This window comes from Solanum pennellii, chromosome 10 (genome assembly GCF_001406875.1).
Source record: "Solanum pennellii chromosome 10, SPENNV200".
NCBI lineage: Eukaryota > Viridiplantae > Streptophyta > Magnoliopsida > Solanales > Solanaceae > Solanum > Solanum pennellii.
In genome coordinates, this window is record NC_028646.1 from 57,394,887 (window position 1) to 57,466,975 (window position 72,089).

General features: G+C 34.5%; 1 protein-coding gene, 1 long non-coding RNA gene and 1 pseudogene across 2 annotated transcripts in view; 2 read left to right on the forward strand and 1 right to left on the reverse strand.

Moving 5' to 3' along the window:
• Window positions 1-30,339: 30,339 nt before the first annotated feature.
• On the forward strand, window positions 30,340-36,705 carry LOC114074324. Its single transcript, XR_003574683.1, has 3 exons — window positions 30,340-30,606; window positions 30,707-30,781; window positions 36,517-36,705. It is a non-coding gene; the product is annotated as an uncharacterized LOC114074324 (long non-coding RNA).
• A 28,294-nt stretch (window positions 36,706-64,999) lies between these two features.
• The window catches only part of LOC107001711 (DNA repair protein RAD16-like), a 7,898-nt gene continuing 808 nt past the window's right edge, over window positions 65,000-72,089 (reverse strand). Inside the window, exons 3-16 of the mRNA XM_015199680.2 lie at window positions 70,924-72,044; window positions 70,484-70,606; window positions 70,323-70,396; window positions 70,027-70,087; window positions 69,779-69,925; window positions 69,609-69,694; window positions 69,210-69,279; window positions 67,835-67,960; window positions 67,129-67,356; window positions 66,407-66,511; window positions 66,161-66,313; window positions 65,828-65,916; window positions 65,678-65,758; window positions 65,000-65,224 (exon numbers count right to left, since the gene is read on the reverse strand). Of these exons, the coding sequence (XP_015055166.1) occupies window positions 65,152-65,224; window positions 65,678-65,758; window positions 65,828-65,916; window positions 66,161-66,313; window positions 66,407-66,511; window positions 67,129-67,356; window positions 67,835-67,960; window positions 69,210-69,279; window positions 69,609-69,694; window positions 69,779-69,925; window positions 70,027-70,087; window positions 70,323-70,396; window positions 70,484-70,606; window positions 70,924-72,044 (2,537 nt within the window). The 3' untranslated portion in view covers window positions 65,000-65,151. The remainder of the gene's footprint in view (window positions 65,225-65,677; window positions 65,759-65,827; window positions 65,917-66,160; window positions 66,314-66,406; window positions 66,512-67,128; window positions 67,357-67,834; window positions 67,961-69,209; window positions 69,280-69,608; window positions 69,695-69,778; window positions 69,926-70,026; window positions 70,088-70,322; window positions 70,397-70,483; window positions 70,607-70,923; window positions 72,045-72,089) is intronic.
• LOC107032598 lies at window positions 68,611-68,971 on the forward strand (annotated as a pseudogene).

Below are 72,089 nucleotides of genomic sequence, written 5' to 3' on the forward strand. Positions count from 1 at the left end.
AGGTCCTTGTTTAGTCAAGTTTTAATGTCAGGCATCAGAATCATCCTTCTTGGTTCCCACCAAATTTCTTTCTCAACTTTGTCTCTAGCTTCCAACATATGATTTCATAGCCGTTAACCCCTTTTCCGTTTCACCATGGCAGGGATCTTTTGCAATACTTTTCCACATAAATTAGACCAAAGAGTACTACTTATATAACTTCCACCACAAAATTGCAAATAAGGCCTTTGTATTATCAAATAAAGAACTGAAATCTAGCCCTTCTTGTTTAGAAAATATAATTTCAACCAAGAAACCTAGATTAGATCTACCGTCTTCCTTATTGCTTCAGAAGAATTTTGAAAAATCTTGTGCAACTCATTCAAAGAGTTTTTAGTATGAGCTAAATTTGATAAAAGATATATAGGCATGTTTTGCAACGCATTTTTAATCAAAACAACTTGCCACCAAAGGATAATAACTTATTCTTTCAATTCTGTAACTTCCTTTTTATGATTTCAAAATAGAATATCTTCTTCTTTCTTGAATAAATATTGGGCATCCTAAATATATGAATGGGAACACACATTTTTCCATTCCTATGAATAAGCCCATCTACTACACAATCCAAGAAGAAGTCTTGTGAAATAAAAAGTAAGCACTTTTATCTTTGTTGATAAACGGACTCGAGATCTCCTCATATTTCCTCGACACTTCCATAAAAAGATAAAGAGATTCTTAATCTGTTGAAGTGAATATTATTGTGTCATCTGCATAGGTCTGGTGATTTAGCTTCTCACTCCATCTTGGTAAGCCATATCCCTTATACAAACTATTGTCAAACAAGGCATTCAGAGATTTGGACAACAGTTTTGCGGATAGAATAGACAGAGCTAGAGATAAGGGATCTCCTTGCTTTACTCCGTAGTAAATTGAAAAAATCCATGATTTTGCCCAGTTAAAATGATAGAGTATCATGATTTGGCTATTAATCTTCATACCATGACGGTAAAAATCTCACTGAAATCCATATTTCTTAGAACATTAGATAAATATAACCAGGATACCCTATTCTAATTCTTGGTCATATTTAATTTGATAACAACATTAGAAGCTTACCTCTTTTTCTTATAACAGTCACAATCTCTTGAGTTAGAAACACAGTCTTAATTATGCATCTTCCTTTTATAAACCATCTTTACTAGGAGATATGAACTTAGTTAGAATGTCATCTATTCTTCCATGTACCACTCTAGAGATGGTCTTATGAATCAAATTATTGAGGCTTATCGGCCTTACATCCCAGTAGTACTTCATTTGTATGCGCGATCGACTTGGCAGGTATCACTATTTTAAAAAGGTCTTTTCTACCCTATAAACATCATACCCAACAATGTCCCAACATGATTTAAAGAAATTGATGTTCAAGTCATCAGGTCCACCTGCACTTGATCCCTCCAACTGGAAAATATATTTTTTTCGCCACCTCCATTGTTGGTGTCATTAAAAACTTATCATTATCCCCTGATTTATCAAATTTGGTATACATCCTAATAAAGAAAAATCAGATTCTTCTTCAGCTTGTGTAAATTGTTTTTTTTATTACAACTTATTGTATTTTCAACCTTTTGATCCTTTCTTTCAAGTCATACTCTTTATGCATTTTAAATTCTCTTGATTTGAAATCTTTTCTTCTCTTATTTACTAGACAATGAAAAAATACAATATTGTTATCACCCTCTGTAAATCATGTATGTTCAGCTTTCTGTCTCCAAAACTCCTCTTCATAATGAACATACTACTTCTTCTCTGATTATTAGTTGCTTGAAAATATCCCCAAAAGTGTTTTTACTCCACTAATTCAATGCAACTTTGATATTTTCCACCTTGTGCTTGAAAATTAAAAAAAATTGAGCAACTACTTTTTAAAAGTCAGAATGCTTCATCAAAAAATTAAAAAATTTAAAAGGTTTTTTAATTGTCTGATTATTATCTGATTGTTTGTTCATCTCTCTTATTCTCCTTAAGAGAGTGAGCTACACTCTCTATGCCACATGGCTGAAAATAGTAAAACTTGAATTTTGTAGCGTTAACCATCCTATTTCTATTCGTTTTCAAATCACAAAAAATTTCCAAAATATAACAATTTTGGATGTATCACTCAACGTCCCTTTAATTGAGTGTCAGTACAACACATAAAAGTGGTTTATCTAAGAATTTGAGGAAAATACGATTTATTTGTAATTCTTTCAAATGGTAGGAAATTCTAAAGATTATGATATGAAATTTGTGAAAATATAGTGAAATAAGAATTTTGTAATCGAAATTAGATTTTAAATTCTTGAAAGTTAAAAGAGTAAATAAATTGAGAGGAAAAATATTTATAGATTAATGGACAGTAAAAAAACTTAAAAATAAAAAATATGAGATTAAATTTTAGATTATCACTTTTTGTTGTTAGTGGGCCCCATACGGTCAAAAACTTGACTAAGAAATTCTCTAAAAGTTCATGCCTCCAATGGATATTTCTTTAGTCTAGGACCGGTTTGATCTGAGCTTCTATTGATCTGGGCCAATTTCGGATCGATCTGATTGACATCCTTAGTTTGAATTATATATATGATCATCAAAAGGAAAACTATTTAACAATAAAACAAAAAAATTAAAATTATTATTTGTGTGAGAGTTTTTGAGTTCCACTTTCAAGTATGTTTAATTTTCAGGTTTTTTATTTTCCTAAGCCACCAGTTACATTTTTAAATAAATCTATATGTGACATGTGACTTTCTACGCGCTTTCATATGAAATCATTTTTCAGTGCTTTACAAAAGAAAAAAAATTATGTCCTTTTATAAGATATCTTCATTTTTTATACATAAGTTATCTGAAAATCATTCAAATCATAAAAAGACAAGAGATCTCATTTTGTTTCCTTGTATGCTTCTACAAACACATTTTAAGACTTGTATATGTGCAGTTTCTACTATTTCTCTATATGAAATTTCATATAGTTCAAAAATATAAAATGCTCAAACACAAACGTCAGACCTAAAGCAATAGAATCTGCGTAAATATAAGTTTTAAAATGTTTTTGTAGAAGCATACAAGGAAACAACATAGTAAGATCGCTTCTCCTTACAGTTTGAATACAAGAAAATATACTTTTTAAATCATTTACGTGTAGAAAAATGAAGATTTCTTATAAAAGGACATGAAACTTAAAAAAATTGTAAATGACTAAACAATGATTTCATATGAAAGTGCATATAAACTTACATGTCACACATAGCTTACTACACAAATGTAATTGGTGGCCCAAAAAAGATAAAGAAATTAAAAATTAAACATACCTGAAAGAGGAACTCAAGAACTCTCATACAAATCAGTAATTTTGATTTTTCATCTTGTTGTTGAATATTTTGTCTTTTCATGGTCATTTATATAATGCAAGCTAAAGATGTCAATCGAATCGGATCGGGTCGATCCAAAGTCGGCCCAATTAGTAAAAGCCCTGATGAAATTGGTCCAAGAGCAAAGAAATAGAAAAATCTAACTACACATTCTATTTTAACCTTATTTTCTATTATTTCCTACCATTTCAAAAAGATGCAAAAATTATTTTTGTTGGATATTTTAGTGTCTTTAATCACATCATATTTTGTGTTGTTTTCTTAGATCAAACACCTTAAGTAGTTGTATTGTAGTATGATTGAAGAAATATTTGAAGTACAAGTAAATTATATGTTTGTGTGAATACTTTAGCAGAAAAATTCAAAAAAAACCCAAAAAAAATATTTGATATATTATATGTTTGTATGAAGAAATATAATCTCGGCGGCAACTCACTTTTCTCAGCTAGAAACGTATATATAATTTGCTTTGATTTGTGTTTTTGATTTGCACTCACGTAGATGAAGAACTTGATAAAACAGAGCAATTGAATTGACTTGTATATGTTGTTGTAAAAATTTTCCATTAATAATTGGAGTTTCATTGTAACAGTTGTTTGCTATTGTATTTTAACAAATCCAGAATTAACTACTTTTTATCCGTGATTGTATAATTACTTCGTTAATAATTGGAGTTTTAGTTGAAGAATGTGCTTTCAAATATATTTAAATTGATCGAGACAAAAGACTTCATATCTGCAATTTGAGTATGTAAATGTATAAAAATAGAAATTAATTGTATAGTCTACTTACTTTATGTCAAATTGTATACATTCATAATTGTATAAATATATTTTTATCAATGATTGTTTATAAACTTGTATGTTTTGTATATGTATAATTTTACATTATCTCTAGAATCGTATGAGTTAGTGTTTGTATGTATATAATTAGACTTGATGGGATTAGTGTTTGTATGTGTATAATTGATTGTTGGATGTAAATTAAGTGGAATTTTTTTTTTGTATAAGTTCACTAATTAGGTTTGTAGTTGTATAGTTTACATAAATTTGATTTGTGAACTCGTAAAATTTTATTGTTGACATATATATTTTGTATGTGTATAATTTTACATTATTTATTTTGTGGAAAATTTTTCTGGTGAGTGTGCTTGTATATTTTTGAATTCTTGTTTGTATATGTATGTATGAGTTATTTATATTTATACATGAATGTCTTTCATCGGTATTTTGGTAATATATTATGGAAAATGAGATGATGCAAACTGTTACATTGACTACATTATTGAGGGGGTAGTTTTTAGAGAAAATGTTTCTATAAATATATGAATTTATACAAACAACAAACCTCAAGAATACATGTGAAAACAACAAATATACAATAGTGGATCCGAACTTGGAGAGTTTATACAAATAATACTATACAATTTGAATAACAATTACACAATTATTATACAACTATGGGTATAAATTTGACTCAAACCAAACCCAAATACAAAGATATATAGTAAAATTTAAGTTATTTGAAAAACTAAAATGAAATTTCTTTTTACCTCATAAATAGACAATTGGATTCATATATACAAATATGGGTTTGTATGAAATTATACAATGTATTGTAGATCCCAACTTTAAATGTTTATACAAAATTATTCTATACAAATTACCTCAACTGTTTCACCATCTTCATCATTAAATATACAAATCTGAAAAATCAAAAGAAATTTCAACAATGTACAAATACAATTCAAAAAATGATTAAATTGCAAATAAAAATGCAAAGAGAATTGTATTGTAAAATAATTACTTATAAATCAGAAATCACCATTGGGAGGGAAAGAAAGAAAATTTCAAAATTTGAAATCAATTTTGATGGAGAGAGAGAATAACAGAGAAAATAAGGAAAAGTGATTGAAGAAAGAGAATGGACTCATTTTATATAAGGAAAAGGGTGTTGTGCACGGTTATATATTTAAGGAGAATTGGAAAATGTAATTATCGAGAATAAATGGTTATGATAATATAAACAGACATCAATTATGGTACGTAATTAAGTAATATTAGTTTGCTTACCTACGTAATTTTCCCGTCAGTACGTATTTCATAGAAATACATTTGTCTTATAATCCCTTGAACAACTAAGTAACATTATTACCTTCTTCTTTTTATCAAGCCCAATTATTAAAAAAATGGATAATTGTATAGAATGACAAACTGACAATATAAAATTAATATACTAGCTACCTTTTGATTTATTTGTGTTCCATAGCAAACTGTTTGTCGTCCATTTCTCCCTCATATTCTCACTCGCCACTCTCCCTCTCTCTCTCGCTCATTCCTGTCGCTCGCCTCTCTCGCTTTATACAATAGAATTGTATAAATTGTGTTTCTAATTGTATAAAGCGAAAGAAAATTATATAAATGCATGCAAATACATATATCTTCGTCCTATACACTTATAATTACACAATACAAATATTTTCCTGTCCAAGTCTCTTTTGTCTTTCTCATTTTACATAAATTTAAATTGTATATAATTACTCCCTTTGTCGTTTTATACAATTCAATTCAATTGTATATTCCCTGCACAAGTCTTTTTTTGCCTTTCTGTCTTTCTCGTTTTATACAAATTCAAATTGCAATTTGTCTCTTTCTCATTTTATTCAATTCAATTCTGTCTTTCTCGTTTTATACAATTCAAATTGTATATAATTTCTCTTTTTCTCATTTTATACAATTTATTTTATACAATTCGCTTCAATTGTATATGTATAACGAATTATACATATATAAGTTTGTTATGGAACACAATTATGCAAACTTTGTTATAGCATACAAATATGTATTTTATGTTTGTTATATGTGAAAGTTGCCCTAAAAAAGATAACAAGTCTTACTTACCAATCTCAAATATTCACATATTAAATATTATAAATTATAAGAATAAAAATAAGAAAAGACTGTTTTGTCTTATATATAAAAGCCAACAAGAAAAGGACAAACAATGCAATACTTAATTGTGCAACATGCTTTATGAGATGTAATATCGTTAAGTGCATTATAAAGTTGGGCTTTTCTTTTATCCTTTTAATAGTAAACATGTGTATTACTTTTCCTTTTACACGTGTACTGGTAATTTCTCTTCATGAGATAAATTCATTTGTAACGATCCATTTGATCATTTTAAATTTTAGTACTTTTTATTTCATAAAATACTTTCTGATAGATTCTAAATAGGTAGTCTGGACTATTTGTAATTACAATTATAAAATTAATGGGATAGTTTTTATAATTTATTTAGTTGGTAATTAAGAAAGTTTACATTAAAATTAATATTTGATCACTTTTACTACTTTTATAATTGGTATTTAAATAATTAAGGTTTACTAATGATTGAGTGATTAATAAAAGGTTAGAGGGCTCGACGGTGAGGCACAAACGACAACGGAGAATGGCTAATTAAGGTAATGATTTTGGTTTTGAAAGAAAATGGAATTTGGCTTAAAATTAAATGCACTTATATTTATTCTTGAGTTTGAATCAATTGTTATTAAAAGTTAGAGTGATTAATGTGATTGGTTTGTAGCTAAATATATCACTACTGATGAGATAATGAAAGTTAGTTAGAAAAGTTAGTTAGAATTCAGTTAGGAAGAGAATTTTCTAGTTACAACTTCTTTACTTGTATATATATGTACATATCTTGAATGTAAAGAAAAAACACATTTTTGAATAAAATTTTCTTCTTCTCTTCTCAAATCTCCATTAATGGCGATCTCATCATGGTATCAGAGCACAGTGACGAATTCTGTGTCTAACATCTCCATAGCTTGAAATCATCTCATCAGCTCTTCTATTTGCTGATAAAAGTTTGTTGCACAATCTGGTTATCATTCTGTGATTAGAAAAGAATCTCTAGTTGTCGTCTTCGAGGTTGAACTCTGTTAATTTCTGGAAATTTGCTGGTGAATCAATGGTGATTCCAAGTGAAGGAACTGTAAGTGAAGAATTGCAAATGCAGGGAGGATCTTCATCTTCTACTGAATCTGAACGAGTTGATCACAATCATCCCTTGTTCATTCACCCATCAGATACTCAAGGTTCAGTTCTTACCTCAATCCAACTTTTAGGATCTGAAAATTACTCTCTATGGAGTAAATCCTTGAAACTTGTACTTCTGGGAAAAAACAAGTTAGGATTCCTGTTAGGAACATGTAAAAAGGATATGTATCCTTCTTCAATGCATGATCGGTGGGATAGGTGTAATGCCATTGTCTTGGGATGGATAATGAATTCTGTTTCTAAAGGTTTACTGAGTACAGTCATCTATGGATCTGATGCACACAGAGTTTGGGAAGATCTGCGCGAGAGGTTCGATAAGGTCAATGCATCCAGGGCTTACTTTCTACATAAAGAAATTGTTACACTATCTCAAGGTACTACTTCTGTATCAAGTTACTTTTCAAGACTTAGAGAATTGTGGGATGAGTTTGAAACTCTAATGCCTCCTCCTTCATGTGCTTGTGTTGAAGCAAAGTTGTATGCTGAACATTTTCAGTATCACAAACTTTGGCAATTCCTAATGGGACTAAATGATACCTATGCTCATGCTAAGAGTCAAATTCTGATGATAATTCCTGTCCCTAGTGTTAATCAAGCCTATGTTATGATCATTAATGTTGAAAGTCAAAGGTTGAATGGTATAAGCACTGGATCATCTCTAGCTGATTCACATTCAGAGGTTGCTCTTATGAGTAACAAAGTATCTCAAGGTCAATACTCTGGTGTAAATAGTCAAAATGGAAGCAATGGTGGTTATAGGCAGAGAAACTATGGTGATGGTAGGCCTAATGGGAAGGCTCATCTGGTTTGTGATTTCTGTCATTTTAAAGGCCATACCAGGGAAACTTGTTATAAGCTCCATGGATACCCCAAGAGGAAAGGAATCACCTCTAATTCTTATGCCAACAATGCTACTGGAAGCAATCAAGGTAATGAGGTAAGAGCATTTGATAATCAAGCTTCCTCTACCAATACTACTCCAACAGGCACACATGGTGGTGTATCCTTGTTCACACCTGAGCAGTACTCACAGATCCTTCAGATGTTAAACAAAGGAAAAGATATAGAGCCTACTGCTAATGTGGCTACTACTAGCACTGCAGGTATGATAACAGCCTTTATGTCTGATGTGGTTAACAGAAATTGGATAATTGATACTGGAGCTTCTAATCACATGGTTCATAATGCTAGTCTAATGACTCAATATAGAAATCTTGATGATAAGAGTAATATGCATGTCAATCTACCTACAGGAAGTCAAGCATCTATTAGTCATATTGGTGAATCCTTAGTACTTACAGATAAGACTGTAAATGGTGTGTTGTTTATTCCAGAATTCAAATACAACCTACTATCTGTATCTCAGTTAACCAAGCAACTGAAGTGTGCTGTGATATTTTTTCCTGACTTCTGTGTCTTTCAGGATCTCTCAAATGGGAAGGTCCTGGGGATTGGTAGAGAAGATCAAGGTTTATATCTGCTTCAGACTGGATTGGATACTTCAGCTGACATTGGTGGTTTTCAGGCTCATAATTCTACTACTGAAGTTCCTAATATAGACAAATCTAAGGTGACTAATGCTGGTTGTAAGTCTCTATGTGATCTTTGGCATAAGAGACTTGGTCATGCTCCTCTTAAAGTACTCAGTAGAATAAAATGTTTACCTTCTGTATCTTTGGAAGATCATCATTGCACTGTATGTCCTCTTGCAAAACAATCTAGACTTCCATTTCCTGTTAGTATTACTACTTCTGCTGCTTCATTTGATATTGTACATGGAGATGTTTGGGGTCCTTACAGAGTTTCTAATCATGATGGCAAGAGATATTTTCTTACATTGGTGGATGATAAATCTAGATATACTTGGATTTCTTTGTTACATACTAAGTCTGATTGTCTTATAGTTCTGAAAGATTTCTTAAGTATGGTGAAAACTCAATTTGGAGTCAATGTTAAGTGTGTTAGGACAGATAATGGAACTGAGTTTGTTAACTCTCAAGTGTCTAGTCTGTTCAAGGAATGTGGAGTTATACATCAGAGTTCTTGTGTTTATACTCCTCAACAAAATGGAATTGTTGAGAGAAAACATAGATCTATTCTTGATATGGCCAGGGCATTAAGGTTTCAAGCAAGTATTCCTTTGAAGTACTGGGGTTGTTGTGTGTCTACAGCAGTATATATTCTGAACAGACTGCCTTCTGTAGTACTACAAAATAAATCTCCTTTTGAAGTATTGTTTGGTAAAATACCCTCTCTTCAACATATGAGAGTCTTTGGTTCCTTATGCTATGCTACTACTCCTAAATATTTGGATAAGTTTTCTCCCAGAGCTATTCCTGCAATACATTTAGGTTACTCTTCATCAAAAAAGGGGTATATATTATATGACCTGAGCTCTCACTCCTTTTTTGTTAGCAGAGACACAGTGTTTAAAGAAGGTATATTTCCTTTTAAAGATCTTCAATCTTCTCCTTCTCCTGTGTTTCCTGTTCTACATTTTGTTGATGACTCTTCTAGTCTTCCTGAGTCTGTTATTACTTCAGATACTTCAAGTAATACCTCAGTCTCTACACCATCTCTAGGAGATTCTCATTCACTGTCTGAGATAGGTGTATCAACTGAAAATCAACCTTCTCTAAGAAGATCTACCAGACTCTCAAAGCCTCCTAGTTGGTTGGATAACTATGTTACTCCTAGTACTAAAAGTGCATGTTTATATCCACTTTCCAATTATGTTTCTTATTCTAGACTGTCTCCTTCATATAGAGTTTCTCTTGCTGCTTATTCTAAAATTACTGAACCTAAGACATATAAAGAAGCTTGTTTGGATCCTCAATGGGTTAAAGCCATGCAGACAGAAATTACTGCTCTAGAAGATAATTGTACTTGGTCGATTGTTCCTCTTCCACATGATAAGACTCCTATTGGTTGCAAATGGGTGTATAAAGTGAAATATCATGCCTCAGGGGCTGTTGAGAGATATAAGGCCAGGCTAGTGGCCAAAGGGTATAGTCAGCAAGAAGGTCTAGATTACACTGAGACCTTCTCACCAGTAGCTAAAATGGTAACTGTGAGGTCAGTGGTGGCCTTAGCAGCTTCTAATGGTTGGTTTGTATTTCAAATGGATGTTCACAATGCCTTTCTTCAAGGAGATCTTCTTGAAGAGGTGTATATGCAGGTTCCAGATGGTTTTGCAATCCAGGGGGAGAAGTCTATGGTTTGCAAATTACACAAATCTTTGTATGGTTTGAAGCAAGCACCAAGGCAGTGGAATCTAAAACTAACTCAAGCATTGAGTAGTATGGGATTTACACAATCTCATTATGATTATTCCTTGTTTACAAAGAAGGTGGGAAAGGAGTTGCTTGTTATTTTGGTATATGTTGATGATCTATTAGTGACTGGCAGTAGTTTACAGCATATACAACAAGTCAGGAAAGATCTACAACACAGGTTCAAGATGAAAGATCTTGGTGAGCTAAAATACTTTCTTGGGATTGAGTTTTCTAGAACTAATGATGGTATCCTCATGAATCAGAGAAAATATGCTTTAGGACTTGTATCTGAACTAGGATTAACAGGTTGCAGACCTGCTTCTACTCCTCTAGAAACTAATCACAAGTTAACTTCTATTGAATTTGATGAATGTTCAGGCAAAGTTAGTAATACAGAAGATACATTGTTAGATGACTTTGGAAAATATCAAAGGCTTATAGGGAGGTTGTTATATTTAACAATGACCAGGCCAGATATAGCCTTTGTGGTTCAAGTGTTAAGTCAGTTTATGCATTCACCTAAAACATCTCACATGGAAGCTGCTATTCGAGTAGTGAAATATATCAAAGGAACAGCAGGACTTGGTCTGTTTATGCCAAGTAGTAAAAGTTCAGAATTAACAGCATATTGTGACTCAGATTGGGCTGCGTGTGTGGAGTCAAGAAGGTCTGTAACTGGATATGTAGTGAAGTTTGGGAATGCTGCAATATCATGGAAAGCTAAGAAGCAAAACACTGTATCCAGAAGTTCTGCAGAGGCAGAATTCAGGAGTATGGCTACAACAGTTGCAGAAATAGTTTGGCTGAAAGGCTTATTCAAGGAATTGGAAACAGAGATCAGGCTGCCAATAAGGTTGTTTTGTGACAGCAAAGCTGCAATTCAGATAGCAGCTCATCCTATTTTTCATGAGAGAACGAAACATTTCGATATAGATTGCCACTTTGTTAGAGAAAAGATTGTTGAAGGACTAATACAAACTCACTACATAAACACCAAAGATCAGCCATCAGACTTACTTACAAAGGACTTTGTAAACCTCAGCATGAAGCTTTTATTAACAAGCTTGGAATGAAAAATATATTTTCTTATTCTAAGCTTGAGGGGGAGTGATGAATAATGAAAGTTAGTTAGAAAAGTTAGTTAGAATTCAGTTAGGAAGAGAATCTTCTAGTTACAACTTCTTTACTTGTATATATATGTACATATCTTGAATGTAAAGAAAAAACACATTTTTGAATAAAATTTTCTTCTTCTCTTCTCAAATCTCCATTAATGGCGATCTCATCAACTACATATATGAATCAGATTTGTCAAAATTTTAGTTTCTAAGTGATATAATAACATATTATTAAATGTGAGTTGTAAAGCAATGTGTTTTGATTACTATGTTTTAATTATCAACTTATTTGGGTTATGTTAACAGTATTGTGGGTGGAAGGGAAATGGTTTCCTTGATTAAATTGTGCAGTTTCAATAACTCCAACGATGCGTGATAATGTGCGGACTTGTGGTTGTATGGAAGGTTTTAGGAGATGTTGGCACACCACTTGAATTGAATTTAAAAGAGTCTCATAATGAAAAAATAAATTGTGGGATATAATGCAGTCTTCAGAAAGAGGTGAGAACAAGAATATTTTCTCTAATTGCAACGGATAAAGAGGTATCTTTTAGAGGTCTAGAATTGAATTTTGAGACATGTGATTTTATATATTTTAATATGGTCATGGTTTTAGTGTCATATGTTTATTGGTTAAAAGTTATCGAATAAGGCTTAAGAAAGGAGTGCACATATGCTCAACTCGAGTGTGATGACAAGTTCTCTTGTGATTTTGAGTTTATTAATAATTGCGTCGAACTTTTAGCGAAGGATATGATAAGATCAATGAAGAGGTGATCAATGATAAGTTAAGATATGTAAATTCATAAAAATCTTCAAGGTATTAGTCATTTTGATAGATAAGGAGATTGAGTTACATTGTTCGATTTACAGTTCAAACGTTTCATTTCGTATCTACTTTTGTGGTGGTATGTTTTATAAAGGTATGAATTGGTGAGGTAAAATAGAAGTAAATAATATATTGTTTACATTAGATATTAAACATATGGATGAACTTATGCATGTTTGAGTAGCAAAGTTAATAGACCTAAGGAAGGGTTTCACTTAAAAGTGTTGGGTTAAAATATAAGGTAAAATGTCATGGGTTGTTGGTACAAGGATGAGATCGATAAGCGAGCTAGAGAAATTAGCAAGAGTCTGATATATTGAATGATCGAGATATTTAAAATTTTGCACCATGAGAACCGTCATATAAATCCTTGGGGCGTAGTTGAAAGTTGTATTGATTTTGCATATGAGTTTAGATATGACTGTGAGATGTGAACTAGCTTGGTCCAGACATACTAGGAGTTAATCATTGAATTTTATAAACATTGAGCTTTGATTTGGGTGACAAACAGTGAGGTATGAAAATTTTAGTGTTGCTGCGGAGTTAGATTTCTTAAATTATGATAGATGACTTAAGAATTATGTGCGATGTGAGGAATAATTCTACATGCTTATTAAGAATTTAGAGTTGGATTAATTCTACTATATGGATGGGACTACATAGAATGCTAAGATGTGGTCCCTAGACATATAATAGTGAATAAACATTATGAGCTTATACTAAACAAAATAATTTGAGTGACCAAAAATTTCCCTAATTGCTGGCATGAAGTATGTGATAGTTTAGAATGACAGCTAAATCATGATATGTGAAAGTGGTGTTGACGTTGACTTTGGGTGTGATTCAATAGTTATATCTCAATTAAAATGTTCTATCAAATTTAAAATTAGTGTTATTATCATTGTCTGGAAACTTGTATTTTTCATGAATTGCTTAAATAGAAAGAGATGTAACCAGAGTTTAAACATGTATTTGATAAGAATACTCTTATACTAATGGTGATTGTGAGTAAGGTAGATGGACAGTGTAGTTATGATGTTTGTTAGTTTTAAGAGTGTTAGCTTCAATAGAGAAATGTAAAAAGTGTGTAGGCTTTTGATAAATTGAATATGTGTATGATTGTAATAAGGACCGAACTTGTTGATTGTTAGTGGCTAAAAATCAAGGAGATAGAGTCAAATGAATAAAATGTTAATATGGGCATTGTGGAAGGAGTACATAGAGTTATTCGACCTTGGTTATTTACATTTTTATGTGATCAGTTACTTGATTCTTTAAAATATGACTCACTTTCTACATCTGTGTGTATGTTTTTGCTTCTATGGTTGAGTCCTTAGTAGTGGATCGGGTGTACTGATCCTGTGATTATCCTCCTGGTAGGGGACAACCTTGGTTAGACTTATTTTTCAGTTATGGAAGATTTGGTGTTGTTTGGGATAATTGAGGTACACTAGTGATTTTACCCGCACAACTTCGCTTATGAAAATTTATAAGATAGTTATCGTAAGAATTTACAGTTGTTCGATAGACTTAAGAGTTATCTCATCATCGGTATCATGTTTTGGCTATGTGTGATTGAATGAGGACTATTCCATTGGGTCTAGTTTTGTCATTCTTAAGATTTGTCTATAATAACTACTCATCTAGCATTTCCACAGTGTTATTAGAGGTTTTTTTTATGTTTGGGTGTATCATACAATGGTGGGTACTTATCACTTTCATCTTTAGATCAGATGAGTTCGATTCTCCTTGATGAATACTTGATGTTTAAGGATCATTTTTTTTATAACTTAAGCTCGTGGAAAGCATATGTTTTGAGAATGAAATGATGATAATATATATGATGGTTTGTGCATTATGAGTGTTGGTGGTTGGTTTAGGTTCACTTCTGACTTGAATCAGTATTATTTCAATATTTTATCGTGGTTATGTGAAAAAGTTTTCACCGAATGGTTGTGTCAAGGTCCTTGAGAATATGTTGCATATGTGTGTAACTACCACTTGAGTAGTGATATGACCCTTTTTGAGATATAGTATTAGATGAGATGTAGCTTTATCATTGGTTGTGCATTTGAGGTAAGACCTTGGGAGCCTGAGCATCCGGGCAACTGTTTACCAAAAACACAAGTCTTCGCAAACTCATATGACCATGCATGGGGGCTGACGCCTGCCCAGTGCCGGAAGGTCAAGGAAGTTGGTGACCTGATGACAAGAGAGACAGCGACCGAAGCCCCGGTGAATGGTTGCAGTAACTATAACGGTCCCAAGAAAGCGAAATTCCTTATCGGATAAGTTCTGACCCGCACAAAAGGCGTAACGATCTGGCCACTGTTTCAGAGAGAGACTCGGTGAAATAGACATGTCTGTGAAGATGCGGACTACTTCCCGCCTCCCTGGGGGTGAGAAGTTCCCTTCCTTTTCCTAAAATGTCTGAGGGGTCTTCTCAGCAAACATACAAAGTGGACCGCAGTTTGGCTGACCCTCTTCTTCCCATTCGGGTTGGGTTGACCCAGAAGTACAGTAAGAAGGAACGAAACCACTAAAGAGATATGCACAAAAGATATTCACACATTTTTGTTGATCACTCTACTTTCTTACCCTCACCTTTTAGTGATCGTTCGAGGACGAACGATGCGTAAATTGATATCTAATGTAACAATCCATTTGATCATTTTGAGTTCTAGTACTTTTTATTTCATACAATACTTTCTGATAGATTCTAAATGGATAGCCTAGACTATTCGTAATTACAATTATAAATTAATGAGATAGTTTTTATAATTTATTTAGTTGGTGGTTAAGAAAAATAACATTAAGATTAATAGTAGGTCACTTTTACTATTTTTATAATTGATATTTAAATAATTAGGTTTACTAATAATTGAGTGATTAATAAAAGAAAAGGGGGCTCGAAGGTGAGGAACAAACAACAGTGGAGAATGGCTAATTAAGGTAATCATTTTGATTTTGAAGAAAATGGAATTTATTCTTGAAGTTTGAATCAATTGTTATTAAAAGTTGGAATGATTAATGTGATTGGTTGGTAGCTAAATATATCACTACATATATGAATCAAATTTGTCAAAATTTTAGTTTCTATATAATAACATATTATTAAATGTGAGTTGGAAAATAATGTGTTTTGAATTGCTATATTTTAATTATCATCTTATTTGGGTTATGTTAATAGTACTGTGGGTGAAAGGAAAATGGTTTCCTTGATTAAATTGTTCAGTTTTAAGAACTCCGATGATGTGTGATAATGTGCGGACTTGAGGGACAAAAGTTTTCTTGGGGATAATGAATTAAAGATAATTAAAGGGCTGATGACTAGTGGTCATATGATTAACGTGACTTTGATTTACAAGTTTTATGTGATATTATCATATTATGTTTAAAGTTTGGATATAATGAAATAGAATATTAAATATTATTATGCGTATTGGATTATCTAAATTCCATTAAAGTTATGCTAATTTGAGGAATTAAAACTTAGCCTTAAGTTTGAACTTCAGGAAATTGATTAAAGAATATAGTGAGTTTTTTGGTCTAGGCTAGACATAATATGATATGAGTGTTAATAGACCTGTTAACTTACAAAGTATGCATATATGTTTGATAGATTGTAAAGGTTCGGAAACATCGAGGAAAATGAAAATATTTGGAGAAGTAGCTTTCTTAACTTCAGTTCTTCGGTGGAGGTAGGTTATTGTTTATGCTATTTGATAGTAAACTATTAATAGTGATTGATATGCATTGAATAATATTGTAAAGTTTTATATGTACTTGATTGTATGATTATGTGGCTTGGTTGTGTGTTTTCTGATTGATCCGAAATCCTGAGACCGTGAAATTTATATTATCGAACCCTCTTTATCGAAGTGATGTCTTGAATAAAGAAGGCTTGATGAAATATTATCAATGAATTGAAAGTGGTGATAATAAATGAGAACTTAATAGCATAATTGGATCGAAGTATCACGTTCTGACATGGTATACTTAGATCGGAGTGTCACGTTCTGACACGGTATTTCTGGATCGGAGTGTCACGTTCCAACACGGTATTCTTGGATCGGAGTGTCATGTACCGACACAGTATAATTGGATCAGAGTGTCACGTTCTGACACGATAATATTAAAGGAAAAACATATTGAATTAACGGAATGTACTCAATCTCAAAGAACTCAATTTTTCAAATGGTTTGGTTGGAGGCATGAGTCCTCATGGATGATTTTGATATTGTTGACTTAGTACATTCTTACTTTAGTGTTTTTGACACTAGTTCATGTTGTTTGTTGATTATCACCTGTTAAGTGCTATAGTTGAGTTCATACTATTATTCATTGTATATTAGTTTCTATTTTGGGTTGGCCGGTGATACCTGCTCAGTACATGTTACCCTGTACTGAGGCCTACTTGTGTTTTTCTTATTTTCATTTATTGAGTGCAGCGAGTGTACCAATGACTTCGAATTTTCCTTAGCTCTAGCCAGTCTCCAGCATATCATGTTTCAGGGTGAGTAATTCATTCAAGCTCGTGTTGAATTCTTTCGGTCATGATATGATGTCCTATGTTTTCGCTCACATACTATGTTATTCTTTTATTTTGATGTATTTGATATTCTTAGACTTAGTGTATGGTTATTAGATGTCATTGATGTGATGACTTTCAAGTTTTGAAAAATGATACTTTAATAAGTTTTGAAGCTTCCACATTATTTTTTTATTCGTAGTTGAATTATTAACATATATTGGAGTTTGGATTCCTTGGTTCACCCACTTAGGAGGTTAAGTGTGAGTGTCACTCACGACTTGTTTTGGGTTGTGACATCATTTCTGTTTCTTCCTTCATTCATAAATAAAAATAAAGAAATTGATTCATCTTCCTTCTATCCTCTACTATCTCACCGGATGTTATCTTCATTCTCCTCTCAGTAGGTAATTTTCTTCATCATCCTCTTAATTAATATTTTTAGATGAATGATGAGTGTATATAATGTTTTACAGATTTCTCTCTCTAAAACTATACAATTTTAATCTTAATGATTCTCAAATCTAATCCGTTCTTTTTCTAATATTGAGGAATTTATGTTCAAATTGCGAGCTATTTATATTTTTGAGGTTTTAAAGCAATTTTCATTATTATTGAATTTTTATCGTCTATAATGGTCATTTGATTTTAGGCCATTTCCTATTGGATTTGAATATGCATGTACTAATTTTTTTGTTATACTTATTCATGTTTGGATTTAGGTAGTGAGATGCATTTTTATGAATGATTTTAAATCCAAACTCAAAGATAATGGACCATTTTAGGTACTTTCTCTTCATTTTCTTTTCATATTAAAGAGTTGGTGGGTGCAAAATATTTCTCTGTCAATTCTAAATATTTTGGTTCTGTATTATCTTTCTTTGGCTTTTGATGGTATCTAAGTTTTTATAATTGAAGATTTACATTTGCATAGTAAAAGATACCTACTTTTCTAATAAAACTTTTTGTGTTTTAGTGATTGATTGAAAAAACATTGGCATATTTGATGAGAGAAGAGAAAAAGTTAACAAAGAAGTATGGATGCAATGCTCTGAATGTCTGTCGACAGTAAGTAGTACATTAGTATTTTCAATCTTTTTATGTTATTGAGTTGTATATATATGTTTATCTGCATTATATATATTTCTCGTCTTTGAACTGCAACATCAAAGTAGTTGTTCTTTATGTCGTCTGTATTGTTACTTAAATTAAATGTCAGAATTATTTAAGGACAAATTTTCAATTGATTAAAATGAAACAAAAAAAAGGTGTCTTCCAAACAGTAGCTAAGAGAACACATTTTCTTTTTCAGTTAAATTTTTAATTTACTATTACTTAGAGAAGTAATTTTTATAATTTATTCTCTTCCCTTAACTGAAAGTCCATTACAACAACCTAAGTTTTCCTTGGCGGTCATGATTGTCATATGTTCTTTACTTCGATAAATGACATACCATTGTGAAATGAAAATATTGATAGATTACTATTTGAAAGTGAATATCTAGACAAGTTATTTTTCAAACTTTAGTCTTTAGACTAATCAAACATCTCTGATTTGTTTCTTTATACTGATATATTTACAACTAATTTGTAGCTTCGATTTAATTTTTATGTTTTGGTGAAACATTTACAGTGATAATGTAATAGGTTCGCTAATCATATGTTAATCAAGTTAGGTCAAAATCACAACATAAGAAATTTAGGAAGTCCTACAATCTCCAAAAGTAATGTCGTTATATGTTTGTCTATTCAGCTCCTCTCGAATCATATTGACTTCTGTATATTCTAATGATATCTTATTTTATTGATTATGCCCAAATCAGAGAGTGATCTTCAAATTTCAATAATGGTCACACACCAGTTTGTTGAAGGAGACACGCTATGAGTAATTTGAACAAATCACGTATGCATACAAATCCAGCTAATAGCAGTGAGTATTTTTTTTTCTTTTCCTTTTTTTTTTGGATGAGAACATATTAGTAGTAGTACTTCAACATTCATTGTGCCAGGATTTCTTTTGTTCTTCAATCTTTCAAACTAAAAAATTATTTATTGATGGATCATTGTTTGTTTGTGTCTGGTGTAGTCTTTTAATTCTTAAGGGTAACGGGAAAGTTATAGTTAAGTTCCACCATATTAGCCTATCATCGTTATTTGAGGAGGCAAAGCATAAGTAATAAATTAGTGTTGATTGAATTGATAAACAAGGATAAAAAAAACTACTCTTAATGTTTAAGTTTTGTATATTTTTTGTTCTCTCTACCAACATGTCACTTATGGTTCTGTTGTATTCCATTGACCTATTATGTAACACCCCGTAGTCAAAACAGACCAAAAATTATTTTTTCAGAAAAATCTGCAGGTGCTACCAACGGTGGCATCGACGGACCGTAGCCTGAACCACGATCCATCCTGCACAACCGTCGATCGGATAGAAACTCCCAAAAATTTCAGCCTAGAAAAATTGGTTAAGTCTTGGAAGACGGACGGACTTCCGGTCCGTATGTCAAACGACGGTCCGTAGTCCGTGACCGTCGATCAACACTCCCTTACACCACTCTCTGACAAGAGCTATGGATGATCAACATGGTTCGTAGGTGGACCTACGGTGCGTAGGTCTGACCGTAGGTGGAAAATTTGCAGCCAGTTAAGGGGAAATGCAGTTGGGTAAACTTAAAATATTCATAACTCTTACCACAAAATGATATAGATCTCCCATGACCTACCCACAGATAAATAATTGAATTATCTTTCCATATCCACCGATCTTGCTAAAATCAGACCTCCGAGTAAAAAGTTATGCCCATTTTAGTAAACGCCTGGCGAAGAGGACCTCACGACGGACCCAACGACGGGGCGTCGGGTGAACGACGAACCGTCAGTTCTGGCCGTCGTGAAGCCCGACAGCAACCTTCCCAGTGGTCTTTTTGACCTTTCCCACTCCGTTTAAAACCTAAGTTACGTTCTTTTGACCCTAAATCATCATATTTTAGTCAGTTTCAGCCTAGAAACATAATTAAAACATATCCAAGTCAAATCATTAAATCAAAACTTAGAAAATTAGAAGCAAGAGAGGAGAATAAAGCTCAAGAACCCTAGTTCAAGAACGCCACAAGCTCCAGCAGTTCCAGCCCCGAAACTTAAGTATTTTTCCGTGGATTTCATCATCAGGCATGTGGGATTTCACTAGTGGGTTCCTTTCACCCATTGGGTCATTAGTTTCAGTCAGTTCTTGATTCTCTTATCATGATTAAACCTAGGGTTTCTAGAACTTTGTTAGAACTTCATGAATTTATTAATTATATGTTCCAAATCAGATTATCATGTTATTATTCAGTTTATTTCATGAGTTTCAGAACCCTAGCTTTGTATTTCTTTAGTTCTTGAATTACACATGCTAGGTCAGATATTTCAGACACTTCAGATATACATGCCTCAGTTATAAATGCATAATTACTAGATTAATTGTTGCATTCTCAGTTTGCATGTTCGATTCGAGCTATCCGGTATTTACAGAAACTTAGAGATAATCAGTAAATTTATAAAATTCATGGGAGTAGGATAATACCGAGTTGGACTAGGGTTCAGCGTACCCAATAGTCCCAGAACTACTAGCAAAGTAGGTTGTGAGTCCCCTCTGTGGGCAATCAGTTAAGTGATCACGCCAGCATGCCTTTATACCTTTGGCGGGGTATATTGGGTCCACCCGATGGGGCGTATACATTGGACTCCACATTTAGCTCATGTGGTTTTATTATCGGTTATTAGTAGCTCCCGCAATTCAGTCACACTCTCTGTATTGACCATTTATCAGTATATTCAGTATTCAGTTTCAGCATGTTATAAATTGGTCATTGCATCCAGTTAGCTCAGAAATCAGCAGATCGCGTTCAGATTATTATACTTGTTTTTGTGCTTGTTCAGTTATGTTTTATTTCAGCTTTACTCTATCCTACATTCTTAGTATCTTTCAAGTACTGATGCATACGTGCGCTACATCTTCTCGTGATGTAGGTTCAGGTTCTCATTATCCAGATCACGCATAGATCGATTTCTCGATCTCCAGTTCAGCAGATTCAGTGGTGAGTCCTCATTCTCCGAGGACAACAGTCATGAGTTTCATTTCAGTCTTTAGTCATTTAGCTTCAGTTTTTGCAAGACTTAGCTGGGGCTTGTCCCTGGATTTTAGTCTTGTTTAGAGGCTATTTTCAGACATAGTTAGATTCATCTTAGTATTGAGTTAATATTTCTTTTGTATTAAACTCATTGTTTTATAATATCTCAGTTATAGAATATGGGTATTCCCCATTTTATCATTTTAAGTATGATTTAGCTTTCGCAACAGTTTATTATCTTTAGTATGCTCATGATCATGCCAGCAGGGTTAGCTTGGGATCACTTGTGGTCCTAGGTTCCGTGTCCGCGTCTCAGGGGTAGCTCGGGGCGTGACAAAACTTGGTATCAGATCACTAGGTTCAAGAGTCCTAAGATGTTTGAAAAAGCCGCACTAAGTAGAGTCCTTTTCATGGGTGTGAAGTGCACCACATCTAATGTTAGGGAGGCTATAAAGTTATTTAGGAAAAACTTCACTTTTTTGTTACTCTTATCGTGCGTAAGGTGTGATCTTATTCCATTCTAACTTGACGTTCTATGATTCAGATCATGCCTTCTCTTACACCTTAGGCATGGACTTCTAATACACGCATTGCTAACGTAGTTCATCTAGTACCAGATAAGGAAGTTCAAATGAAATTTTTCAGAATGCCAGTTCAGCTTTTGGATCAGAGTATGACCAACCAGAACAATCAACAGGTTCTAGTTCCTACTAATAGAATTGATCGATCAATGGCAGCCAGAGTTTGTGATTTTGTTAGGATGAATCCGTTTAAGTTTTTAGGGTCGCATGTTGGTAAGGACCCACAGAAGTTCATTGATGAAGTCATGAAAATATTTGGTGTGATGTCAGTAACTAGTAGTGATATGTGAGATTGGCATCCTACAAACTCAAGGATGTGACTCACATATGGTTCACTCAGTGGAAATACAACAGAGATGACTTTTCTCCATTGTAACTCAGTATAGCATTCATATTCAATGTCATTCCAGAAACTCTCTCAGAATCTTTCTCAGTCTCTACTCCAGTTGGTGACCCAGTTATAGCTTGACGGGTATACAGAAATTGCCCTGTCATAGTCTCTCATAAAGTCACCTCAGCAGATCTAGTAGAGTTAGAAATGGAGACTTTGATATCATTCTAGGCATGGATTGGTTACACTCATGTTATACCTTAGTCGATTGTAGAACTAAGATTTTTCGTTTTCAGTTTCCAAACGAACCAATCTTAGAATGGAAGTGTAGTAGACTAGCGCCTATGGGTCGATTTATTTCTTACCTTAAGGCCAGAAATATGATATCTAAGGGTTATATCTATCATCTAGTTCGGGTTAAGGATTCTAGCCTTGAAAACACATCTCTTGAGTCAGTTGTAGTAGTCTGTTAATTTTCAAAAGATCTTCCCGGGGTTCCTCCCGAAAGAGAAATCGACTTTGGAATTGATCTCCTTCCAGATACCTAGCCTATTTTTATTCCTCCTTACAGAATGGATCCAGTAGAGCTTAAGGAATTGAAAGAGCAATTGAAAGACCTTCTAGATAAGGGTTTTATCAAACCTAGTATTTCACCATGGGGTGCACCAGTATTGTTCGTAAAGAAGAAAGATAGTTCTCTCAGAATGTATTGACTATAGACAGTTGAACAAGGTCACAATCAAGAATAAGTATCCCATCCCCAAGATTGATGACTTGTTTGACCAACTTCAGGGTGCTAGTCATTTCTTAAAGATAGACCTCAAATTAGGTTATCATCAGCTCAGAGTCAGAGATAGTGACATTCCGAAAACAGCCTTCAGAACTCGGTATGGTCATTATGAATTTGTAGTTATGTTGTTTAGACTAACCAATTTTCCTGCAGCTTTTATGGATTTGATGAACAGAGTGTTCAAATAGTACTTAGACTTTACGTTATCGTCTTCATTGATGATATCCTCATTTACTCTAGGAGTGAGGAAGAAATGCAAGTCATTTGAGAGTTGTTCTGAAGACACTCAAAGATCCCAGATATTCGCTAAGTTTAGTAAATGTGAGTTTTGGTTGCAATCCGTTGCTTTCCTTGGTCACATTGTATCTAGCGAAGGGATCCGCGTAGATTCACAAAAGATAGAAGTAGTGAAACAATGGCCCAAACCTACCTCTGCTACAGATATCAGAAGTTTCTTAGGTCTAGCATGTTATTACAGAAGGTTCGTGGAAGGATTTTCATCCACAGCCTCATCATTGACTAGGTTGACTCAGAAGATGGTCAAGTTCCAATGGTCAGATGATTGTGAGAAAAGCTTCGCAGAATTGAAAACTAGATGGACTACAGCTCCTGTCTTGACTCTACCAGAGGGTTAAGATGGTTATGTGATCTATTGCGATGCATCCACAGTTAGCCTTGGTTGTGTGTTGATGCAAAGAGATAAGGTTATATCTTATGCCTCTAGAAAGCTTAAGGTGCATGAGAAGAACTATCCAACTCATGACCTCGAGCTTGCAGCAGTGGTGTTTGCACTCAAGATATGGAGACACTACTTGTATGGTGATCATGTAGATATGTTCACCGATCATAAAAGCTTTCAGTATGTGTTCACCCAGAAAGAGTTGAATCTTCGCCTGAGAAGATTGCTTGAGTTCCTTAAGGATTATGATTTGAGTGTGCATTATCATCCTGGAAAGGCGAATGTAGTGGCTGATGCTCTTAGTAGATTATCTATGGGTAGTGTAGCCCATGTTGAGGAAAAAAGAAAGGAGCTAGTGAAGTATGTTCACAGGCTTGCTCGCTTGGGAGTTCACCTTATGATCATATCAGACAGCGGTGTAACTGTTTAGAATGGGGCAGAATCGTCTTTGGTAGTGGAGGTTAAGGAAAAGCAAGAGAGTGATCCGATCTTTCTTGAACTAAAGGGTGCAGTCAACAATCAGAGAGTGGAGGTTTTCTCCCAAGGGGGAGATGATGTACTTTTCTACCAAGGTAGATTGTGTGTTCCTGATGTGGGAGAGTTGAGGTAGCATATTCTTGTAGAAGATCATACCTCCAGGTATTCTATTCATCCAGGTGCCACTAAGATGTACCGCGATCTGCGGGAAGTCTATTGGTGGAATGGCATGAAGAGGGATATAGCAGACTTTGTGAATAAGTGCCAGCAAGTCAAGGTAGAACATCAGAAACCAGGAGGTATGACTCAAGAGATCGATATTCCTACTTGGAAGGGGGATGTGATCAATATGGATTTCATCACAAGGTTACCTCGTACTCGCAGACAGCATGACTCAATTTGGGTGATAGTTTATAGGATGACTAAGTCTTCTCGCTTTTTGGCGGTCAAGACTACATATTTGGCAGAGGACTATGCCAAGCTTTACCTTACTGAAATTGTGAGGTTACAAGGGGTTCCTTTGTCTATCATCTCAAATAAAGGTCCTCAGTTTACCTCTTATTTCTGGAAGTCATTTCAAAAAGGTCTTGGTACTCAAATTAACCTTAGTACAGCATTTCATCCATAGACGGATGGGCAGGCAGAGCGTACCATTCAGACCTTAGAGGATATGTTGAGAGCTTGTGTGATTGATTACAAAGGTAGTTGGGATGATCACCTTCCTCTTATTGAGTTTGCCTACAATAATAACTACCATTCCAGCATTCAGATGGCCCTTTATGAGGCTTTATATTGGCGTAGATGTAGATCTCCTGTTGGTTGGTTTAAAGTAGGTGAAGCAGCTTTGATAGGGACAGATTCAATCCTTTATGCTATGGAGAAAATGCAACTCATTAGAGATAGACTTAAGACAGCCCAAAGTCGTCAAAAATTTTATGGAGATGTAAGAAGAAGGGAACTAGAGTTCCAAGTTGACGATTGGGTGTTTCTGAAAGTCTCACCTATGAAAGGGGTGATGAGATTTCGAAAGAAAGGGAAGCTCAGTCCTAGATATGTAGGCTCTTACAAGATCTTGAAAAGGATTGTCAAGGTGGCATATGAGTTAAAGTTGCCAACAAAATTAGCAGCAACGCATCCGGTCTTCCATATCTCACTCTTGAAGAAGTGCGTGGGTGACCAAGGCTCTATAGTTCCATTAGAGAGTGTGGCGGTGAAAGATAGTCTTTCTTATGAGGATGTACCAGTTTAGATTCTTGACCGTCAGGTTAGAAGATTGATAAACAAAGAAGTCACTTCAGTCAAGGTTTTGTGGAGGAGTCAGTCCGTAGAGGGAGCTACTTGGGAAGCAGAAGCAGCCATCAAAGAAAAGTATCCTTACCATTTTCCTTCCGATATTCCACTCCATCTTGAGGTAATAGTTCCTCTTCAGTTTTACAGTCATTCATACGTAAATTCAGTTTTAGAATCATGTTCCCTCAGTTTGTAATTTTATTTTTAGCGTAATTGCATGTACTCAGAACTCAATTCAGTCAGAACTCAGTTCTCAGTGTTTAGTAGTGGGGTTTGCATCTCTCTCCCTCTATTTCAGCTAGTTTAGTCTTTATTCGACGACGAATCTTCCCAAGGGGGAGATAATGTAACACCCCATAGCCAAAACAGACCAAAAATTAGTTCTTCAGAAAAATCTGCAGGTGCTACCAACGGTGGCATCGACGGACCGTAGCCATCCATCCAGCACAACCGTTGATGGGATAAGAAAATCCCAAAAATTTCAGCCTAGAAAAATTGATTAAGTCTTGGAAGATGGACGGACTTACGGTCCGTAGGTCAAACGACGATCCGTAGTCCGTGACCGTCGATCAAGACTCCCTTCAACCACTCTCTGACAAGAACTATAGATGACCAGCATGGTTCGTAGGTGGACCTACGGTCCGTAGGTGGAAAATTTGCAGCCAGTTAAGGGGAAATGCAATTGGGTAAACTTAAAATAATCATAACTCTTAGCACAAAATGAATTAGATCTCTCATAACCTACCCACAGATACATAATTGAATTATCTTTCCATATCCACGGACCTTGATAAAATCAGACCTCTGAGTAAAAAGTTATGCCAATTTTAGTAAAGGCCTGTCGAATAGGCCCTCACGACGGACCCAACGACGGGGCGTCGGGCCCACTCCGTTTAAATTCTCAGTTACGTTGTTTTGACCCTAAATCATCATATTTTAGTCAGTTTAAGCCTAGAAACATAATTAAAACATATCCAAGTCAAATCATTAAATTAAAACTTAGAAAATTAGAAGCAAGAGAGGATAAAAAAGTTCAAGAACCCTAGTTCAAGAACGCCACAAGCTCCCGCAGTTCCAGCCCCGAAACTTAAGTATTTTTCCGTGGATTTCATCACCAGGTATGTGGGATTTCACTAGTGGGTTCCTTTCACCCATTGGGTCCTTAGTTTCAGTTAGTTCTTGATTCTCTCATCATGATTAAACCTAGGGTTTCTAGAACTTTGTTACAACTTCATGAATTTATTAGTTATATGTTTCAAATCAGATTATCATGTTATTATTCAGTTTATTTCATGAGTTTCAGAATTCTAGCTTTGTATTTCTTTAGTTCTTGAATTACACATGCTAGGTCAGATATTTCAGACACTTCAGATATACATTCCTCAGTTATAAATGCATACTTACTAGATTAATTGTTGCATTCTCAGTTTGCATGTGGTTTTGAGCTATCCAGTATTTACAGAAACTCAGAGATAATCAGTAATTTACAAAATTCATGGGAGAAGCATAATACCGAGTTTGACTAGGGTTTAGCATACCCAATAGTCCCAGAACTACTAGCAAAGTAGGTTGTAAGTCCCCTCTGTGGGCAATCAGTTTAGTGATCACGCCAGCATGACTTTATACCTTTGGTAGGGTATATTGGGTCCTCTTGATGGGGCGTATACGTCGACTCCACATTTAGCTCATGTGGTTTTATTATCGGTTATTAGTAGCTCCAACAGTTCAGTCAGACTCTCTGCATTGACCATTTATCAGTATATTCAGTATTCAGTTTCAGCATGTTATAAATTGGTCATTGCATCCAGTTAGCTCAAAAATCAGCACATCACGTTCAGATTATTTTACTTGTTTTTGTGCTTGTTCAGTTATGTTTTATTTCAGCTTTACTCTATCCTACATGTTCAGTACCTTTCAAGTACTTACGCATACGTGCGCTACAACTTCTCGTGATGTAAGTTCAGGTTCTCAGCATCCAGATCACGCATAGATCGATTTCTCGATCTCCAGTTCAGCAGATTCAGTGGTGAGTCCTCATTCTCCGAGGACAACAGTCATGAGTTTCATTTCAGTCTTTAGTCATTTAGTTTCAGTTTTTACTTGATTTAGCTAGGGCTTGTCCCAGTATTTTAGTCTAGTTTAGAGGCTATTTTCTGACATAGTTAGATTCAGCTTAGTATTGAGTTAATATTTCTTTTGTATTAAACTCATTGTTTTCAAATATCTCAGTTATAGAATATGTGTATTCTCCATATTTTCATTTTAAGTATGATTTAGCTTTCGCAACAGTTTATTATCTTTAGTATGCTCATGATCATGCCGGAAGGGTTAGCTTGGGATCACTTGTGGTCCAAGGTCCCGTGTCCGCGTCTCGGGGGAGCTCAGGGCGTGACATATTTGTTCCAAATTAATATGTTCCTCTTTTTAGTTTTCAGAAAACAAGTTATAGACCATTGAGTTGGTTAGCAGTATTAATCCGGTATGAGTAGATTAAAAGATATGTTCATGTGAAATTCCCATTTGGATTTATAGATGTGCTTATGTACTTGAATTTTTCGATTGATGATGTGGGGTTCTTTTTATTTACCCGAAATGAGTGAAAGTAAATTGTCTTGTTTTCATTGATTTTTCTTGAATTTCTTATTTGTTCCTTTTTCGTGTTTTCATTGATTTTTCTTATATTTCTTGTTTGTTCCTTTTTTGGGTATGGGTGAATTAGAGCGGAGTGTAGAGAATTAATATGTTTGAATTTACTGGTTTGGGGCAGAGCTTAGTTGATTTAATTGATTGATGGGGTTATTTGAGATTTGTGCCCAAGTAATAAACGATGATAAGAAGACCTTTTGTGGGTTTCGGGTGGATTGATGAAAGGGTAATTTGTGTTGTGTTGGTTAGTCACACTAGCGGATTTGAAAGAAGATTTGGTGTTAAAGTGGAGAAAGGTGTAGTGTTTAAGTGGAGGAATGTGTAGTAGGCGGGCAACTAGTTTAGAGATTTATTGGTGATAAGATGAGGCGGATAAAGGAAACGTTATTCAGGTATGATATTTGTTTTTTTAGGGGGGATGGAGTGGGGAGGACAAAGAAGTTGACGTTTTGACCTTTTTAAACGATCGATTTCTTGTAGCTTCTCCTAGAAATGCTACTACTAAGTATATGGATTTAACATGTATAGTTTTACCTGTGTTGATGAACTTCTCTGCCATTTGTCTCATCCATTTGGTCTTTTGCAGGTAAAAGATCCTTGAAATGGTGACTTTTGCCAAATCGAAGAAAGCTTTGAAGCACGCTGAAGGTTAGTGGAGTTACTATCTTCATTGTTTCAGCAAATATCTTTTAGGATAGTACCATAACTCATCTATTCAGAAGCACCAAGTCCTTTAGTTATTTTCTATTAACTTCAAGTTGTTATCTATTATTCAGTAACATATCAAATGTGTTTTCTGGAACTTTCTGACGTACAAGATTACTTTTTGTTGATATCAATTCGTGGGTTAAACAAATCACTTCGATTTTGCTAGACCTAAACAGGAAACATATTTTGCAATTATCTTGCTTTGGTGATGGTGCGAGACAATCTAAGAAAGTTTTGTTTTTCAGTCTCGTTATTCGAATGATCAAATCGTCCAAAACAAAATCGTGTCTGGCATCAACATGAAGTTTATATGCCTTTTGAATTGCCTAACGAGTTTGAATAAAAAAGTATTGTATTAGATGACTTATCCTTGATCTTTTATAAAAGAGCATGTTATATCATAGATAATAAAACATCATGTATTAATTTTCAGGAACAAATATTTAATATGAATCACTTGAAGAAGCTTTTTGTTCAAACTTCCAAATTATAATGATTTTTAATATTGTATGATGTTTGTCATTAGCCATATAACGGCCCATTCACATTTAGTATTTAAAGAAAATCTTTCCAAACTCCTCCCCCAAACTCCTCCTCATCCCTACTTACTTTCACCTTTCCCTAATCTTGTTCACCAAATAAAAAACAACAGTAACCTTCATTAAGAACTGAAAAACAAGAATCAATATGATCCACTATTTTGTGTTATTTATTATTGTAATTTTAGAAAAAAATCATCATATTTTATTTTTCTATCCTTGAAATTATATAAATATATTCGGTAGTATCTTAAGATAGAGTGATTGAACATAATAGAGATTAATCGTAATTATTGATGGTAATTGATAATTTGTAGTGAAGTAATCGGTGTTGAATGATGATGATTGTTAGCGGTATATAATGTTGACTAATGATAGTAATTATTGATAGTGATTAGTAGGATATAGTAATGGGTTATGGTAATGATTGTAACTGATGAGTGATGTTAATGATGATTGATTTTTGGGATTAGCGGTAGTTGTGATTGTAGTTGGGCTAAGGATCGACGTGATTGTGGATGAAAGACAGTGATGATTGACTCGGTGGTTGTAGTTCTGGAGGTCATAGATAAATGTGACATCAACTTGTCTATGTTTATAAGTGTATAGAGAGAGAGAGGGAGATTTTAGAAAAATAATCATCAATATTGTATTATAATACTCTATTCTTGAAATTATATAAATATATCTTTGAGCACCAAAAGGCTGTCCTCCACCTACTTTTGAAGCACCCATGGCTAACCATCACTAATCCGTTATTGTCTTTGAAAAATACTTTTTCACCTAATAAAATGGTGGTCGCAATGACCTTCTTTCTCTTTTTTAAAAATAGTAATTCAAAATGGCCTAAGTGGGCCATATTATTAATCAACAAAATAAATCCAAAAGGTCCAGCCCAAAATGGGCAACCACCGTCAAAACAAGAAAACAAAAATGAAATTAAATCAATCAAGCAAAAAAAGGAATAAAACTAGGGCAAAACAAATATAGAAACTACAGGTGTTTTCTTTCCCTATTCATCTGGGAAACTGAACACCTCCTTTGACGAATTTCAGCTATTGATCTTCATTCTCCACACCGACCAAGCATAGAAAACATCAGTTACCTAGATAAACTATCATAATCAGAAAAGACGTCGACTAATTTCATCATAGGCGGCCTCAAATGTCTTACACATGTGTCGTGACATATGACCCAACAAAAACATTCCTTGCCAACCTCATTGGGAGTCGAAGACTGTGTAGCAGGTAGCATCCATCCTTTTGTGTAGATCATTAGATATGAAATTCTTAGAACATTGACGTAAAAAAATTTTAAGCAAGCTATTTACTATGTCACTTTTGATAGAATTAGATTCTGAAGATGCTGATACCACACATTTGCCCGTGAACAATCAGATTTAAAAGTTCTGCAATTTTTCAGGTAAACATACTATGTACCTTCTCAAGACCATTGAATTTGTCTGGTTCCAAAGCCTTCAATTAGTTGTATTAAAAACTAGGGATTTATTGTTTATATAAGAGAATCAAATTGAACTTCTTGTGGTAGTTGTTGCAATGAATTATAGCTTATACTAACCATTCAACAAGTAATAAAATTGGCATTTTTATTGTCTTCTCGTTGTACATGATGCATTGTACCAACGCTTTTTGTCCTCCAAATGTTTATCATGTCAACCTTCATTCTTAACTTCCAATGAGTATTCCTTTTACCCTCAACCATATTCAACAAACATAATGAATTTGTCTCAAATCGGACCGGAATAAAATTGTTCCTTATGCAATATTCAGTCACATTCCCCAAATCCACTGCTTCTGCAAATAAATTAGTGTTATCGTCAAAACCGTTTATTTGTCATAAATATCCATTAGTAACCACATTTTCTCTCATCCATAAATGCCAAAAAATGAATTAGGAGTAGCTGGATATAATGACGTAAGTTTTTTCCCCATATTCAGCCTTCCACAATTCTGGAATAGCCCGATTGACCTATATAAAAGGTCCAAACAACCCTACAGCCATAGTAAAGTTTCTACAAATACATTGTGCAACTTCACCAGTTAAAAAAATGTATGACGGACTCTTCTTGAAATTGTCGAAAATATCTACACATAGAGACTTAAGGGACTACCGATGATGCCACAATGTCATCTATTGGTAGCTTTAGATTCCACAACCACCAAATAACAAAGAAAATTTTCACACGAAGACCTTTTACCCAAACTTTCTTCCAAATCCATCTGTTATGCTTTTTTGGTCTATGAGTTCCTCTAAAATTTCCTTTAGTAAATGGCCTCCACCATGCTCTATCTTTCTCTTCCAAGCTCTCTCATATCATAAGATTCTTTGTCACATGTTCAACAATTTCATTAGGCAAATATTGATGTAGTCCTTTCTAATTTAATTTTTTTATTGTCCATGTGAAATTCACCTCTTTTATTGTTATTGTTAAACATATAATTTGTGTCAATTTTTTATATAAAGGTCCTTGTTTAGACAAGTTTTGATGCCAGGCATCAGAATCATCCTTCTTGGTTCCCACCAAATTTCTTTCTCAACTTTGTCTCTAGCTTCCAACATATGATTTCATAACCGTGAACCCCTTTTCCATTTCACCATAGCAGGGATCTTTTGTAATACTTTTCAACATAAAATTAGACCAAAGAGTACTAGTTATTCTAAACTTCCACCACAACTTTGCAAATAAGGCTTTTGTAATATCAAATAAAGAACTGAAATCTAGCCCTCCTTGTTTAGAAAAACATAATTTCAACCAAGAAACCCAGATTAGATCTACCCTCTTCCTTATTGCTTCAGAAGAATCTTGAAAAATCTTGTGCAACTCATTCAAAGCGTATTTACTATGAGCTAAATTTGATAAAATATATATAGGCATGTTTTGCAACACATTTTTAATCAAAACAACTTTGCCACCAAACGATAATAACTTATTCTTTCAATTTTGTAACTTTCCTTTTACCTTCTTTATGATTTCAATATAGAATATCTTCTTCTTTCTTGAATAAAAATTGGGCATCCTAAATATATGAATGGGAACACACATTTTTCCATTCCTATGACTAAGACCATCTACTACACAATCCAAGAAAAAGTCTTGTGAAATAAAAAGTAAGCACTTTTATTTTTGTTGATCAACCGACCTGAGATCCCCTCATATTTCCTCGACACTTCCATAACAAGATAAAGAGATCTTTATCTGCTGAAGTAAATATTATAGTGTCATCTGCAAAAGTCAGGTGATTTAGCTTCTCACTCCATCTTGGTAAGACATATCCCTTATACAAACTATTGTCAAACAAGGCATTCAGAGATTTGTATGTGTGATCGACTTGGCAGGTATCAGTATTAAAAAAATGTATTTTCTACCCTATAAACATCTTAACCAACAATGTCCCAACATGACTGAAAGAAATTGATGTCCAAGTCATCAGGTCCACTTGTACTTGATCCCTCCAATTGGAAATTATATATTTTTTTCACCACCTCCATTGTTGGTATCATTAAAAACTTCTCATTATCCCCTAATTTATCAAATTTGGTATACATTCTAATAAAGAAAAATCATATTCTTCTTCACCTAGTGTAAATTGTTTTTTATTACAATTTCTTGTCTTTTCAACCATTTGATCCTCTCTTTCAAGCGATAATCTTTATGCATTTTAAATTCTCTTGATTTGAAATATTTTCTTTTCTCATTTACTAGACTATGAAAAAATATATTATTGTTATCAACCTTTAAAAATCATGTAATTTCAGCTTTCTGTCTCCCAAACTCCACTTCATAATGAACATACTTTTTTCATTTCCGCATGAGCTTGTAAAATTGTTGGCATTTCCTCAAAGTTTTGTTCTTTAAATCTGACTACTTCTTCTCTTATTATTAGTAGTTTGAAAATATCCCCAAAAGTTCTTTTACTCCACTAATTCAATGCAACTTTGATCTTTTGCACCTTGTGCTTGAAAATTAAAAAAATTTGGACAACTACTTTTAAAATTCAGAATGCTCTATCAAAAATTCAAAAATTGAAAAGGTTTTTTTAATTGTCTGATTATTATTTGATTGATCGTTCATCTCTCTTATTCTCTTTAATAGAGTGAGCTACACTCCCAATGCCACATGGCTAAAAATAGTAAAACATAAATTTTATAGTGTTAAGAGTTAATTACATTCTATTTCTATTTGTTTTCAAATTACAAAAATCTTCAAAAATATAAAAATTTCGGATATATCACTCAACGTCCCGAATAATCGAGTGTTGGTACATCACATAAAAGTGAGATTTTTGAGAGAGTTTGAGGAAAATATAATTTTATTTGTAATTCTTTCAAATGGTAGGAAATTCTAAAGAATATGAGAGGAAATTTGTGAAAATATAGTTGAATAAGAATTTTGTAATTGAAATTAGATTTTAAATTCTTGAAAGTGATAAGAGTAAAGAAATTGAAAGGAAAATATTTATAGATAAATGGGAAGTAAAAAAACTTAAAAATTAAAAATATGAGATTAAATTTTAGAGTATTATTTTTTGCACTTAGTGGGCCCCATAACGGTCACAAACTTGATTAAGAAATTCTCTAAAAGTTTATGCCTCCAATGGATATGCCTTTAGTCTTGGACCGGTTTGATCGAGCTTCTACTGATTTGGGACAATTTTGGATCAATCTGATTGACATCCTTAGTTTAAATTATATATATGATCATCAAAAGAAAAACTGTATAACAACAAAGCGAAAATTTAAAATTACTATTTGTGTGAGAGTTGTTGAGTTCCTCTTTCAAGTATGTTTAATTTTCAGTTTCATTATTTTGTTAAGCCACCAGTTACATTGTGAAGAAATCTATGTGTGACATGTGACTTTCTATGCGTTTTCATATGAAATCATTTTTTAGTGTTTTACAAAAAAAAAATATTGTCCTTTTAAAAGATATCTTCATTTTTTTTTATACATAAGTGATCTGAAAATCATTCAAATCATAAGAAGACGAGATCTCATTTGTTTTCTTGTATGCTTCTACAAACACATTTTAAGACTTGTATATGTGTAGTTTCTACTATATCTCTGTACGAAATTTCATATAGTTCAAAATAATAAAATGCTCAAACACAAACAGACCTAAAGCAATAGAATCTATGCATATATAAGTTTTAAAATGTTTTTGTAGAAGCATACAAGGAAACAACATAGTAAGATCTCGTCTCCTTACAGTTTGAGTACCAGAAAATATACTTGTTAGATGATTTACGTGTAGAAAAATGAAAATATCTTATAAAAGGACATAAAACTTAAAAAAATTGTAAATGACTAAACAATGATTTCATATGAAAGTGCATAGTAACTTACATGTCACACATAGCTTACTACACAAATGTAATTGGTGGCCCAAAAAAGATAAAGAAATTGAAAATTAAACATACCTGAAAGAAGAACTCAAGAACTATCACACAAATCAGTAATTTTGATTTTATATCTTGTTGTTGAATATTTTGTCTTTTCATAATGTCAATCGAATCGTATCGGGTCGATCCAAAGTCGGCCCATTCAGTAAAAGCCCAGATGAAATTGGTCCAAGACTAAAGAAATAGAAAAATCTAACTACAAATTCTTTTTTACCCTTATTTTCTATTATTTCCTATCATTTCAAAAAGTTGTAAAAATTATTTTTAATGAATATTTTAGTGTCTTTAATCATATCATATTTTGTGTTATTTTTTAAAGATCAAACCCCTTAAATACTTGTAATTTGGTAGAATTGAAGAAACATTAGAAGTACAAGTAAATTATACGTTTGTATGAATACTTTTATCGGAAAAAATCAAAAAAATTGAAAAATCCAAATAAAAAACTAAGATATTATATGTTTGTATGAAAAAATATGATCACTTGTTGAGACCTTGCTTGCTCTGGATTTTTGAGTTAACTCGAGAGAAACATTGGATTTATCTTCTGAGCAGCAACTGATCATAGATTTTTGCCTCTGAAGCACAACCATAATTTTACCATCCATCTCGCCAGTCTTAACGTATGTTTGCAGCTTTGTACTTCTCTTGTTATTTGGTACCTGCATCAGGAATCATTAAGGGTATGTCTGGAAAGTCATTTGGTAATTGCATATGGTATAATTACTAGGGTAGTAATTATCCGCCTAGTAATTACATTGTCTTGTAATTACACAGACATGTTTGGTTGTCGTGTAATACACTGTAATTACACATGTCCTGTTTGAATGTCACGATGTAATTAAACATGTTCTGTTTGGATACAGAATTACAATCATAAAAATACATTAATTTTAAAAATAAAAATAAATTATTTAAATTTTATACTAGACAAATAAGAAAATTTATAAATGGTGTTAAATTAAATATTTGAGATGTATATTCTTTTTTAAATATATAAATTAATAAGCATATATTCTTTAACTAATATTACGAAAAGATATTTGATTTATATCTTTTCAAATTAATATATTTCAATCGAGTTGATCATAAAAACCAAAAGTATGAAGTTTCTACGAACATAGTGCAATGCATGTTTGATAAAACATTATTCATATATTTATATAAAAGAGAACCTTAGGCCCGCCTAAATGGCACCACAAGAAACCAAAATTCCCTTTTAAATTTATTTATTTTCAAAACTAGCCTTTCTTTTTCATGAAAAGATGTGATTTTTATGAAAAATTTTTAAATATTCTGACAAGTTGTGACTTTTATGAAAGTGATTAACTTTTTTGAAAAGTTGTGACATTTATGAAAAAGTATGACTTTTGTGAAAGGTTGCGACCTTTTTGAAGGGTTGTAACTTTTCCAAAGAGTTGTGACCTTTTCGATAAGACACAATAAATATTTGTTCACACTATCCTATGTTGTCTATAAATAGAGGAATTTCTTGTCACTATAATTTGTAGATTTTTTCCTACTATAGGGTAGTAAAACTCAAATACATTAATTGAGTTTTTATGAAGTTTTTTTCATTCTTGAAAGTTTTCATGGAGCTTAATCTTTACTATAAGTCATAGTGATTCATCGAACTATGGTAAATTTTTTTCCAATTTTGGTGACCTTTTTTTAACTCTGTCAAAGTGTCAGCAAGGATGATTGCAAATTGATCTACTATTTTGTCCTTTTCTACAGGCTTCTTCAAATAAACAAAGAAAATTAACTCAATTGCAATGCGACATTACTGCTCTTGGAGCTTTTAGTGCACAACTCATAACATTGTTGAAATGGTTGATGGTTGAATTCATTACTTTTGGTTCTTTAGTAAACAAATCTATTATTTCTGTCATTATTATTTGTATGTTTTTTTCAATTTCAAATACATTAACTATGCTTCTAATAAAGTGTTTCATTTCTCAAATTTTTCTTCCCCTATTTCATGAACCTTAATTTTTTACTATAAATCATAGTGATTCATGTATATATTGCAATTTATTTTTGCTATTGTGGTGATTTTTTTTTCCGAATTATCTTCATAATTCCTGTGAAGAAGATTGAAAATGTATCCTCTCTTTTGTCTCTTTTTACATGGTTATTTCATATACATTTGAGAAGATTGCTTGTGGGTTGTGCTATATTTGATAACACACAGCAACAAATCTTTGATAACTAATATAAAATCAATGATGAAATTTGTTAAAAGAACCAGAACGATGGCTCTCTTGCTTGCCACAATTAATATATTATTTTGATAAATTTTTCTCAGGTACAAAAATTTGGTATGTCATTGCACTATTTCTACAATATTTGTATATATACAATTAGTCCACATCTTTTATTGCAAGTTAACTAATTTGTCATACTTCTTCTTTTCTTCTATTTTCAGCATAATAAGAGATCAACTTTGTGAAACTAACAAATGTCCAAAACACACTATAGAAAAAATATTTTTAATTGACAATAAATATGTACATTCACAAAGAGTGCTACAACGTTTACTTATGTTTATTAATTTCCATTGAATTCAATGTTGTCATAAACATTAGGGACATTTATACAGAGTACCATTTGCCTCTGAAAATACAAATATAATGATAATTAAGCTATTAATTATCATTAAAGATCATTTTTATTGTATTGATAACTCATTATTTTGATAAATATTTTGATCTTTGTAAAGAATTAATAACTCTTTCTGACTTCTTTCAGTTAAATTTGTGGACTCTAAACTTAGATACAACCCGTAAGACTATCTTTTTGAAAAATATATCAAACACGTGCCTTTTTATTCTTGATTGTTAGGAAAGTAAGGTCGTCTTTATTATTATTTTTTGATATTTGTGTGTTCAAGTTCTCACAAAATTATGTTGTGAAATTTAATATGTTATGTGTCAAAATTTTGGTTTACTATCCCGTTGTGAACATTCAGATGCCACCTACTTCTTGGTTGATAATTGCATTGATTTTTTGTAACTGCATACTATAACTATAACAATAACTACGTTTTGATCCAAATAAGTTGGGGCAGCTGATACCTTAAAAATAGTAATGACTATTTTGGGATAGTGACAGAAAATATTTATGATAATAACAATTTTAGGGTCATTTTTAGCATATATTTGATATGACATACAATAATAAAAAAAGAGATTGATTGAGGTTCACAAAAAGGAGTCCAAGACCGTCCATTTGAATTTAGTTAATTATGATCTTGTATTGACGTGATGTTCCACTTTACTTGGGAGTGTTGTTGTTCAACATTTTTGGTCTCTTTTATAACTTCTAATGTTGTTCTTTATTGTTATGCGGAATTCGTGATAATACGAGAAAATATAAACGCGAAAAACAAGACAACAGATTTACGTGGTTCACCAATAAATTGGCTACGTCCACGGGAAGAGGGAGAGCAGTTTTATTAAGAAGAGGCAAGAACAGAATTACAGAATAGGGTTTGCCATAGCGTCTATATATAGTGCTAAGCTACGCCCTAACAGGCTTGGGCCCAACAGACAGAATTAACAGATAATTAAGGGCCCAATACAATAACATTGTATACCGTCGGGCCGGGGGCGTCTCCGCCCCCCCGGACCCCCAGGCCAGGGGGCGCGTCGCCCCCCTGGACCCCCCGACTCGCTGACCGGGCAGCGAGACCCCCGTCCTTTCTGTTTGTAACGGGTCCGATTCAAGGCATTTAACATTTATGATTTCTTAGAATTGAAAATTTTTCATTACGTCGTACCATCCAGGAAGATTTTCTTAGACTTCTTTCTTGTACTCAAAATGACTCATAATTTTTGTATAACAAAAATTATTTTTTTTTTTTGAATATAACACTTTAAGATTTCGAAGAAACAATTTGCCTTCCGATAAAATCTTTTTGCCAATTATGTATCGAAAATACAAGTATTATCGAATGATCATATGTAAGCCTAATGAAATAGTTCAATCCCGTGCGAAGCACGGATAATTTACCTAGTATATAAATAAAAATTCATAAATTATTAAATATTTTACAAAAAGATAATCTATCAAGTCTAATTAAAAATGGCGTGCAATGTGAAGACAATATTACTAAACAAATGAAACTGAAAATATAACATAAGTTATAAAGCCAAAACAAAAAATTAACATAATACTCTTATGTCAAATTTCAACACAGTATACATAAATATGATTTATTTTTATTTTGTTTTGAAAAACGTAAGTATATAGCCTTACTTAACCATAAATTCTATTTTAATTTGAAAATTAGGATACTAATTAAAATTATGCTAATGACAAAATAAGCATGACATAAAAAAATAGATAATACAAAAAAATTACATAGAATCACGTAAAGTAAGGTTGAGAACAAGAAGAAAATGAAATATAATAATATAAAATAAAACTAAACTTTTAGAATAATAATATTTTTATAAAAAAAAGAACTTAAAATGATAGAAGTAAAAAAATTAAAACAAAAAAATAAAATAGAAACAAAAAAGAAGAAATTAAAATGTAAGCAGCTACTAATTACACCATGTAATTACCAGTAATTCACAGTCTCTACCTGTGAATTGTTGAGTATAATTACCTCCTGCAAATTCCACTATTTACTTGTTGACCAAGTAATTGCAGTTCCAACCAAACAGGATGGGCAGTGTATAATTACACCAATTCTAATTAGCAGGATGTCTTTTCAAAAAGGCCCTAAAAGTAACAACAATTACTACTTGATCAAATAGAAAGGTATAGATTAGATTTGATGAATGACACTCACATGACCATGTAACCGTGCTCTTTTCCAATATTAGAGTGTGATATCTGGAGCTAAGAGCCACCAAATTCAGTGATAAAAGTTGTGAGTTGTCGAGAATCAATGCAGAGGGCGTATGCAGGAGGGGATCATCGGGTTCTCGTGAACCCATGCCCCTCCCCCCCCTCCCCCCCTTCCAAAATCATGCATGTAGAGTAGTGTTAAATTTTTTAAAACTTTTCGTTAAATATAGATGTGTGAAACCACACTAAGTACATATAATGCGACAATAGTTGGGTGCACCTCTCGATGATGTTAGAAATTTAAATTTTATATTTTATCTTGTTTTATGTTTCTTTCATAAATTGGGTAATACCTAAGTGGTTATTTATAGCACTTTTAGCATTTAATTGATTAAGTATTTCTATTTTGAACCTATAATGTTAAAATTTTTACTATTTTCGACAGGAATTACCTAAATATCAAATCGTTTACATCCTAATTTTCATAATATTGCATCCCTCATCTCGAAATTTGAATACGCCTCTGAATCAGCGGGGCTTCGTGGTCGGGGCATCAGGTGAGTTCAGAAAATGTGTTTTCAAGATAAACTCCAATCCCAAAGGACTGCCCAAACTCCTTTTATCTCTTTTTATTTTAATCTATAAAAGTCAGTACAAAAATAAAATAAAAAACTTTTAGATGGAAATGTAAATGAGTTTTTAGGGTGTATTTGTTATGGAGGAAACTAAAAAATGTTTTTTAATTTTCTCATGTTTGGTTGGCTTAAATTTTTTAACATCTTTCAAATCAACTCATTTTCCTCAAATTTAAAGAAAATGACTTTCCTTCCAAAATTAAGGAGAAACATTTTTCAAAACTTTATTTCACCCTTTAATTTCTTTTTCTTACCCTACCTATACCCAATATTTGACGGCCCTCCCCATTCAAAAGAATTAAAATTTTAAAATTTTCTTATTTTTCAAATTTAAAATATAATANCTATAAAAAATTATTTTTAAAAAATATTTCAAATTTTAAGATTTTTTTATCTCACCCAACCTCTACCACCCCTACTTCTACCCATACCCAGTATCTGACGGCCCTCCCCATTCAAAAGAATTAAAATTTTAAAATTTTCTTATTTTTCAAATTTCAAATATAATATCATTCCTACCACCAACCCCACCCCCTCCCTATTAAAAAATTATTTTTGGAAAATATTTTAAATTTTAAGATTTGTTTATCTCACCCAACCCCTACGACCACCCATACTTCTTACCCCCCCCCCCACCTCCCAAAAAAAACTTTACTTTTGAAAAGTATTTTAAATTTATTTTTTTAAAAAAATTTACGCCATAGCAAATATTTGGGTGTTTTTGATATGGAGGAAAACATTTTCTGAAAAATATTTTTTATGCCATAGCAAATATTGGGGGGGGGGGGTGTTTGATATGGAGGAAAATATTTTTAATGTATCATTTACCAACCGAACATTAAAAAATTCTACTCACCAACCAAATATGAGAATATGAGTTAGAAACCACGCTTATTATCTTTAAAAAAAGCAATTTTTAGAAAACATTTTTCATAAAAAAGATTCCCTTTCATATCAAACACACCCTTAACGAGTGCTAATTTTTTGCGCTTCTCTTTCAAAATTGAATAGTATAATTATTCCTTATTATTTATATCAATTTTATATTGATTAGATTACCTGATCAAATAAACACATAAAGATATAAAACTACAATTAGAAAAATGTATAATGTCCACCCTAAATTAGTGCCTATTTTGTTAAAGACACTTACATTTTGCAGAAGTCTTATAATCCCTTGAATAATCCCTTGAACAACTTGAACGTAATATCATTTCCTTCTCTTTTTGTTAATCAAGCCCACTTATTAAAAAAGTATTTTTCACGTACCAATCTCAAATTTTCATATATTAAATATCATAAATTATAAAAAAAAATGAGAAAATACTATTCTCTTATAAATAAAGAAAAAATCTTTCCAAACTCCTCCCCAAAACCCTTTCCCATCCCCCAATTACTTTTCGCCTTTCCCTAACCTTGTTCAACAAATAAAAGAACAGCAGTTACCTTCATTAAGAAATGAAAAACAAGATCAATCCACTATTTTGTGTTATTATCATTGTAAATTTAGATAAATAATCATCATTTTATTCTATTTCTCAATTCTTGAAATTATATATATATATATCTAGGTAGTATCTTAAGGTATAATGATTGAACAATAAAGATTAATCGTGGTTGTTGATGGTGACGACTGATAATTAGTACTGAAATAATAGTTAGTACTGAAATAATAGGTAGTGAATGATTATATATGGTAATTGTTAGCGGTATATAATGTTGACTAATGATGATAATTATTGATAGTGATTAGTGGATGTAATAATGAATTGTGGTGATTATTGCAAATGATGACTAATGTTGATGATGATTAATTTTGGTGATTAGCTGTAGTTGTGATTGTAGTTGGAGCTGAGGATGGATGTGGTTGTGGATGGAAAGGGTGATGATTGACTCACTCGTAGTAGTTATGGTTGAAATGGTGGTTATAAGTGATCGCTGAAAGTAGATGGAGTAGCGAATAACTGTCATCTTAATTTGTACAAATTTTTTAATAAACATCTTAATGATATCAAGACTTTGTTATAGTTCTTAAATATTTGGACTTACTTATATTCAAATTCTTTAAGTGGTTGTAAAATAAGAAAAAACAAATACACTTGATGATTATAAGATTCAAACCTTAAATAACATACTAAATTACTGATTAACTAAGATTAAGACATTCATTTATTGCAAGCAAATGAGATATTAAATATTTAGGCCTCATTTGTTTCAATTAAGATTAAGAGGTCTGAATCTGAATACACATCTGAATATTAAGATTTGCATTAAGATTCAGGTGTTTTGATCTGAATACAAATCTGAATATTAAGATGTGATCTCTAAATTTGAATACTAAATAATTAATGTTGTTTGTTTTCAATATCTGAATTTGCAAGTGAAATTAACATTAAATTAATAAAATGTCATAAAAATTTCATTTCAACAAAATATATCACTTTTGATTAAAAAAAATTAAAAAGTTTTAATAATCATGATTTGGAAGTACAATTTTTTTTTCATTCAAAAACCTTGATAAACGCCAATACACCAACAGTGTTCTTGACACAGTCAATACAAGAAAATTATTAATATATAAAAAAAATGGATTTATGAAAATTACCAGTTCAAGAGGAGAAAATGGTGTTTGATTGAGAAAAGAGAGAAAGAATGTTTTTTAGTTATGAGATAAAAAGATACGCTTAAAGCAGAGAAGCAGTAGTTTATTATTTGATAACTTATTCAATGAGTCTAAATGTTATTAAGAGTCTCCTACGGATCTGACTCATTCCGACCTCTTCAGACCAATTAAGAGGCTTTTAAAAAAATAAAACAAATGAACTTAATGGACTAATTCTTAATGATGCAGATTCAGACCATAAAACAAAACGTACTTAATAGGCTGAGTCTGAATGATTAAGATTCAGACCTCCATTAAGTGCAAACAAATGAGGTCTTACTCTCCGCCATAGTTGTCCACTATTTACTTGACACACCACTTAAAAATAATAAATAATAGGGGTAATATTACTACATTATCCTTAGACTTTATTAAATTTAATATTATGAAAAATGTGTTAGATGATAAATAGTTAATAGCAAAGGTAAAATAAACATAAAAAGTAAATTATCTCTTAATTATCTAAAATTGACAAGTACTATTATACAACTGTTTTTTAATATAGTGAACAATTATTGTTCTACGGAAAGATAATATTATTGTCTCCTTTTTTATCAATCCAAATAAGTAAAAAAAGAAGTGATTTTCATGCATCATTCTTGAATTTTCACGTGTTTATAATTATCATAAATTATAAAAGTAAAGATGAAAAATATTATTTTGCTCTATTTTTAATGAATAAAAGGAAAAATATTTCCAAACCCCTCCCGGCTCCCATTCTCACTTACCTTTTTTTTTCCCTAACCCTTTTCACCAAATAAAAAATGACAATTAACTTCATTTAGAAATGAAAAATAAGAATCAATGCATTAGTAGAGCTTGAACACACAATTTCATATAGTGTTTGTAAGCCTATTGTTTCAATAGGTGTCAATATATGTATTTATATTTATAAAATTAAAATTTAATCATTATATACAACGTAATTTTCTGACGAAGAAATGTCACACTTGATACCCCTTGGACCAAGGTAGGTCCGCCACTGTATATTCCTATGTTCTTAAAATTATATAAATATATCTATGAGCACGAAAAAGCCTTCCTCCTCCTACGGATGAAGCAACCATGGCTAAATACCACTAATTTGTTATTGTCGTCAAGAAATACTTTTTCACCAGATAAAATGGTGTCTGCAATGACCTTCTTGCCCTTTTTTTTAAAATAATTTAGAATGACCAAGAGGGACATATTATTAATCTAAATTCAAAAGGTCCTACCTAAAATGGGGAATCTCGGACTTGGCTCCATCCCTCCATTATCTCTTCCCTTCATTTTGTCAAGTGCACCTCTGGATAAGAGATAGTGTCTTATTTAAAATTTAAAGGTTAAGATTATATTATATTAACAAATATCATAATCATAGTTAAATCAACTAATTTTTAAAAATTACTCTCTAAATTGATAAAAATTACAATATATTCCATACAAAATTTGATATTTACTAATATCATTAATTTCATCTTATATTTTTATATTTAAATATTAAATTGTATAATATTTAAGGTGAGAATCAAATAAATAATTTTTTGTACTAGTAAACTTTATTCTTGAAATATTATACTATGCTGAGAAAAAAAAGTAAAGAATTATCAATGTTGGAAAAAAAATGGTTTATTGACTGCAACTGGTTGTGAAGTGTTTGATTGTAATAAAATAAACTATCATATTTAAGAAAAAGCTGTTCTTTAGTTCCAACACCACAGCTCCTTCAGCTCGAGCTTGCATCTGATAATTCATTTTCAGATTTTAAGGGCCCGTTTGAATGAGCTTTATAAAAGCAGCTTTAAAAAGTACTTTTGAAAGTGCTGAAACTTATTTTTAAAATAAGCAGTTATGTGTTTGGATAAAAGTGCTGAAGTTAAAAAAAAGTTGTTGATGTGTTTGGCAAATAAGTGCTGATAAACAACTTTTTAAATCAAAATGTCTGGAATACCCTTAAAAGCTGTTAACATAATAAAAGTTAATTAATTTATATTTTACAGCCATAAATAATTATATTTTGCTATCATTCACATATTTATTTCTCATCACAAATTATTTATAAGAGGAATATAAACTTATTATAGATTTTAAAGATATATAATTTAAAATAGATCAAAGAACGATTTAAGATTTTATATTAGTTTCATCCATACGTAATAATAATTGTCTATCATTCACATATTTCTTTATTATCACAAATTATTTATAAGAGGAATATAAATTTTTATTTAAGTTGTATGTGCAACTTATTTTACATTTTAATAATATATAATTTGAATAGATCACTTGAAAGATTTAAGATTTATTTTATTTTCATTCATTTGTAATAGTAATTGTCTATCATCCACACGTGAAAATGGAAAAATGGAAGAAAGAGATGTTAGGGTTATGTGGGTAATTTGGAGATTGTATAAAAATATTAAGGGCAAAAAGGTAAAAATGTGGTCAACTTAAAACAACTTATAAGCTATAAAAAAAAAAAGCACCCCTACCCCAGCTTTTAACTTTTGTCTTAAAATAAATTTTTTTTAAACTTAAAATAAGTTATTTTAAGTATTTTCAAACAGCTAAATAAGTCAAAAATCAGCTTTTAAGTCAGTTTGACCAGCTTTTAAGCTGAGCCAAACAGGCTCTAAGTCTAACTCACATTTCTAAAGTTAGCTCAAAGGAGGAGAATTGTTCAAGCCTTATAAGGAGTCACCCATCTCATGAACCACTCGATGTTGGACTTTTGTCATTATTTAGCACCCCTAACTCACGCCCAATGCTTAGCATTTGATGCGTGAACAATTTTTAATTTTGTAGGCTCCAACATCTGATGAGATGGACCCTGCTTCTGATACCATTTTAAATTAGGTCGTAGGCCTAACTTTCATATGCAATTTCGTTTCCTGAAGCATTTTTTTTCAGCCTGTATAATCTTCCTAACAGAGATGTTCTTGTTATATTCTAGGTGTTTTGATGATCCTCACAAATGCGGGGACCTGGTTCCTCGCAGAGTGCTCTCGTCCAGATACAAATGGGGTACAGTCATAAAAGCTGTCATGTCAGGTGGTAGGTGAAAAATGTAGTATCCTACACCAATAAGAAGAGCGGATGAGATTGTATGTTTCAGTATCTCACAAATGCAGAGACCTGGTACCAGCAGAGTTTCCTCCATCAGATACATAATTGGTTACAGCTGTAAAGCTGTCACGTCAGAGGTTGGTAAGGCGTCAGTGTACTATACCAATCAGAATGGAGGAGGGTGTTTGTCCAACGGATAATAACTCTTCATGTTTGATACTTTTAGCATGACAAACACCATATTATATTCATTCATCCAAAGAAGGAAGTCAGTCAGCAAGCCTTTTCAAGAACTCATATAGAAGTTTGCAAGGGACCTGGTACCCGCAAGACTGCGACGTGAAAAAGACGAAAAGACAGCTGTCAGAAAAGCTGTCATCTGTGATGCGGTAGGTGCACAGCTTTTCCAACAGCAGGCCTTCAGCCAATGGGATGACTTCAATGAATTTGTGGGAAATTATATTATCTCTTTCCAACAAATACAAATTCAAGACTTGGCAAATTAAACTTGGATTTTCTCTGAAAATTCACAAGCTTGAACAGAAGGCCATCATCAAGGAAGAACATTGCTCAACTCAACAGAAGGACCTGATAGAGTAAAGAAGAATCTTTGTTGTATTTCGAGGTTTGCGTCTATGTACTTACATTGCAAATCTGTACCTACTCTATAAAGGATTCAGATATTTGTTTTGGTTTGTAAAAGTCTAAATCAGTTAAGGTTAACTGATTTAGTGGGCAACATTTGTTTGTTGCTTAGTCAAATTCTAAGTCATCTAGAGTTAGGTGGTTTAGTGGGCGGTGTTGTATCCGCTTAGGCTCTTCAAGTAATAGGTAGATTACTTGATCGTGAGACTAATAACTTTTTCTCGCATTGATTGTAACCGAGTTTCACTTTTGCTTGAGAAGATTAGTGAAGACGGTTGTAAATCCTGTGCAACAGGTCGTGGTTTTACTCCCTTGAGCAAGGAGTTTTCCACGTAAACTGCTTGTGTTGTGTTCTTCATATTGTTTAATCTTCCGCACTGTTCTTGTTGTGTCAAGGGACCTGGTCCGTTGACTGGTAGTGGACGCACATATTGGATGATTCGAATGAGAGACTATCTCATGGCTGAGGACAGTGAAGTATGGGACGTCATATGTAAAGGTCCTTATGTGCCAACTATGGAGGTTAAAGATGGAGAGGTCACAAGAGTCATTCCCAAAACTAGAAAACAATTTAATGACTCTGACAGACTATTAGTCCAGAAAAATCATAAAGCAAGGAAGCTATTGATGTGTGGCCTTAGTATAAATGAATACGATCTGATTTCATCTTGTGAATCAGCCAAGGAAATTTGGGATCTGTTAGAAACAACTTATGAGGGCACTGAGGAAATAAGGAAATCTAAGCTAGATCTCTTTTCTACTCAGTTTGAAGATTTCACCATGAATGATGGTGAACTCATTCATGAAGTGCGCACCAGATTCTCCAACATCACAGATGAGCTCGTGTTCCTTGAAGAACCTGTTCCTATTGTCAAGAATGCAAAAGGTAAGACAAAGAAGGGGACCAGGTCTGTCCCAAGATAAGCAAAAGAGAAGTCTTCTTCGGGGCAGTAAAAAGAGAAATGGCTGCATGGGAAAAATCCTCAAGTGATTCAGATGATTCTGAAAACACAGATAATGGTTTTATGGCAAAGTCAGACGAGGAAGATTCTGATGAAAAGGTAACTCTATCTTATTTCAAGCAAAACTTGAATACCTTTTCTACTAGTAAGTTGAGAAAGTTAGTTGTTGTATTACTTGATTTGATAAGTGAGATGAAAGATGAGAAGGATCTCGTAAACAACAACCTAGACATCTTTCAAGATGGAAAAATTGATTTAGTTGCCTAAGTATCTGATATTGAAAGTCAAATGATTGTTCTAGAAACAGAAAATCTAGAACTCAAGGAAAAGATAAAAGGGGCGACTACTACAATTTTTAAAGGAAAGAGTGAGGCTAGCAGATTGCAGCTGAACCTTGAAAATAAGCTGCATACTGCTGAAATGAAGATTAAAGTGGCTTTCGAGAGAAATCATGCATTGGAGAGGGACCTGGTCCGTGTAAAAGAGGAACTTGAAAATTCTCTCAAATGGACTAATTCCTCTAAGATCCTTACAAATATACTCGGTCAAGGAAACAACATAAAAAGAGATCTGAGCTGCAAAAGAGACTGTCCTGCGTTTAAAGATTGTGGAGAAAGTTCATCAAACTATTCCAAACCACGGAATAGACTGAAGAAAGGACTTGGTCCTGTGTATGTCCAACAGATTAACTTGCAGAAGAAGGGACCTGGTCTTACTTCTGTTCCTAAGTTGAAAAATATCGATCTGCCTCACTGGACAAAGAATTCTCTTATCACTCCTTTATCCGCTTACTGGGAACTTCAACTGAAGTGGGTTCCCAAGGCTAACACGTGATATGACATTCTTCTGAGAGGAAGTGGCAACAACCAGTATCGATTCATGAATGGTGGATGCTCAAAGCACTGAACTTCCTCTCTCTCAAGACACTTCAAGGTGGAGGTGTCTCTTTTGGCGAATGGCAAGAAACGCTACATTATTGGTGTAGATTTGTGATGAATGAAATGAAGCTAAGCTCTTATCAGATAACTGTTTTGTCACAAACTTGCTCTCTCGGTTGATATTTTGATAGAAAAGAGATGCAAGAACATGTATATTGCTGATCTGTTTACTGCTCATTGTGATAGTCTCACTGAACTTAATGCAGAAGGTATGAATGCTAAGGTATGATTAAGGAGACGTGCTCATGAGTGTTGCTTTGCTGCACAAACCTGTGTCAGGGGACCTGGTCCAGTCTGCATAAAATAATATTTGCAAATGACAAAGGTTGTGATGATGATGTTAAGGAGAAGCAGATCAGACCTCCTTCAGGTGAAATATGCAGACTTTGAATCTTTCAAGAAACTTTCGACTGAAGTGATAAATGGTACATGTTTAAGACCAAAATGATGATAATGAGAAGTTTGATCTCAACATTGATAAAAGAATAATTGTGGTACACTCTTCCTCCAGCAAGGCTTATCAGGGGTATACTAAAAATGGTCATGTGTTTATTGATGAGTCTAGAAGATTTTAGAAGTTGCAAGGAAAGACGTTTTTGAGATAGAAGAGTTGCTTCAGAATCAGAGAGATGGTTTAAATAGTGAGCTTGCTGAAGAACATCCTCTTCATGAATCCAACAATCTCAAAGAAGATGATGTAGATGATGAACCTGATGAGAGACCTGGTCCTCTAGACAGTGCTGAACAAAGATGATGCAGTTCAAACTGATAATGTCACTTTCGAAGGTGAGAATGAAGAAGCTAATCAAGCTCAATTTGAAAGAAGCAAACTCTGATAGTCGATTACCCAACAAGCTGATCGGTTGTCCAAGTTGCTCCTCAACAATGTCTTCAAGAGAGGTAAAATTGTCAAAAACTCTTCTCTTTGAATTCAATATGCAAGGAACTGTTGATCATTCAGGTACATATTGATGATGTCATCTTTGAGGCAATCTTTGAGGTGTTGTGTGAAGATCTTATTTCTATTTCACTCATTGAAAGTGAGTGTTGAAATAAGCATAATGGAAGAATTAAATTTCTTCTTAGAGCTACAGATTTAGCGCACCTTCAAAGGTACCCTCGGTTGTCCAAAAAAGCACATTAATGAGCTATCGAATGGCGTAAATATTTGAAGTTAAGACAATGATAAAGAGGGATAGTGTCATCATGAAGTTTTGTAAGAAGGAAGATCAAGTGGATGACATCTTCACTAAAGCTCTAAGCACGGACCAGTCGAATACTCTCATAGGAGCTTAGCTACAGAGAAGAAGATAGCACAACATTCAGGGGTCATTGATGTCTGATCAAAGAAGGAACCGGGTACCAGTTCAATGAAGCTGCTGAAAGGGCTTCATGTTTTGGGTATATAGACAATTCATACTTTCTTAGGCACTAACTAGAAGCTGGATGCTGATTAATCTGGTTCAAAGACTCTACTCATGTACAAAGGAAAATATTTTGAAGGCTGCTGAGAAAATCTTAAGTCATCTGAATAAGATAGAGGACCTGGTCCTATTCTGTCCATCGGGAGACTTTTTGATTTGTAGTACATGGTGTTGTTGATTATGCCAAGTATCAAGCTGATAGATTGAGTACTTAAAGAGTGGATTGTGTTATGCGCTGATCTTTCACTCATGTGTAATTAAAAGGCAAGATTCAATTGCTCTTTCATCAACTCAGGTAATAAATGTAGCAAGTGTAGCTTGATGGGGTCAACTCTTGTGGATCAGGAAACATCTTGAAGCTCATAAAAATCTGGCTGAATTAATCAAGATGATGATGGAAATGCTAAAACCTTCTTGAATGGATCCTACCTGAAGCAATCAACTCTTTTAATGACCATGAAAAGGGAGCAGGTATCCTTGCTTTTCGGTTATGTATGTTTTAGCAAATTCAGTTTCATACCTTTTGTAGGTATACACACATGGAAAAGGGGATGAAGAAAATAGGAGGTCAGGATAGATCTAGGCAATGACATTCAAACTACAGAGAGGGACCTGGTCCTTTCTCAAAGGTTAGCAATCTTAACATTGCTGTTTGAATTATGCATGAGAACCATTGAAATTGCCACATGTCTGTCCTTTTGGAATCTGACTGTTGTTTCATCTTTTGAGTGCCAAAATGATACCTTATTTTCTCTTTCTTTATATTCCATATTTCTTCTATTTTCCCAGAAAAATTGAGTTGCCTTCCAAATATCAAGGTGCTTCAAAATTCTCTTTTCTCTTCTTTTCAAACACACTTCAAATTGTTAACCCCTTGATTCTTGCTGGAGAATTCTTTGATGAAAATATTTTAAGTGTGAAGAGGGATCTGGTCCTCCATGAAAAATGAAGAAGTGGAAAAGATGATGCTCAAAAAGGAGAAGTTGATTTTCTGAGAACTCAAAATTTTCTGAAGAGGAAGGTGTAAAAAAAATCTTCTTGATTCCTCAATTGTTAATCTATTCATCTCGGAGGCCTTGAGTTGTTTGTGTTACCAATCTTTCTGTTATGAAAAACTCAGGCTGGTGTTGGAAGCTATGTCAGTTGCTCGTGTTAACTGGAATACTGAAATGGGTTGTTTAAAGTCCAGCTTCTGAAACAACACAATCAGAGGGATCAGGTGCCAACAAAAAAATAAAAAAATAATAAAAATTGGCAGTCCTGAAGGTTAAACATACAGGTTGGACTGCACATTATGTTGTACGCTAAGAGAAGATTCTTGAAATCTTATGCTAGGGATATGCTCTACTAATTCTATTCTTTCAATCCCTTGCCTCTAAATCATCCCTTCTCTTCCTACCTCTCTATGTCAGTCCTCATTTATCTCTTGGGCATTGTTCTGGTTTTCGTCTGTAATCATACATGCAATGCTTTGATGACTGATCTTTTGTTTATGGATGTTAAATGTCTTGTTTCTACTGACTTGTCTCATTACTTTATGCCTTTTTGCTCATGCTCTGTGTTGCCCAAGTGGCCATGAATTTGCAAGAACTATATTTCTGTTAACTTGGTTTACTGCTTTAACCCTTTTTTATGATGTCAAAAGGGGGAAAGTTGTTAAGGTAAGATATGAGATCAATAGTGTTATAACTGCTTGAAGAAGACATGGTCACATCGATAGGAGGAATCAATGGTAGCTACTTGAAGAGATATGGTCATGCTGATAGGGGGAATAAATGCTTGCTACCTGACGAGGACCTGATCCTGTCGATAGGGGGGAGAAGATGTTTGTCATCATCAAAAAGGGGGAAGATGATATGTTGATGTTTTGATGATTTGACAAACTGTAGGGATGATTAAACTCCAGTTACCCCAAGAATTCTTTTTGATAGGGGGAACAGATGAATAAGTATATCATCATCAAAAAGGAGGAAAATGCTATGTTAATATTTTGATGAGTTGACAAACTTCGAGATGATGAAACTCAAGTTACCGTAAGAATTCTTTTTGATAGGGGGAACTGGTGAATAAGTATGTTATCATCAAAAAGGGGGAAAATGTTAGTTCGAAGCTGAGTTAAGATGATAGCTCGAACTTGATATGAAGTTTTGATGATTTAACAAACTTATCGATCTAACAAGGAACCAAATCCTTGTTATTGGAACTGCTGACAATAAGATGAATGATAAACTCAGTGTGAGGTATATTTGTGTGCTATCATCAAAAAGGGGGGAAATATTATATTGTAGGTGTTTTGATGATCCTCACAAATGCGGGGACCTGGTTCCTGGCAGAGTGCTCTCGTCCAGATACAAATGCGGTACAGTCATAAAAGTTGTCATGTCAGGTGGTAGGTGAAAAGTGTAGTATCCTACACCAATAAGAAGCGCGGATGAGATTGTATGTTTCAGTATCTCACAAATGCAGGGACCTGGTACCAGCAGAGTTTCCTCCATCAGATACATAATTGGTTAAGCTGTAAAGCTGTCACGTCAGAGGTTGGTAAGGCGTCAGTGTACTATACCAATCAGAATGGAGGAGGGTGTTTGTCCAACGGATAATAACTCTTTATGTTTGATACTTTTAGCATGACAAATACCATATTATATTCATTCATCCAAAGAAGGAAGTCAGCCAGCAAGCCTTTTCAAGAACTCATATAGAAGTTTGCAAGGGACCTGGTTCCCGCAAGCAAGGGACCTGGTACCCGCAAGACTGCGACGTGAAAAGGACGAAAAGACAGCTGTCAGAAAAGCTGTCATCTGTGATGCTGTAGGTGCACAGCTTTTCCAACAGCAGGCCTTCAGCCAATGGGATGACTTCAACGAATTTGTGGGAAATTATATTATCTCTTTCCAACAAACACAAATTCAAGACTTGGCAAATTAAACTTGGATTTTCTCTGAAAATTCACAAGCTTGAACAGAAGGCCATCTTCAAGGAAGAACATTACTCAACCCAACAGAAGGACCTGATAGAATAAAGAAGAATCTTTGTTGTATTTAGAGGTTTGTGTCTATGTACTTACATTGTAAATCTGTTCCTAATCTATAAAGGATTCAGATATTTGTTTTGGTTTGTAAAAGTCTAAATCAGTTAAAGTTAACTGATTTAGTGGGCAACATTTGTTTGTTGCTTAGTCAAATTCTAAGTCATCTAGAGTTAGGTGGTTTAGTGGGCGGTGTTGTATCCGCTTAGGCTCTTCAAGTAATAGGTAGATTACTTGATCGTGAGATTATTAACTTTTTCTCACATTGATTGTAACCGGGTTTCACTTTTGCTTGAGAAGATTAGTGAAGATGGTTGTAAATCCTGTGCAACAGGTCGTGGTTTTACTCCCTTGAGCAAGGAGGTTTCCACGTAAACTGCTTGTGTTGTGTTCTTCATATTGTTTAATCTTCCGCACTGTTCTTGTTGTGTCAAGGGACCTGGTCCGTTGACTGGTAGTGGACGCACATATTCCAACAGTTCTCCATTATTACAGGGTGCAATTTGTCCAACACCATCCATGCAAATAGTGAAAATCCAGCAAATCACAGGTTAAGCATTAAAACCAAAGGGATTTGCAGAACGTATTCCAGTATATTCATCTGCACAACCTAGATAAATGTTACTCCAATTGGCAATTGGAAAACTCCAGCTTCAGTTTTAGGTACTGCCTCCGTTAGTCTGTTTCAATTAGTCTGTCTGGTTTTAATTAGCCTCAGAGTTTAAGAAAGTAAAGAAACTTTTGAATCTTGTAGTTTTAAACTAAAAATATGTGTAAAATGTAACAAAATGTTCTTTAATCTTATAATTTTAAACATAACATGCAAAAAATTGAAATTAAAGAATTATCGAAAAGGACTTGTTAAACATATTTGGGGTCAGGACTGAGGTGAATTAACAAAAAACGTATTCTTATTATTATGTAAAAAAAATTATAAGATTTTAATCACCTATTTAGTTTGAAAATTGTGTTTGAGATGATAAAGTTGAAATTAAAAAAGCAAATGTCACATGTATATGGTGGCTACATCATATTATATTATAAGTGGGAAGCTCCAAGATGTAAAGTTGAATTACCATTTTATCCATATACTAAATAAAAATGTTATATTCATATTTGATTATTTTATTTTTGAAAAATATTGAGCAGCAAACTTTTTTTACTATTAATGAATTGAGAATATTTGAACAGTTATGAAAATTAAATAATCTAAATGTTAAAGAAAATGAAGAGACAAATGTTAGTTAATGAGAGCAAATAGGTAGAGATTTAAGTTGCACATTAACTAAATATAGAAGCAGTTACCTTTACATTGCTAGAATCTTAAAAGTTGTAGATTTCAATACAATGAATTCCATAATTAATATATTAATATATGTTATTTCCAATGATAAATACATGAAAAGAAGCTAAAGAGACTAATTAATCATTTAAAGTGAAAGTATTATATAAAGCCAAGAATAGTTTTCACTTTCCTCAAGTTCCCTCTCCATTTTTATGGGCTCTAAAGAAGGGTATATCAATTCTCTGAGCATTTTTTCTCAATCAATGTCAAAGTTAAAGGCTATTAAAATACGCTATGAAAGTTCTTGGATTTGCCCAAGAATTTCAGCTATGGATGTTGTTGGATTCGTCAAAGAAATTTCTTAGTGAAGAATACACTCATGTCACTTATTATTTAATTTCCTTGCTAGGGCTTAATATGTGCAACGCACAACATTAATTTTACGGTAAACTATTTCTATATGTTACTAGTTTTACACATATTTTATAAACAAAGCACATAACATTTAATTATTGTAGTTGTATAGTTTTTTGGATTTTGGATCTTAGAAACAAAAACACCATATAGGATACTTATCAATTTTAAGAACATGTAATTTGTATTTTCTATTTTATAACACATAATATAACTTTAAAATATACGATCTTCACAAAAATACTTTTATTTATATGGAAACACGCGGCGTGGCGCGTACCCAGAAACTAGTATATATATATATATATGTATGTATGTATGTAGTCCGCATGTTCACTTCCTTTTAATTTTATCGATGTTAGAATCTTGTCATTTGGTAAATATGCATCTCCAATCTTGGACTACTTATTCAAGAATGTGTAAAAATATATAGAAAGATTAGTAACATTATTATAATACTAGATAATTAACAATTATAGTTGTTGGAATATGGTAATACAATAATAGATCAGCAGAAGTTCAAAATCTGTGTTTTGAAATGGAGGAAGAATGCACAAGGTATTACCCTGCATTTTATGCAGTTTCATCGTAGGCTGAATTACATACAATTTTATATAATAATGTTACCTTTCCCAAATAATGTTATATGCATCCTTTCTGCTCTACTCAGGTAAAATTAGAGAATTCACATAGAGACTATTTTTTAGCTAGCTAGCTGTCAACAAACCTAATGTAACTCTAAATTTATCCAGGTTCGGGACTAACTTTGCTATGATGAAGCTCAGATAGACAAAGTTTACAATCAGTATTGAATGAACCATAATTTGTTAAAGTTGTTTCTAATCAAAAGTAAATCTAAATTCTTCTTTGAAGCATTTCATATATGGATATCCTGAATTAACTCGGTAGGGGCAAGGTCTGCATACGCTCTACCCTCCTTAGACCGTACAGGTATGTAGCTGAAGAGTGTGTTTTTCTTGTTGCCAGTAAATTCTTGCCATAACTTGCTAAGATGATTCCATGGACCAACACCATGTAATGGATGATCTATCGATCTTGTTATGCCAGTTTATGTTCCCTTGATGCTTAATTCTCACCACCTTCTTGACAAAGCCTCGTCCTTTCTCCTTGGGCACTTTGGCCCATTTCACCAAATGAAACTTGTGTAATGTTCTATTCCCTAAAAACCTCGTTATTTTGTTTAATTGCTTGATAACCTTGCCTAGGATTGGAAACAAGGTCGTGAAATATGTTGGAATGCTATCCAACAAACTATTCATCAAAGTTATACTCTCTCGCAATGAAAGGTACTTGATTACTTCTATATTTAGCTCCTAAAGGTAGTGGGAAGAGATCCTATGTTGCATCCAAGAACCTCTCTGCCAACTCCTGTGTTACGTGCACTGTATTAACTAGAAATTGACTGATTTTCTTCAAGTTAATGAGCAGGCCCGAGACTCTTTCAAACACAATAAGCAACATCTTCAGATGTCTCAGTTGGCCAGTTTGAGTTTCACAAAAAAACTTAGTGTATCATCAGCAAATAAGAGATAAGAAACTGAAATTTCTTCTCCTGTTTTGGACCCTACTGTGAACCTCTTATCCAATGGTTCTGGACTGATTTTAGTGTCATGCTACGGAAAGCTTCCTGAAGGAATATTGATTGTATTGAAGTGTTAACCTAATAAGGGAATACATGGGAGATATATATAGGAGATATAGGAAGGAGTACTAATCCTAATAGAACTAGGATTAAGGAGTACTAATCCTAATAGGACTAGGATTAGTACACAGTAAATACTAATATTATTTAATACTATATGTTATTATCCCCCCTCAAGCTGAGCTGAGCGAAAGCGAACGGAAGCTTGGAACTGAGGTAATCGTGCTGTCGGCTCGGGAGAGGCTTGGTGAGAATATCAGCCGGTTGTTCTTCAGTGGGTACATACTGCACAATCATGGTGCCGGCCTGAACTTCATCGCGAACAAAGAGACAATCGGTATCAACATGCTTCATTCTGGTGTGTAGGACGGAATTCTTGGCCACACAGATGGTTGATTTGTTGTCACAATAGAGAGCAGGAACAGTGTGAGTGGCGCGGAGTTCGCGAAGAATATATGTGACCCACATGGTCTCAGCAGCAAGAAGAGCAAGGGCGCGGTATTCAGCTTCAGTCGAGGACCGAGAGACCTTGGGTTGTTTTTTTGTACACCAGGAGATCAGGTTCGGCCCCAAAAAAACGAGAAACCCCGATGTAGATTTTCTGTCATTTTTATCATTCGCCCAATCTGAATCTGAGAAACCCCGAAGCTCCAAGTCCCCGGGTCGAATGAGTAAACCACGACCAAGAGTGCCAAAAATGTACCTGAGAATGCGTTTTAGACAATGGTAATCATGTTCACTTGGTTGATGCATGCGCTGAGCAACTCGGTTGACAGCAAACTGGATGTCAGGACGGGTAATGGCCAGATACTGTAGAGCCCCAATGAGGCTGCGGAAGTGGGTGATATCGGCAAAGGGGGTGTCGGCTCCATTCGTAGACGAAGAGACTGCCATCGGTGTTGGTTGACTGGTGCATTTTTCCAGTCCAGCTTTCTGCAACAGATCTCGAGCATATTTTGACTGATGAAGAAACAAGCCGCTGCCTGTCCGAGAAACCTCCATTCCCAGAAAATAATGTAACGGGCCAAGGTCCTTCATTTTGAAGGTAGTATGCATAGCTCGAGTGACATCCTGAATGAGAGCTGCAGTAGAGCCTGTAATAATGATATCATCTACATAGACAAGAAGAATGACTGTACCGTGTGCTGAATGTCGAGTAAACAGACTCGTGTCGTGTACGCAACACGTGAAGCCGAGTCCCTGGAGGAACGTTTTCAGACGTGTGTACCAAGCACGGGGGGCTTGCTTGAGCCCATACAGAGACTTCTGGAGTTTGCAAACATGTTGAGGGAAGCGGGGATCAACATAGCCCGGTGGTTGCGTCATGTAGATAGTTTCATCAAGCATGCCATGAAGAAAAGCATTGGAAACATCCAACTGATTGATGAGCCAATTGTTGCGCACGGCGAGTGACAGTACCAGGCGAATGGTTTCCTGCCGAATAACAGGACTGAATGTCTCGGAGTAATCAAGCCCATACTCCTGATTGTAGCCTTTAGCAACCAAACGAGCCTTGTACCTGGAAATACTGCCATCCGCATTGTGTTTAATTTTGTACACCCATTTACAGCCCACTGGGTGCCGCCCATGGGGCTTAGGTACAAGAACCCAAGTTTTCTGATCAGTCAAAGCCTTAAACTCGTCATCCATAGCATGACGCCAATAAGCATTTTTTGAGGCAACAGAGTAGGTTGTTGGTTCACTATCGGGAAGGGGTGTATTTGGTAGTATGGTAGCCTGAAAGGTTTTGGGTTTAAAGATACCGGCTTTGCCACGGGTTAACATGGGATGAGTATTGGGGGGTGGCACGGGCGGTGGTGATTCGGGGGTGGCCGGGAAGGACCCAAAACGGATCGGGCTGGAGATGTTGTGGGTATGGGGTGGTTCGGGTTGGTTGTGAGTGTGGGTGGTGGTTGCGGGTGTATTGTGGGTGACGGTCGAAGGGGTGATGAGGGGTGGTTGGGTAGTGGGTGGAGGTGTGGGGGAAGGTGGTGAGGGACCCTGTGAGTATGTTGGAAAAAGGGGAAGGACGCCAATGAATGATGTATTTGTGGAGGAGGAAATAGACTCGTAGGGAAACTCATTTTCGACAAATTTGACATGACGAGATATGTAGACTTTATGAGTTTGTGGGTCAAGACAGCGATAACCCTTGGAGGTAGGATGATAGCCCAAAAAAATACAAGGACGGGATCGGGGTTGTAATTTGTGAGTAATATGAGGGCGTAGCCAAGGGTAGGCAAGACACCCAAAGACGCGGAGGTTGGTATAATTGGGAAGTTCTTGGTAAAGGAGTTGATAGGGTGATTTGTTGGAGAGAGTGTGACTGGGCATTCTGTTAATGAGGTAGTTTGCGGTGGCTAGAGCTTCTACCCAAAAGGAGACAGGGAGATGAGATTGATGTAGAAGAGTAACCACCGTTTCAATGAGATGGCGATGCTTACGCTCAGCCACCCCATTCTGTTCGGGAGTGTATGGACAGGAGGTTTGATGTATAATTCCCAGGGATTGCAGAAACTGGCCAAAGATGTTATTGACATATTCCTTTCCATTGTCACTTCGAAAAAGTTTAACATGAGAATTGAATTGTGTTTTGACCATTTTTTCAAAAGTGACAAAGGTGGTGTATGCCTGTGATTTGTGTTTTAGTGGGTACAACCAAGTGTATTTTGTAAAATCATCCACAAAACAAATATAATAGCGAAAACCAGCAAATGAAGGAACAGCAGTAGGACCCCATAGGTCAGAATGAATAAGTTGAAAAGGTGCAGTTGTACGCTTCTCAGATAAAGTAAAAGGTAATTTATGAGATTTAGCAATTGAACAGGAGTCACAATTGTTTACATGAATGGAAGAAAAACCTAATTGAGACATTAAAGAATTTATTATTTGAGTAGACGGGTGACCCAGACGACTGTGCCACAACAGACTGTGGCCATCAGCCGAAAGAGCCACCGGAGCCACAGGAACGCTTTCTGAAACTGGGTGGGCAGACGAACTTGTGCCAGGAAGAACGTACAGACCATGCTCACAGGGGCCCTGAAAAATCACCCTCTTGGTAGTATTGTCTAGGATCTGAAAATCATTAGAGGTGAACAAGAGTGAGCAATTATTGTCTTTTGTGAATTGGTGAACTGAAAGGAGATTGGATTTAATAGAAGGGACGTGGGTAAGGTTACCTAGGTGAAAGATAGCGGTGGGGGTTTTAATGGTACCCGTGCCAGTGTGAGAAATATTAAGGGACTCACCGTTGCCAACAGTAATACCATTGGAGCCATGATATGGATTTGGAGCGTTAAGCTTGGATAGATCAGAAGTAACGTGCATGTTGGCCCCAGTATCCAACAGCCATTCAGAGGAAGGGCCGGCTTGAGATGCATAATTGGCACGGTTATCACTATTTCGGCTCTCCTCATACCGAAACCAGCAATGAGCAGCGGTGTGTCCTGTTTTCTGACAGATTTGACAAGTTGGACGATCCCGCTCGTAAGTGCCCTGCCCGCCGCTGGAAGATGACTGCCCGCCGCTGCCGAAGGAGTGCAGGCTGTTGTTGCTGCCGTGCTGCTGACCGTCGTACGGCGGACGACTGCCCTGCCGACCGCCGCGCCCGCGGCCTCCGCTGTTTCTGCCGTAGCCGCCGCGGCTCCCCTGCCGGCCGCCACCACGCCCCCCGCGATAGTTCTGGCTTGCGGTGAGGGCGGTGGCCGGCTCCATAACAGCGGCTTCTCGGAGAAGAAGTTTGCTCTCCAGATCCACGTTGATTTCTTCACTTTTTAGCCACGAGGAGAGAGTAGCCATGTCAACGGGCGTTGGACTGATGCGAACCGCCTGTTTAATGGAGGAGTAAGCTGATGGGAGCCCCCGAACGACGCACATGACGAGATCTTTTTCGGGAATGATTTCGTTCACGGTGTCGAGGGCTGTGATGATGGTGGAGACCTCGTCTAAATACTCCGCCATAGTTTTCGTGCCTTTGGTAATTGTGTGGAGACGATCACGCAATTGAAAAATATGAGAGTGGGAAATTGATGCATAGCGTGTTGCGAGGGCCGTCCACAGGGCTGAAGCAGTTGTGTAGGATCGGACGTGTTTCTGAACCGTGGGAGAGATGACCGCAATCAAACATGATCGGATCTGGCCATCCACGGCTTTCCAGGCGGCATGGGCCGGATTGGTTTTTTCTGATTTGTCCGTGGCGGTGATGACTGCCGGCGGCGGTTCTGTGCTTCCATCGACGTATTTGAGAAGGTAATTGGCCTCAAGGGCTGTAAGAACGGTGATTTTCCATGTAGGGTAATTTATGTCTGATAATTTTTCGGGAATCAGGGCATGAAGATGCCTGAGAAGGAGTTTAACGCCAGAAGGAAGTGAATCGAGAGGATCCACCTCGGTTGTCATGGCTGCCGCCGCCCAAGAGAAGAGAGGGAACGATCGGTGCCCTAAAGAGAGAAAAAAAAACCTAGATAAAAGAAGATCTAGGTTTTCTGGCTCTTGATACCATGAAGGAATATTGATTGTATTGAAGTGTTAACCTAATAAGGGAATACATGGGAGATATATATAGGAGATATAGGAAGGAGTACTAATCCTAATAGGACTAGGATTAAGGAGTACTAATCCTAATAGGACTAGGATTAGTACACAGTAAATACTAATATTATTTAATACTATTTATTTAATACTATTTGTTATTACTTCCGTTACAGAAATGAAAAGAAAAAGAAGCACAGGGTTACCTTGTGACAACCCTCCCACAGCTTCAAAATTTACCAAAATGGAATACGACATAAAACTTAATCCATTTTTCTTCACAAACCATTTGCTGTGAGATGTTAAATAGAAATCACCAACAATCATTATCCCTTCTCCACATAAAGTTTACATAGAATCTCTGGCTCCCCTTACTTCATTCTCCAGTTCAGTACCTCATTTTGCAATACGAGAAGCATCTATAATCTTCCTTCTCTTTAAGAAAGAATTTTGTTTATCAGAAACAAATTTTCTAAGCCTTTTTTCAAACTAGCTTAGATATAATTGTATAAACATTTTCTATCAGATTAATGGTCCTAAAACCTTTTAGATCGTCGGCACCCTTCTTCTTAGGTACTAAAGCAATAAAGGAGGAACTGCAAGCTCTTGCAAAGCTGCAGGCTGCTGTGCCTCGCATCCTTGCCTAAGCTGACTGCAATCAGCATTCTGATTCAGTTCTCGAGTTTTGCTAACTTCTCCAATTTCTCTTATCTAATCTTCCGAAATCCTCCTTATTTCATTTCTTATTTCTCCTCCTAACCTTTTTACCGTCTCCATAAGTACCTGATAAGGGCTGCAAGTAACGTCATAGTTCTCTCACTATTCTTTTAATTTCTCCATGAAGACTTCAAACTAAAACCACATGTTCTCAAATTTAAAGTAACCCATTCTTCACATTTTAGCATCATTGGTTTAATCTAAGAGCATTATGATGTAATAGATAGTTTGATATCTTTTGAAAGTCTCATCCCATTCAACTGATACCCAAAACCTATCAATCCTTGATGTTTGTGACCATATTTCTTCATTTAACCGACTTGTAAGTGTTTTTCTTTGCCTGCTAACTATTAAATGGTTCTTTAATAAGGTGTATTTCATAGTAGTTCAAGATTATAGTACTAAATTGTTTAGTTTTATAGTAGTCAGGAGGCTAATCTGGACCAATTAGTGTTGTACCAAATTGGTCTGTTTTGTAATAATTAGGCCTATGTTAAGTTCATATTTAGTATCAAATTGGAAGTTTGAATGTGTATTGATCAGTCTCTTTTGTAACTTGCCTCTTTTTTGTAACTTGCCATGTTTTCTGGAAAGCAGGGCAATTTTTCAGACCAATTAGTTCTCGGATTGAGTAGTCTTACCGAGACAAACACAAATGCATCGAGAAATTCTCTTGTTGTTGTTTAGAAATTGAGCCAATAACACAAATGCATGGTTGAAAAATACATAATACAACGGCATGGTTGAAAAATACATAACACAAATGCATTGAGAGACTGTCTAGTTATTGTTCAAAAATCATTGTGCTGCTAAGCATGGTTCAAAATACATAGTCTTGCGAATACAAGGCGTGTTTAAAAATACATTACACAAGTGTTCAAATAAATTAAAGAGTAGATTTTTGAAGACCCTTTTAACATAGGCCAAAATCATAACAGCTTTCCAAATAAACTACTTCTTGGAGGTTCCACAAGGCCCTTTGTTTTTGTTTTTTTGCTTTCCTACTGCATCTTTTACCTTCCATTTAGGCCACGGGGTTTTAAGCCAATATTTACATTGGTTGGCGAATCACTCTTCAATTTTGTTGCACCATAGAATCTTCTCACTTGATGTACCAGGTTGTGAAGAAAGAAAGTCTAAGATAAGGTTAATATCAACACCCTCACCACCTAGGTTAACAGTCTCACCCTCTTCACCAAGGTTAATATCAACACCCTCACCACCAAGGTTAACAACCTCACCCTTTCTACCTAGGTCAATAGCCTCACCAACATCAATACTATTATTAGTTAGATAGCTAGTAGGTCTCTCAATGTCAAGTAAGGGTACACCTAATACATGACAGATAAATACTTCAAAAGTGTCCTCATGTTTTAAGTCTTTAATTATGTGTAGGATATGTTGGTTAGATGTAATTACTACAAATTGTTTATTCAATAAATCGTAAACACAAAAGCCTCCAACAGTTTCATAGCCCAATTCTTTAGTATAACATAGTAGTTCCAAAATGGAAAAGTGGTCCTTATAACTAAGTATTGGCACACAATTTTCAACATGAGTAGGGACAGTTATCTCGGATAAGATTTCACCATGAGAAATGTTTGTAAATATAATCTCCTCCATGGTCAATTTTTAGGTAACCCTGCAAAATATCAAACAAACCCTAACTTAAGATTGCATAATATACTCATATAACCCATACAACAATTAAAAATGAAAGCTTAAAAGCATATTTACTGGGGAATTGTAATGAGGAACAAAATAAATCACATATCCTAGATTTTAACAAAACCCTAGCCTTTTGAATTCATTTCACAAAACATGTAAAAAAAAAACAAACATTAACAATCCTAGCTTACAAGGAGAAATCTTCAAGATCAAAACACAAACCAGGCGATATCAACTTCAATCTGGAAGAAATCGCTTCAATTCTGCCAAAATTAACGATTTAGGGATTTTGCCCATTACGAAGGAATCTGAGCTTTATCAACATTGATAAGCTTTCTAGCTTGTGCAGGCAGCTGGTGGAACTCCTCAAAAGTGCCAGAAATCTCCTCATCAATGACATAATTAGCTAGGCTATCTGCCACAACATTTCCTTCCCTGTACATGAGAAAATCGCATTTTTTTATCCCTCAACAATGTAATAATTTTCCTGACTATTGCATCAACAGCCCAGGGTGCAGACACCTCTTGTATCATGATCAGTCTAACAATGGTTGAATCAGTCTCAATCACCACATTTGTGAAGCCTTTATGCACACAGATTTCAGCAGCTAACTGAATAGTCATTATCTCTGAATACATATTAGTTTGAATTAATCCATTAACAATACACGATGAACACGCGTGGTAGTTGTTAAATGGTCATATTATACACATCGGATACATGTAACGAGCTTATTAACACACACCACACAATTTATGAAAAGTGACAAAAAAAAAAAACTTAAGCGGTTCAAATCTTGATTGGTAGAGGTGTTCAATAGGTATTAGGTCTAGTTGAGGTATTTAAACGAATTATGTGGACAACTTAAGGGGCCGCGGATGAGTTAAGCCTTTCTTTTTGTTCTTTAACCTATTGCAAGGTGTTTGTTTAAAAACGGTTTAACACATGTAGTGACACCTAAAGTTTGATATAATTTTTTCTGTAGATATTTTAACTAAGATATGTTAAAAAATTGTAAGTGCTCCCTCTCTCCGTATTACTTGTCCATTTTTTACTTGACACATCTATTAAGAAAATAATAATTGCATTTGACCCCTATTAATTGATAGAATTCAAAGATCAATTTACTCATCAAAAGGATTCTACCTTTTTCAAAAATATTAAATCTCTAAATAAATTGAGAATATGATAGATAAAAAATATTGTATTTTCTTGATTTATCGAAAATGATAAGTAAAAAGTCACAATTCAACGAGTAAGAGGGACGGAGGAGTACTATTTTTTGACAATCAAGGAAAGAAAAGAAGTGTAATATGCTCTATGTTGATGTGGCGAAATTATGAATTGACCGATTATAGGTTGCATTTTTAGTTTAAAAAGATAAAAGAAAAAATGATTTTAAAATTATAATTTAGGTGTATTTTTCACTCTCAATAGTTTAGATATGAATTTTTTAAAAAACAGTTTAGCGTGTTTTTGATACTCAACTCAAAAATAACGTGTTAGCAAAAAAACAAAAACACATGGACAAAAAATTTGGATCAGACACGCCTGAATGTATGCATACACACATTTGGTTCCGTCAACATTAAGATATGTTTCTCATACCAGATGATTTAGATATAAAATTCAAAGAAAAAAAGACTTCGCAAGAAAATAATTTTTAAAAACTTCACAATTTCATGTGTTACGTGGAGATGTAAAACAAAAGATCAAAACAAGACAATTGAAGTGAAAAATAATGATATTGGAATTATAAGACTAACAATATTATAAAGTAGATAAATGTTGGAACAATAATTGAAAATTCCGACATATGGTGATAAAGTTAAGATTAGTAAAACCAACAGAAGAGGATTGACTTTCCTACTTTGCAAAAACAACAGCACTAGGGATAATATTCAAGCAAGAAACAAAACAAAGATCAAATGATCTTTCTTGCATAATCTAATTTAGGTTACAAACAAGAACTTCAAGTCTGCCTCTGTTAATTTCCCCAAGGCCGCAGAAGAGCCACCGACCGTCCTGCACAAAACATCAAATATTGTACAATCAGCACATCAGAGAGAGAATAGAGGAGAGTGTTAAGAGTAAAAGAGGAAAATCGGAAGCCAAGTGTAAAACAGTATAGGCCAATAATCTGTCCAAGTGAGATTTGAAGGGAGAAGCATTAAGTGTTTATAGTTGCGAGTTGCGACTTATATGAATGAGAAAGAAAAAAAGGAATGAAGATAAAATAGTGTATGACCCTACTCCAATCCTTAGCTCAACTTTTAACAAGTCTCTGACCATAACGCTCCATTTAAAACTCATCTCAGCACAATATTATATGTTCACAAAAAGAAAATCTCAATTCTCTTAATTTATCTTGAAATCATTTCTAAGAAAACGGATCAAAATTACTCAACAATTTGTAGTCATCGAATTATTTTCTTTGAATACCCATGCAACTAGAACAATGAAGTTGGAGAAACTTACCCTTCAAAAACAAGCTCCTTCTTCTGTTGCAACTTTAAGATCCTCTCCTCGACTGTATTCTCAATCACAAATCTCACAATCCTAGAAATGAGAAAACAAAAATAAGCTCCCTTCATTGGTATAGCTGGTTAAAGAAATACAAACACACACCTGATTGGTTTATACTGCCCTATTCGATGGATTCTATCTTGGGCTTGCTGCTCCACAGCAGGATTCCACCAAGGATCCATCAAGAAAACCTAGTAAAGTGCAAGAGGAGAGCGACACATCAAGGAAAATAGTCTAAGTCATTCAACAAAAAATTACACGTCCCAAAAAGCATTTGTTCTTTAGGTGAACAGTGAAGGAAGTTAAAATTTCCCCAACAAAATAAATATTTGGAACCTGAAGAGAAGAAGGAATCAAATAATAGATTCAACTCACTTGGTATTTGACAAGAAATGAAAAATATGCATTGACAGAGAAAGGAAAGAAAAACTTTACTTGTGATGCCACTGTAAGATTGAGGGCAACACCTCCGGCTTTCAAGCTCATAAGGAATATCCTGCAATCTGGATCCTCGGTGAATCTTGTAATTGCAGAATCTCTGGCAGTCATAGACATGGATCCATCTAACTGAACACAACCGACGCCCGACTGCCATATGCACACAAGATATGGTTTTTGTTGTGACTACTGATGGCAACAAGAGGGGTAGGTGTGGAAGGGGATAAAGATAGCATATCTTACCTTCTGTAGAGCATAGTGTATCAGATCCAAAAATGATGTGAATTGACTGAAGACTATTGCTTTCGCAGAACCATCTCTTTCAATCATGAACCTTATTTCTTCTCTCTAGAGCCAATAAAAGAAGCAGCAATGAGAACGACGCATAGTGGTTCTTTTTACCACAACAGAGATACCATAGATATTCACAAGAAAAGCATTAGACGAGTTTAAGACATAATATCAAAGGATATATATAAGATTGAGACCACTACGAGTACTTATTATTCCTCAATTAGTTTCCACTAAAAGTGGGGGTGGTATTTGATGCAACATTTCCAATGGTAAGCAAACTCAATTAGTTTCTACTCAAAGTGGGGGCGGTAGTTGATTCAACGTTTCCAATGGTAAGCAAAACTTCAATTAGACCTCATGTATCCCCCATTTTGCTCACTTCCAAACTTCACGAGAAATTTATCAATTTTCCTAGGTGCATATCAAGCAAATTCACCAAGATACAATATCTAAAAAGACTGAAACCATTATCCTGAACTTCTGCATGCGTAACATCTTGATCCTATGCCTGGTAAGTTAGATGGTATGGGTGCCTTAGGAAACATATCTAATTCCTGCAAATGATGCAACATTGCAGCATCTTGCACTCTTTGTGAGAGGAAAACAATAAAATAAAGCAACATATAAAGAAGGGACAAGATATATATATTGATTGAAAAGTAATTGGATACCAAAGCCTCTATTTTTGTGCTTGTCTGGAAATTATCAAGATGAATTCTGTTCAGTATACTTGAGGACCTAAACCCTTTGATAGTAGCTTTAGATTTCTGATCCCCCTTATCATTTGCCGTGAAATCCACTGTAAGTGTTTTAGCACATGAAGGGCATGAAACTTGTCCCACACTTGCAGAAAAATCTATTAGACATGACTTGCAAAAGACGTGTGTGCAAGAAGTAACCTGCAATAATCAAAAGACGTACATGTTTTATAAGAGAGTCGGTTCAAACTTCAAACGACAGAATAATGTAAAAGAATTTATAGCATCTTTTCTTAGATTGTCAAGAAATGAGGTACATGAATTTAAATGATGAAGTCCACAAATTTTATGGAAGTCCTTTTAGGTGTTTAAAGGCTTTCTTAAAAGCATTTCTAGTTAAATATTTGAGGTCTTTCATATAGTGCTGGAGAAGAATTAACAGAAGCTCAGGCACTCAAAGAAGTCTAAAAAAGCTATTCTGAATAGCTTTTGAAAAGACATCGTAGATGTAAATGCGGAGAAATATGGCCACATTAAGATTTGAAATATCCATCATATAATAGATGGAACATTAATGTAGTACAAGTATTAACTTTAGGTGAATTATCAAGTTTCTTTTTTTCTTTCTTTACTACTTTTTATTTCTTTTTTCAGGGAAGGGGGGAAGGATGCAACTCACAACTGGATCTTCTACTGGATCATGACATAAACCACATGGTTGTTCAACAGAGCCAGCATCATTTGTGCTTTCTCTTCTAGCCAAAGCAACACTCGAGTATACCACAAGGTAAGGATGATCAACTGCCTGTGGTCAGATCAAAAATAAAATCGAGGAAAATAAATTCCATCAAATATAAGCAATTTTTTTCTAAATTATCACTTTTGAGATAAAATAATGCATAGATCATAGAAAGTCAAATTCTGTGCTTAGTACGAGAAATTTGAACTGTTTATTTCTTTAAGAACCTAAAATTATTAAAGAAGTTAAGAAGATGCAAACGGAGAAGGCAAGGTTTGTATACAAGGTCATATACTGGAGAATAACATCCCAAAACGGAAACTTGTAGCCAAGGCACGCTAAAAACAGTGAAATAGTCAGAGTAACCACTAGCAATCACAAAGGAGACTAATGAAGTCAAAGCTCGCTCCTGCTCTTCTTTATTCAAGGAATTTAAAATAAGAAATATAAAATAGGCACTTTAGTATAGTTTCAGAAAAAAAAACACAATTTTAGACATGCATTTAACATATTCAATGCTATTTCTTAAGGACCATTCAACTAAACTGGATAATTCGGGATTGTATCGCAAAAAGTTAAATTATTAGCAAGGGGACTGTAGGCTAAATTGGTATCCTTGTCTAACATTTTGCCACACTGGATCACACATCAGGCTGGGTTTCTATAATCCAAACCAACACTGTCCACAATGTCAAAATGAGGACAATGAATTCAGGATGACGCTGGGTTTGCCAGTAGTGGTGATGGTGAACTGCGCTAATAACATTGGTGCAAAGACTCTGTACATTATTTAACTTCAGCTTATGTTGGAGACATGGTAACGCCCACTGTCAACAAGGGTAAACCAGATCTTATGAAGAAGGTTATGCCTGCTATTATTGTTGGCAAGCCATGGCATAGAAAGGGCGTTGTTAACATGTACTTTGAAGATAATGTTGTGGTGATTGTGAGTCCAAAGGGTGAAACGCGGAAGGGTCTGCAATCACTTGCCCAATTGGAAAAGAGTGTGCTGATCTTTGACCTAGGATCGCTAGTGTGCTGCCAATGCTATTGTGTAGAAGTACATTTACCAAGTAATTTGTAATTCATGTTTTGAAGGTTTATTTAAGTTTTTGGACATCTAAGGGTTTTGTCTTTGTAAGAATTATTTGCTCTGATAGTAGATTTTCACCCATTAACAACATCAAACATTTCGTTTCCATGGTCTTGTTCTTTTACCAAAATTTATGTAGAAATATTGACAACTAAAACCAAATGCAAGCAGGCTTCATTACATTATTCAGAACAGTTCAGATTGAAAGTACGGTCTCAATACCTGTCGCAGGCGTGTGAGTAGATCAAAAATGTGAGCATAGTTATTCATCAAAGTACCAGCTTGAATGTATCTGCAACAAAATACATCAGGAAGAAATAGTATAGTGATAAGAAGAAGGTGGAATAGCTAGTATTGAGCACTTTCGAAGAAAAACAGTGTAAAATATTTCCAGGAAGAACTCAAGGAGTGTCAATATATATATATATATATATATATACACACACAGACACAGTCACACACTCACATATATATACACACACACCATGATCTGTCCCATTAAAACAAACTGAATAAGAACATTACCATGAGTAGCAGATCGAGAGCAACAAAAAAACAAAAATACCTTTCAAATAAGAAAGTATCCAGTTGCATAAGTAGTGACCAAAATAGATGACATACGTATTAAATTGTGCCTGGCTTTCATTGTACAGTGATGTGTAGTAGTCTTCTTCTTTAACATCCAAAGAATCTTTCCGCAAGGTAACCTGAACGCGAAAGTAACTAACAGGCTGAGTGGAGAGTAAATGATTATCAACTCGAGCACTGCATTAATGTGAACCAAAACTTACAATCCTTGGTGGAAGTGCAAGATCAGCAGCCCTTCCCTTTTTAGTACGTCTTAGCAATATGCTTTTCAAAATTTTGTGTTTCAACAAAACCATCGCATCTTTACCAGTCCCATAATTCCCTTGAGATTGTATGGGTGACGCAATATACTAGAGACAGAAAACGTATCAAACGTCTCGATGTCAGCAACTATATTTTTATCCGAAATAACAGCAAGCACCAGAATAAGTAAATCAATTTGATAACTTACTCTATTCCACCAGCAAAAATGCCGAACAGGTTTGTGGGGGCAATGTGGGCAATCGGATGAGCTAAAATAAACACAAGCAGAAGAGGGAACAACTGAGATTTCAAATGGTGTAAGTTAAAAATAGATTCAAGTAAGAAAGATTTCAACTGTCATTTAAACATTCATGATTCAACGACAAATTCTATGGTAAAAAAGAACAGATATAACAGAGTAAAAATAAAACAAAACTTGAGAAATATGTTACTCTCTCAAAGCCAAGTTAGATGCCAAAATCAGAAAGAAAATTTTAAGTGTACCTATAGTCCAGAACTCTGCAATCACAATCTTTGCAGAAGTAGTACGAGTAAGGAAGAATTTGCAGGAAACGGACCTGTCCAAAAGTGAGGATGTATTAATTTCAGGGAATGAAGATGCCAATTATGTTAGCCACAAAAGAACATTAATCCAAGAAACTTACAAGAGAGTAAAGCTCTCCTACACGGTTCTGGAGGGGAGTACCACTTAAGGCCCACTTATAAGAAGATTCTAGCGCAAGAATAGCTTTTGTAGTGTTGGAACGTCTATCTTTTACATAATGGGCCTATGCCACAAAAGTGCAATCAGTTAGAGAACTTGAGATGAAGGGTTGAGAGAAAGCTGCAGATTAAGGGTTTGTATTGCACGTAAAGAAGAATTTTGAGATGCAGACGCAAACACTTCATGCCTTATGTATACTATGATCATATAGATGGAAGGAACAGACTACTCAGGGCTTCACTATGAAGACCAAAATTAACATACCTTTATTAAGAAAGGAAAAACAAGGTAACAAAGACCAAACAAGAGTGTACACGAAAGTTTCATGTCATGAGAAATTGAGTATTCAATGTGCTTTTAGGACAAAGACAAACTTTTTACCTCATCCAAAATGATACGATTCCATTTCACACAGTGCAAAACTGACTTCCTCGGGGACATATCTTGACTGGCACAGGCTGAATCATCAACAGAACCAGCATCAGTATCGCTTTTGCGCTTTATACCCTTCCCACGACCTCCTTTACCCGTATCAATCTCTGAATCACCTTCAATAGGATTCTTTTTCAGCTTTGATGGTTTTCCTCCAGGCTTGCTCTGCTGCTTTGATTGTTTGTCCGTTTTAACGGCATGTGGTCCACAATAGTACTTCTGGTGAAAAGGGAGCTTTTGTTCATAAAAAGACTTTCCACACCACTGACATTTTTCTTTTGGTGGCAACACATTTTTCCGGTACTCAGCCTCCACCGTGGAGTATGTAGTGATGACAAATTCATATTCTGCAAATTTGTCAATGTTCTTCTCCCTATTGGCACCATGGTATACCAGAACTTTGTTGCTTCCTTTAGCGGTGAAGCGGTCAATCTCACTGACCCACTGAATCACAGCAACAACCGGACATATAACTAGTGTTCCTTTCACTGCAAGGAGCTCCTGGGAAGAACAAGGGGCAGATGAGAGCAAACTGGAATCAGAAATTGCTTGCGCTAGTTCACGTCTAGCAAGAACAAGAGCTATGGCTTGAGCAGTCTTCCCCATCCCCATCTCATCAGCAAGTATACCGCCTCTAGCATTAGATTCTTCTTGCTTCAACGCCCAAGACAACCACTCTTTCTGGTACCTCAGCAAGGGCATAATGAAATCAGATGGTGGCTGAGCAGTTTCAGTCACCAACTCATCCTGAATATTGAGGTCAGGATCATTTGGATAGTTTTCAGCCATCCAACTATCGTTTTCTTCTTCCCAGATCTCCCACAGCAAAATAGGTCTCTTCTTTTGATTCTTTTCACGGATCTTCTTCCTATCCTCTATCCTCCCTATCAATTGAAGGTAGCCAGCATCTACTTCACCACCCCCTCCTACTTCATTCAATACCAAATCTACATGTTCCTCTTCTTCTCCCTGATCTTCTTTTGTTTCAATCCTCTTTTTGCCCCCGTTTCTTTTTGTTCTATTAGAGCATACCACTTCCTCATTTAAATTAACAACTTCATCAGCTACATCTGCATATATGATTAAACCAATTAGTACAATCACATAATTAACCG